Here is a 72089-nt window from a genome sequence, read left to right on the forward strand (position 1 = left end):
ATTGATCACTGAAGGCAGCAACACAGTTAAATAAGGTGGTTAGGAAGGCATATGGGATACTTGCCTTTATTAACCGACGCATAGAATATAAGAGCAGGGAGGTTAAGATGCAGCTGTAGAAAATGCTAGTTAGGCCACAGCTGGAGTACTGTGTCCAGTTCTGGTCACCGCACTATAGGAAGGATATGATTGCACTGGAGAGGGTTTAGAAGAGATTTACCGGGATGGTGTCTGGGCTGGAGCATTTCAGCTATGAAGAGAGACTGGAGAGGCCAGGGTTGTTTTCCTTAGAGCAGAGAAGGCTGAGGGGGGACCTGATTGAAGTATACAAAATTATGAGGGGCATTGATAGGATAGATAGGAAGTAACATTTTCCCTTAGCGGAGGTGTCAATAACCAGGGGGCGTAGATTTAAGGTAAGGGGCAGGAGGTTCAGAGGGGATTTGAGGAAAAAAGTTTCACCCCGAGGGTGGTTGGAATCTGGAACACACTGCTTGAAGGGGTGGTAGAGGCAGGAACCCTCACAACATTTAAGAAGTATTTAGATGTGCACTTGAAACGCCATAGCGTACAAGGCTACGGGACAAGTGTTGGAAAATGGGATTAAAATAGATAGGTGCTTGATGGCCGGCACAGACATGATGGGCCGAAGGGCCTGCTCCTGTGCTGTATAACTCTATGACTCAATAACTACCTTCATGCCTCCGCTTTCCATCCCTCTGCGATATTGGTGCCGGTAGCCAGCACCCCCGTGCCTTCGGATCCCCACCCGGGGATTTGAGGTGGAACACTGGTGGCGAGGGCGGAGCAGATAAGTTTCTCAGTGCTCCAGGGGGAAAAGTGGGGTGGTGTGGGCAGAAACGGGGTCAAACTAATATTATTGGTTTAGGGGATGGTGGGAAGGGTTAGAGTTAAACGTTTATGTACTTGGTGGGGTGAGGTCAGGTTGGCAGAGGGAGTGTTTTGGGGGGGGAGAGGGCAAGTAATGAATTTTATGGTTATTGGGGGGTTGGGAGAAGGGCGAGTTAAATGGATTTCAATTTTTTCATTAAATATATAAACTGAAAATTAGGGCTCAAAGCCCTTTAAAAATGGCGTTGGCGCCTGTGCAAAGGCAGCTGGCGCCATTGGTGGGGACGGTCCGCCCACCCCCTCCACATTATCGGGGTGGGGGGGGGGGTGGGGCAGGCGTTGGTCCACCCTGGCTATTTAAATGAGCCGCCATGCTTAATATCGCTGTGGCACCGCGAATGTTTATGTCCACCGCTGTAATCGGGGGTGGAAGTCTAAATTTCAGCTTGATGTGTTTGCCTCTAAATGGAACATATATGCACACACACAAAAAGAATTGCCCATGTTCCACAAAAAAAGGGAAGTTTTTAAAAGCGCCAGAATCAGATTTTCTTTCTTTTAAAGTGCGACCAGAAATAGTTAAAATTTGAGGTAATTTAATCATCTTAATGTCTTTAACTAACCTGCAATACAATATTGTTTGCCCCCCTAGTGATGCAAGCCATTAAAAAAAATCAACTAAATGTGAGCAGGTCTGTTGGGCAGCAGCTGAAAATCCTCAAGATGCTGTTTTAACCCACAACCCATTAGATCACTATCGAATACTGTGATCATTAATACAGTAACATTGCAAATGCTGCCCTCTGCTTAAAGCCAAAAGTGAAGTCCAAATTATCAACTGGTATGTTCAAAGTTATAAATGCATAATTTGTAAAAATTTGGCAGTGAACACACACAAACTTGCATCTCAAAGGGATTTTTGGCAAAATCCTGCATTCTGGAGACTGCGGTCCTGTACTGAACAGCCCTCAGTAGACTTGTGAAATACATCAAAGCCTGAGACAGGAGCCAATGTTCTTATTAAGTCAGTATTATATAGTATCGCCTAAAGCAATGTACCGTATAGGTTCTGTTAAGGCAGTACTTTTTGTCACTGGGTTACAAATCAGATTCGAAAGCTACCTCCTGAATATCAATGCTGTGTTCCCCAGGGTTTGGCCAATAAAAAGTACATGAGATAGACTCAAATGTAGACGAACTGTCAGTCATGTGTCAGTTATATTTAAATACAATTACAAAAGTTCCAACCCAAATATTGAATTCCGATCACGCAGCCTTCAGTATTGCATTCTGTATGCACTTAAGTGCTCAAACTTTCTGTTTCTATTTATTATTGCAGTATCGTAGCTCTGATGGCATAGTGAATAAATACATCACATCCTGTACCCTAGAAATCAGCAAGATCCCAGTGAAATAAAAAACCACACCATCTGAAATAAAAACAGAAAATGCTGGAAACACTCAGCAGGTCTGGCAGCCTCTGTGGAGACAGAAACAGAGTTAGAGTCATAGAGTTATACAGCACAGGAACAGGTCCTTCGGCCCATCGTGTCTGTGCTGGCCATCAGGTACCTAACTATCATAATCCCATTTTCCAGCACTTGGCCGGTAGCCTTGTATGCTATGATATTTCAAGTGCTCATCTAAATACTTCTTAAATGTTGTGAGGGTTCCTACCACCTCTTCAGGCAGTGTGTTCCAGATTCCAACCACCCTCTGGGTGAAATTTTTTTTCCTAAAATCCCCTCTAAACCTCCTGCCCCTTCCCTTAAATCTATGCCCCCTGGTTATTGACTCCTCCACTAAGGGAAAAAGTTTCTTCCTATCTAACCTATCAATGCCCCTCATAATTTTGTATACCTCAATCATATCTCCCCTCAGCTTTCTCTGCTCTAAGGAAAACAACCCTAGCCTTTTCAGTCTCCCTTCATAGCTGAAATGCTCCAGCCCAGACACCATCCCGGTAAATCTCTTCTAAACCCTCTCCAGTGCAATCATATCCTTCCTATAGTGCGGTGACCAGAACTGGACACAGTACTCCAGCTGTGGCCTAACTAGCATTTTCTACAGCTGCATCTTAACCTCCCTGCTCTTATATTCTATGCGTCGGTTAATAAAGGCAAGTATCCCATATGCCTTCCTAACCACCTTATTTACCTGTGTTTCTGCCTTCAGTGATCAATGGACAAGTACACCAAGGTCCCTCTGACCCTCTGTACTTCCTAGGGTCCTAGCATCCATTGTATATTTCCTTGCCTTGTTAGTCCTTCCAAAATGCATCACCTCACACTTCTCAGGATTAAATTCCATTTGCTGCAGCTCTGCCCATCTTACCAGCCCATATATATCATCCTGTAATCTAAGGCTTTCCTCCTCACTATTTACAACACCACCAATTTTCATGTCATCTGCGAACTTATTAATCATACCTCCTGTATTCACGTCTAAATCATTATTGTACGCTACAAACAGCAAAAGGACCCAGCACTGATCCCTGTGGTACACCACTGGTCACAGGCTCCACTCGCAAAAACAAGCCTCGACCATTACCCTCTGCCTCCTGCCACTAAGCCAATTTTGGATCCAATTTGCCAAATTGCCCTGGATCCCATGGGCTCTTACCTTCTTATCCAATCTCCCATGCAGGACCTTATCAAAATCCTTACTGAAGTTCATGTAGACTACATCAACTGCTTTACCCTCATCTACATACCTAGTCACTTCCTTCAAAAATTCAATCAAGTTATTGTTCTCCCCCTGACAAAGCCATGCTGACTATCCCTGATTAATCCCTGCATCTCCAAGTGGAGATTAATCCTGTCCATCAGAATTTTTTCCAATAGTTTCCCTACCATTGATGTTAGACTCACCGGCCTGTAATTACCTGGTTTATCCTTGCTACCCTTCTTGAATAATGGTACCACATTCGCTGTCCTCTAGTCCTCTGGCACCTCTCCTGTGGCCAGAGAGGATTTGAAAATTTGTGTCAGATCCCCTGCAATCTCCTCCCTTGCCTCACATTGCAGCCTGGGATACATCTCATCTGGGCCTGGGGATTTATTCACTTTTAAGCCCGCTGAAACAGCTAATACTTCCTCACTTTCAATGCTAATATGTTCAAGTATATCACAATCCCCCTCCCTGATCTCTACACCTACATCGCCCTTCTCCATAGTGAACACAGATGAAAAGTAATCATTTAAAACCTTACCTATGTCCTCCAGCTCCACACACAGATTGTCACTTTGGTTCCTAATAGGCCCTACTCTTTTACACTTTACCCCTTCCCGCCGTCCCCTACACCAATGAGATGACTGTGACCCCGCTCCCCGACCCCACACAGAGTAACTTACCTGCTCCCTGCCACCCGCCCCCTCCCACCAGTGTTCCGCCTCGGATCCCTGGGGACCTATATCGATCTGGAACGGACAGCGCGAGGGTAAGTTTAATTAATTCATTGATTTAACTTTATTTACAAATGTTAATGGCACTCCCTTTGCCAAGTGGCGATGGTGAGGGGCCGCCACGAGGCCTCGCCTCCACCGGCAATATCGGGGCTGGGCCTCCCTGGTGTCTAGGCCTGTGACGGGCCCCTGCAGAGACATTTTCCAGCCCCCACGCCACAACACCGGAGGTCGGGGTGGTCTGTAAAATTCACCCCAATGGGTGGAATTTTATGCTTTCCCCCACGGTGGGTTTGGAGGTGGGGAGAGCATAAAATCATGTGGGATGGTGGCAGGAGGGGTTCCTGCAATCATCCTGGCGGTGCCAAAATTTAGTCTGGGGTGGGAAGGCACCTGTCCCACCACCAATGGAGGCCATTAACTGGGTAATTAACCCCCATTAAGGGGCTTGTCCAACCACAACCGTAATTACCTGTGTGGCGGGAGGCCCTGTTGCCGCACGGGAAGCACAGCACAAAAAATCGTGCAGGCTGCTTCCCAGCTCCAGGTTTGGGGAAGAAAATTGGTCCCTCGTTCAAAAGCATAGTGGCTGAACGCTGGCAGAGGGAAGGGGGGGTGCCCACTAAGGCCATCCCCCACCCTTGCTGCCAATGCCCCTCACCCCCCTTTTCCAGTACCCCCACACTGCGAGACCTCTCCTGCCCTGACCTACCTGAGGCTTGGGTCCAGTGACGCTCCTCCACCTCCAGGGCCGTCATCTCCCGCCTCCATGGTGGCGTTGCAGCTGCCAGCTTCTGATTGGCCGGCAGCTCTCCAAGGGCGTGACTTCCAGCGACAAGGTCCTAAATCCAATCGAAGGCTATCCGCTGTCCACTTCTGCCTTGGCACTAAATTCAGTGGGCCTTCCTGAAAAGAGGTGACACGGGCATCTGAGCGCCAATGTCCCCCGACGTCGAGACCCCTGCCGCCACCATAACATTTCCCCCAATATTTCAGTCTACTGACCTTTCATCAGAACAGTGATGAAAATGTAAGGTCATTCACCTGAAATGTTAACTCTATTTCTGTCCACAGATACTGCCTAAGCTGCTGAGTCTTGCCTGGATTTTCTGTTTTTAATGTTAGGAAGATCCTAGTCTGATCCCCGGTCTATGCTCAGCTTGTTGACCTCTCCAGTTGTGGAACATTACAATTTTCTCATTGCCACCGAGTTAGACAGTTGGAAAAGTTGCCTTGGTCCCACTCCTGATGACTATCAGAGATTTCGTCTGCAAGCTACATGTGCACGGAAATTAGGTGAGGACAGGATCAGCCTTTCTTATGATGCCCTTCACGGCTGTCTGGCCTGCTGACACCATCTAGACTCACACTCAACTGCTAGCTTCTTGAGCGAGATATCTAAGAGCTGTTGGTACAGGTACAAATGTCTGCAAACAATATTCAGCATTTTCTGGAATGAAGTTAAGAAAATAGGAATAAAAATAGTCTATAAATAATCCATGGTAATATATGAAAAAACACATAAAAAATAATCCATGAGAACTGGGTTAATCATTACCTCAATTTTTACTTGCTACTTTTTATTAATATAAAGTGCTATTAAGCCTATACTGTTTACATTTGTATAAAACTGATTTGAAAGCATTTTCAACCCAATGTTTCAATGCTTTGCTTTTACTGTTTATCATCTTGAAGTTTACATTATATTAAAAGCCATTGAAAGCTTTGTGCAGTTTAAAAATTGTGTAAGATATAGCTCTGAAGTCTAGTATTCACAGTATCCATAGTATTACACAAGTTGAACCAATACCCATGTCATATAAAACATTTCACAAGCAATATTTCACCAGCCTGGTCTGTTTTCCTGGTCTCCCATGTACATCCTGCTGCTAAAAAGGGAAGGAGAAGGGGAAGAGGTGGGAATGAAGCAACTGACTTTCTCCCTCACTCCTGAGCCAGTTTCTACAACATTGTATCCATTTCTTTTGTCCTTGAAACAAAGAATCTATATTGGCATTGACAGCCCACCACTGCCTTGGCACTACAAACCAGACCTCCAAAATCTTGCATCAGTGAGTCACAGAGCTAAAGTTTTACTAAACTGTTAAACTTTTCTTTGTTTCTTAAATTGTGTTGACCAAAATATTTGGGTGGTTGCAAGTGGCTAAAGTTTGCTTCTTCAATGTAAGATAAATCCATCAAACTAAAGCCCATAGCTGGGCTGGATCATTCTGTTACTATGGTAACAGAGGATGTCAGATAGTTAAACAATTAGCAAAGATGGGTTCACTATTTATGTAGTCAACATCACTTCCAATTCCAACCTATAATGCAGGTGCTTCTGTGATTGACCAAAGTGGCCAAATTCAAATTGTGTATTTAATTAAAGGTCAAGACTGCCACATGCTCATTTTGAGATGTGATGTAATGTGCAAACCAATCATCGGGTTATATTTCTTACGATAGTTCTAATTTATTGTATTTCTAGAAAACATTTTGTTAGATCGTCTCGTGACTTCTCAAGGTTTTATAAAGAATACTACAGAATCCTGCAGTTTTATCAAAAATTATACCATTCACCAAAGTCACAGCATCACAGCTCTTTGCCTTTAAAATACATGTTTTTAAACTGTCATCCTCATAGCCTTGAACATGTGAAAGATTTTCCAGGAGCTCTGCAAAATTACATGTTTGACAGGTAATGTAAGAAATCTGATGATATCTGTTGGGATAATTCCTTCCTTATCCTTTCAGCAGATTCGTAAAGCTAGAGACAGGAATATGCCCGAGAATTCACATCATTAATTCTTGATGCAAAACATTTACCAGTTAACATTTCATACAGAATAGTACGCATCCAGCACCACATCTGCATCCATCTGTGTAGGGAACTTCTAGGGGTAAATAAGAGGACTGTTTTTTCCAAGCCAATTTCATGTACCTGGTCTTGAAGGCCAGCAAAGAAAAGATTCTACTGATCAAATGTTGAACCTCTTTTTATATCATTTTCTACTTCCTACTGGATCCAACACTAATTGGGTGTTTTATGATCCCGGTTCTTTGAACAGGTTGCCAGATAGGGACAAGGGGCCTCATATTTTTTCATACCATACGGTTGCTTCCTATCATTGGTTTATGCAAACGGTTAGTTGCACAGCTCTTAATTTTACAGGGTGAACTAGTCCCAAAGGACAAAAAGGGAGAGCAGCTAATATATTATTTTACCTGCTCTAGTCAGCTCATTAAACCTTTTACAACACTGGTCTGCAGTTCCAGGATGAGCGACTTGAAATTCAGTACCTTTACCATCTCCCACTGCATGGCAGGACAGACATCATTTTTACAGCTTCCTCCCATCAAACCCAGCAATCTCTTAGTACTGTTCTATCTCCTTGAGGAAGCTTTGGAGGTCAGTGTTGCTGAAACTCTGAGCACTATTTCTGTTCCTTCTTGCATTGCTGTCATCCCTTTTTCCGTTGTCAGGTGTCAGATCTTCCAGTAGAAGACATTCTTCAAAAGTGATGCAAAATCACACAGGAGCAATCCAGAGCAGCAACATGAAAGTCAACATAGTGAGCCAAACACTTCAATAATTCCTGCTGCTGTCACAGCCTACTTTTGCAACCTTTCACCAGACTTGGCTTTTTAAAGGCTGCACTCTAAATTCCAAGCTAGCCCAGTACATAACTCCTGTTTTACATTGAAATTGTGTTGGAGAGCCTCTAATGGATATGTAAATAATTTGATCCACAAAATTGTGGCAGATTCTGCTCTGCAGCTCACTGGAGCAAATCCAATGCAACTCACTATGTAAAATGTCATGGACTCTTGGAGTGTGTTACTAGTTCCACACATAGAAACATTTTAAACCTCTGCCTTGAAGGGACCTGTGAGCTGTAAGCATTTGCTTGATCTCCATAGATAGCTTCAGCAGTCTGTTCCTACCTGTAACTGGTGACAACAATTACATCCCAATCATGCTGTGCGTTTGGCAAATGGGTTCTTTAAGGAATTCTGTCTTATTATGATACCTAATATAATGATATTTATTTGTAATAGCATGCATTCTGGCATCTTTGGCATTGGAATCTTCAACTTCAAAACTTCCATGGCCTTTCAGTCCATCACCATAGCCCTGGCTGTTAGGATCTAAGAGGAACAATACACTCTTACATTAGTGAGAATTATCAAGAAGCAGACAGTCAAATAAAAATGACCATGTGGCCTCAAAGGCCATGTCAACTGTAATGTCTTTATTTTCCAATAACCTGAAGTAAACATATTCTTTGTTAAATACATTTAATTAGCAACTGAAAAATCAATCAAATGGCTAAATGCATGCAGTTAATTTTCTTGGACTTTAAGACTACTAAATCACACCTGATCTTGATCTAATTTAGACTGAGTGATCTACCCCAAACTATCCAAATGCCCATTGCATTGGAGATATTTCTTCCAAGTAGGGAATTATCACTTTTACCAGTCTATAAATCTGCATTTGGTGAATCCTTGAAATATTGTTTTATAGGAGAGCATTTTTCTGGTGTGCTTATTTCTTAATTTCATCAACAATTATTTTGCTAGTGTTTGGTGTTACTACCAAGGAGGGAGTAATGCACTGTTAATTCAGTCCCACTACTCCACAGGTCACAGCATATAAAATAAAGTTTCCCACCTACCGAAGACTAGCCAAATTAAACATTGTATTTTCCCCCAGAATAAAGCACACCAAACCAGGTTTCTTTAAAGAACAAGAACATTAATTATTTATTTGAAAAGAAATAATAGGTCTTAACTACTAAAGAGATAAATCCATATATATTAGAAAACTCCTTAATCCCTTAATCCTCATGCACATACACATACATTCAAAAAGAAATGGATAACTGGTTTCAAAAGGGCGTTTTACATTAAAACTGTTTCTTAGGAATAGAAGGAACAATGAAAATAATGGAGGTTCATGTTCTGGTAGGATGTTTTTGATACAATGAAGTGTCCCAGAGCTGAATAGTTGGATGCCGCTCGAAATTTCTCCAGGCGAGGTTGATGAACAAGCTGTGATGGGTAGATCTTCATGGCAATTTAACTGCAGCAGGCGTGACATAGGTCTTCCATCAGGGGTGCAGCAACAAGTCTGCTTGGGGTTTTTGAAGCAGCAGTCTAGCAGTAGAAGAATTCTTCAGATTTTAGGATTTCTTAGCACACAGGAGGCAGCAGGAACTCACTGGATGCAGAAATTCTTCAAAGACCGGAGGCAACAGGAATCTGCCACCTTTCAAATGCAGGATTCCTTTTCAAGAAATGTGAGTCTCCTTTACAGAGAGAGGTAACACCTTTCTGCATCTTGTCTCTCTGGCTCCAGGCAGGTCAAGCAAAGATTTCAAATGCCTGTTCTTTATCCAATTTACAGGCTTTTTAAAGGGTCCAAAGTGAAAAAAGCACCTTCCTGAACATGGTCATATGTCCAGACAGTGTCTCCCCCTTGTCACTCAAGCTGCTCTGAAAAAAGGTCAAGCCCCTGTGATTTCCTTGAAACTGCTGACCTTCCTGTCCTTTTACAAGTTTAACTTCCTTTCAAAACGCTCATAAAGTTCAACTCTTTGTTCTGAACTTCCTTTCAAAACATTGCTGGAATTCCAATTATTTTTGCAGGTGTTCTTCACTGAGCAACATCCTTCTTTCAGTTTTTTTGAAACATGTAGAAGTCCAAGATTAGGTTCTGAATTTCCCAGTTAGTTCATAAAGGCTTTTTAAAGATTGTTGCAATGTTTGTTCCTTAAAGTGGATGATCAGTATGTAAAAAGGACAACCATTATGCTTAAAACCATTAGAGAACATTGCAGCATCTTATTCTGCCAAGTAATAATCTGAGCTGTTCTGCTCTGAGAAAACGTGAAAGGAAGACCCCATAACTCAAACTAAGAAAAACAGAAATTGCAGGAACAGTTACCATCAGCACACCTTTCTGCCTTCCAATAGCTGGCTCTGCAATTGGGTGAGGTCTAGGAGGAGGATGGATGTCCATTCCTTTAGTCACTGAATGGGCAGGGCCCAAAAATCAAGAGACTGAAGAAAAAATTTAACCTGGTCATTTTCTTGAGTTTGGTACTGCAGTCCTCAAATCATTCTTCTGATCAATATCTTCTTAATTTAGTTCTCGCATTGCCTTGTATTTCTACATCTTGTATCCAGACACTTGGCCATAAAGTGATATCAAGTCTTGCTTTAATAATGTACGCAGAAAATTGCTAAGCTAAGAATTCAGGGAGTTCCATAGACTACTGTAAACTGATTCCCTCTTTTCCCTCTCCTTGTTTGACCATAAAAGGTTTAATCCTTTCTTAAAGTGGATATCCTGGTATCCTGGTCAATTCTGTAGGTGTTTGATTACTTACTTGCTATAATCAGAACAAAAACCAATCGGACAGGTTTTCTTGAGTTAGCAAAGAAAGAGATTAACGTTATTGTACTTAAACCAAACTAATAAAATAATAAACAATGTGCCAACTTTCAATATCACACACACACTAGAGGTTTACACAAACACAAATAGGTTATAGAGTGGGGCAAGGTAGATTGGTTGAGTTTGGAGTCCATTAAAGAAAGGTATACAGTCGATGGAGATTAGCGATTTGGATGGCTTTTAGCTGAATTCAGTGTCCTGAGGCTTTTAGTTAGTTTGAAGAGGTAGATGACTGGTTTGGTGTCTCTTGGAGAAAACCATGTGGATGATTTCCTCCAATGGGGTTTCTGATTGTAGCCGGAGTGTGCAAAGGTGGTCAGTCAACAAGCAGGATTTGAAAGCTTCTCAGCTGGAATGGAGAGAGATAGTGAGGGAGACCCCCACTTGGGGTCTGCTTATGTCAGAGTCCAGTTGCTTCTCTTCTGCTGCAGAGAAAAAAATCCAGCTTGAAGCCACAGATAGGGAGCGGCTTGTCACATGATAGTCACTCAGTCATTCAAACGTGGCAGTTAGCAGTATTTTTCTGCTTGCTGAGAGAACAGGCAGTTTCTTTAAACTCCCTGGGTCTTGATTCTTGCTGGGAAATCAGCAGACATTTTGTATCTCTCCTCACAAGCATTGCAGTGTAGGATACAGTCTTGCAAATTAGATGATCATCTTAAGCTGAAAGGATGACTGCTGGCTGCTTGTCTTTTAAAAATGTCTTGGAAAAATAAAATACAAATTCCGATCTCCAGTCAGTGGATTAAAGAAAATGATCATTCAACGAAACACATTGGCATAACATCTCTCCACCACGTGAAATGAAATGTGAGAACAGGAACATTTCATTATGTAGTCTCAATTTACAAAGAAACTGTACACACAAACTTATCAGTCTCACTGTCTTAGCCGTGCTCTATTTTTTTTTTTCATCCAGATTGTGCACGAGCACAAATGGGGAACTCCAACTGCTCTGATGGGGCGCAATAAGCTTCTGCTCCAGCATACACTGAATTTCCACGGGTATTTCTACAATATCTTCCTTTTCTAATTTATCTATATCAATGAACTCAACCCTAGATTCAAAGTTGTTCATAACTTTATGAAGATCATCCAGTGCTTTTTTACTGTGTTTTTTTTTCTGTGCTCATCCAGCCTGGCCCACAATTCCTCCTCAGTTAGGATACTTGACTTGCAGTCACCACCCTGGTCCCTGCAGAACCCTTTAAATGCTGTGAGCAGCCTTGTTAGGTCTCCTCTCTGTTCTGTATTTAAATAGGAGAGTGAGGTGTCTAATTTCCCTAACATTTCAGTGTTAGCTAACCGGATGGCGGGGCTTCGATTCAAGAAACCTCCAGGCCTCCCTCTAACTCATCCTCACTGTCCCTTTCACCCTCCTCATTTCTGACTGCCTGTGCAGACCTGTGCTTGTTTGTCTCCTTCCTGGCTGTGATACCATTTTAACATATTGTCACGGACCTGTAATTATTTTTTCTTCGCGGATTAAAAACAGTATATGCACCCTTAAGACTTTGTTAAAAACGGTGCACCTTTAAAGGAGTGAAAATTCTAGAATTTCTGAGACAGTGTACCAGCAGCATTTTTTGGTTACCCTGCGCAACAACAGGGAAGAGAGAGGTCACATGATGTAATGTGTCCACTTGATTATGTGTGGAACTGGCAGAAACAGGCTGAGACCTGTTAGTTCTGAGAGATTTTCCAGTGAAGTGAACTGAAGAAAAAAGGAGCTATTTTGTTCTCTCAGAAAAATTCTACAAGCTGCTAAAAGCCAAGTTAATTCCCTAAGTAAAGTAGAAAAGCTTTTCTTTTTCAAGAAATTATTTGTATTCCTGTTTGATGCCCACTGTAGACAAAGAGTTGAATGCCTGTCTTCTGAAGGACTATTTTCATCACATCTGGATGAAGACTTCGAGTGACCTTTGACCATTTCCACATTAGAAGACCTCATCCATCATGAACGTAACCTGCAAAGACTTGCTTATTTTATTTATTCTTAAGAGACAGCTAATTTAAAAACTCCACTTTTCTTTGAAAAACGTTAACTATTGTTACTTTTGAACATGTGTGTGTAAATGAGGGAGTTAGATTAAATTAAGAAGTTATAAGGTCTTTAGACATAGGTTTATCTTATTAGTGTTTAAGATGTAGTTTTCTTTGAATAAATAGTTTTTGTTGTTGTCTACAGATACCTGGCTTAGTCTCTTTCATTCTGGGGTTACTAGAATGTTTAATTTAGCTGTTTTCTGATTGGGTGTGAAAGCTTTAAATAATATGCTGTGACCTGTTGAGTGACGGGATTGAATTGACAGTGTGTTGCTCCTGCTGCGGTCGTATTGATGTGGCACAGCTATGCTTTTTCCCACAATCTAGGATGTCAATTATATAATTCACCGGGCTAACTCCCTTTATTACTCTTCACAGGCCACTGAACTGGGCTTTCAATGGTTCTCCCTGTATTGGTAATAGCACTAACACATGGGGCTGGATTTTAAGGAGCCCTCGACATTGCAATCCTTGGCAAGGGGTGGGGGGGGGGTGCGGTGGTGGCTGAAGATGGCCCCGGATGAGGCCCGCCACAGACCTCGATGCCAACAGCGCCCAGCCCGATATTACTGGCAGCTGCAAGGCCTCATGGTGGCCCCATGCCACTCGGCAACGGGATTGCAATTTAAAAATTTAAATAAATTAAAATAACTGAATTAATTAATTTCACATCGCCTCCTGATGTCCTGCCGCAATCTTCAGCCTGACGGCCGGCACTGTCGTGCCTTCGGATCCCCGTCCGGGGAAACGAAGTGGACACTATGGGCGGCACAGTGGCGCAGTGGTTAGCACTGCAGCCTCACAGCTCCAGTGACCCGGGTTCAATTCTGGGTACTGCCTGTGTGGAGTTTGCAAGTTCTCCCTGTGTCTGCGTGGGTTTCCTCCGGGTGCTCCGGTTTCCTCCCACATGCCAAAGACTTGCAGGTTGATAGGTTAATTGGCCATTATAAATTGCCCCTAGTATAGGTAGGTGGTAGGGAAATATAGGGACAGGTGGGGATGTGGTAGGGATATGGGATTAGTGTAGGATTAGTATAAGTGGGTGGTTGATGGTCGGCACAGACTCGGTGGGCCGAAGGGCCTGTTTCAGTGCTGTATCTCTAAACTAAACTAAACTTGCAAGGAGGGGGAAAGGTAAGTTTACCAGTGTGGGAGTTGGGGAACAGAGTCAAATTAGTGTCATGGGTGTAGGGGATGGTGGAAAGGGTTGTATGCAAAAGTTTGTGGGGGGGGTGGGGGGGAAGGTCAGATGGTAAAGGTAAGTGTTGTGGGGGGGGGGAAGATCAAATAATTAATTTAATTGTAATCAGGGTGGGAGAAGGGCAAAAGATATGTATCTTTCAAAAACTCCATTTAACTTTAAATATGAGTTTTCCCCATAACTTCCAGCAGTCAACTCAAAGTGGAAACATACAGGCTTCCGGGCGTAACTCATGTTCTTAGCACCTTACCTTTTGGCCTGAGGAGGGCCTCCTGGGTTTCCAACTCTCCCTGCTTGCTCATGGCTATTCATCCTCCTATCACTCTCCCATGTTCTAGCCTTTTCAGGTTTTTAGAGGTGACTCAGGAAAGGTTTCTCTTGGGCAAGGGCTTGTGAATAAGTGTATAATTATCAGAAAAGATTGCTGCCTGTCTGGCTCTTGGAACCTTTTGTCTTCCATGTGGTTTCTTATGGAAATTATGCAAATTTCTGAACTCCTCTAGGAGGATCACCTCTCTAGCCAGAGTATGCAAAGGTTATCAATCAACAAGCAGGATTTGAAAGCTTTTCAGCTGGAATGGAAAGAGAGAGAGAGGGGGACCCCCATTTAGGGTCTGCTCATGTCAGAGTCCAGTTGCTTCTCTTCAGCTGCAGTGAAAAATCCAGCTTGAAGCCACAGATAGGGAGCAGCTTGTCACATGGCAGTCACTCAGTCATTCAAACATAGCAGTTAGCAGTATTTCTCAGCTTGCTAAGAGAACAGGTAGTTTCTTTAAACTTCCTGGGTCTTGGTTCTTGCTGGGAAATTAGCAGACATTTCGTCATTCTCCTGACAAGCATTGCAGCATAGGATATAGTGTTGCAAATTAGGTGACCACCTTAAGCTGAAAGGATGACTTTGCTGGCAGCTTGTCTTTTTAAAATGTCTTTTTAAAAAACTACAAATTCAGATCTCCAGTCAATGAATTAAAGAAAATTATCATTCAACAAAACACATTGGTGTAACAACTTGCAATAAAGGCCAACATTCCATTTGTTTTCCTAATTACTTGCTGTACCGGCATGCTAATGTTCTGTGATTCATGTACAAGGACACTCAGGTCCCTTTGTACCATAGCATTCTGTAGTCTCTCTCCATTTAAGTAATATTTTGCTTTTCTATTCTTCCTACATTTTCTACCACATTATACTCCATCTGCCAAATTTTTGCCCAATCACTTAACCCGTTTATGATTTAGATTTTAGATTTAGAGATGCAGCCCTGAAACAGGCCCTTCGGCCCACCGAGTATGTGCCGACCATTTAACCACCCATTTATACTAATCCTACACTAATCCCACATCCTCACCTGTCCCTATATTCCTCTACCACCTACCTATACTAGGGGCAATTTATAATGGGCAATTTACCTATCAACCTGCAAGTCTTTTGGCTGTGGGAGGAAACCGGAGCACCCGGAGGAAACCCACGCAGACACAGGGAGAACTTGCAAACTCCACACAGGCAGTACCCAGAATTGAACCCAGGTCGCTAGAACTGTGAGGCTGCGGTGCTAACCACTGCGCCACTGTTCCGCCCTATATCTCTTTGCAGATCCTTTGTGTCCTCCCTTACAACTTGCTTTCCTACCAATCTTTGTATTATCAGCAAATTTGACTACAATATACTAGATCCCTTCATTCAAGTCATTAATATAGGTCATAAATAGTTGAGGTCCCAACACGGATCCCTATGGCACTCCACTACTTACAGTTTGCCAACCTGAAAATGCCCCATTTATACTTACTGTCTGTTTACTGTTAGTTAGCCTCTGGTTGGCAAGATGTAATGAGTGGTGTGCCTCAGGGATTAATGCTGGGGTCTCAACTTCTTACAATTTATATAAATGACTTGGATGAAGGGACCGAAGGTAAGGTTGCTAAATTTGCTGATTACACAAAGATAGGTAGGAAAGTAAGTTGTGAAGAGGACACAAGGAGGCTGCAAAGGGATATAGATAGGTTAAGTGAGTGAGCAAAGATCTGAAAAATGGAATATAATGTGGGAAAATGTGAAATTGTCCATTATGGCAGAAAGAATAAAAAAGAATCATTATATCAAAATGGTGAGAGATTGCAGAGCTCAGAGATGCAGAAGGATCTGGGTATCCTAGTGCATGAATCGCAAAAGGTTAGTCTGCAGGTACAGCAAGTAATTAGGAAAGCTAATAGAATGCTATTGTTTATTGTGAGGGGAATTGAATACAAAAGTGGGGGAGGTTATGCTACAGTTATACAGGGCATTGGTGAGACCACATTGAGAGTACTGTGTACAGTATTAGTTTCCTTATTTAAAGAAGTATGTAAATGCATTGGAAGCAGTTCAGGGAAGGTTTATCAGACTAATACTTGGAATGGGTGGGTTGTCTTCTGAGGAAAGGTTGGACAGGCTAGCCTTGTATCCACTGGAGTTTAGAAGAGTAAGAGGCGACTTGATTGAAACATATAAGATTCTGAGGGGTCTTGACGGGGTGGATGTGGAAAGGATGTTTCCTCTTGTGGGAGAATCTAGAACTAGGTGTCACTATTTAAAAATAAGGGGTCATTCATTTAAGACAGAGATGAAGAGAATTTCTTTCTTTCAGAGGGTCGTGAGTCTTTGGAACTCCCTTCCTCATAAGGCAGTGGAAGCAGAGTCTTTGAATATTATTAAGGCAGAGGTAGATAGATTTCTGATAAGCAAGGGGGTGAAAGGTTATTGGGGGTTGGTGGGAATGTGGAGTTGAGGTTACAATCAGATCCGCCATGATCTTATTGAATGGCGGAGCTGGCTCGAGGGGTCGAGTGGCCTACTCCTGCTCCTAATTCGTATGTTTGTATCCATGCTAATGTATTACCCCTCAAATCATGAGCTCTTATCTTGTTCAGTAACCTTTTATGTGACACCTTATCAAATGCCTTTTGGAAATCTAAATACACTACATCTACTGGTTCCCCTTCATCCACCTTGCTTGTTACATCCTCAAAGAACTCTAATAAATTTGTCAAACACAATTTCCCTTTCATAAAATTATGTTGACTCTGCCTGATTGTATTATGATTTTCTAAATGTCCTGCTACTACTTGCTTAATAATGGATTCTAGCATTTTCCCAGAGACAGATGTTAGGCTAACTGGCCTATAGTTTCCTGCTCTCTGACTCCCTCCTTTCTTGAATAAAGGTGTTACATTTGCGCTTTTCCAATCCGCTGGCACCTTTCCAGAATCTAGGGAATTTTGGAAGATTACAACCAATGCATCCACTGGCGGCAATAGTAGGTGTGTGAGGGTGAGGTGGAGTATCTGGATGTTAGGCATGGGTCCTGAGTACCAGGGACTGGTGCTGGGTGAATAATGGGGGCATGGTGCATTGAGCAGTGAGAGAGGCTGGTGTTGTGGTAGGTAGGAGATGCACGTGAAGATGCATTTACTGATGTTGACTACCCATATGAGGTCATTAGCCTCTTGTGGTACTGGTGCCATGTCCTCAGGATTAGACTTTGGGAGTTGACCTTCCAGGTCACCTGCTCCCACTCCCTTCTAAAGGTGGTCCTTGAGGGTCTGCTGGCCCCCTGTGGGGCCATGGCATCTCTCCTCCTGCCCACCTGCACCACTGATTCCCTCCAGCTGCTCATCCACCAGTGTGGACCCCTCTTTGTGCCCTGGAATTCAGTTTGCAAGAATTTCCATTGGAGCAATCTTTTTTCCACCTTTCCTTTAAGAGGCAGCCTGCCTTTAAGAAAAATAGGCTGTCTGTACCACACGTCTCCTGCTGTGTGTAGACGACACCGGCAGCAGTGAGAAGAGGAGACCAGCCCTGGAGGGATAGGTAATGGTGCTGAAATCATACAGATGAGGTGGGTCGACCAATTTTGTGCATATCACGAACTTCGTGCCCATAAATTGGGGCAAATTAATTTTGCATCCTATGTGTCTCTATGAGGATTCTTCAAACTGATTGGTTGAAGAGACACACTGTTGCTTGCTCTGTTCACACAGGTCCCAGATCCCCTGGAGAGGCATCATGCTATTTCAGATGCCCTATGATGCCTTAGGTTGCTGGTCAAAAGCCCATTTAAGGTCTCTGGGCAGCTGTAAGCTTAATGAACAACAAGCACTGCTCATTTGCTACTGACTGCAAAATCTGGGCCATTATATTTGTCCTTAGCAATTAAAAGACCTGGAGCAAGCCCCTCTCAACACTTCCTTCAGTGAAAAATATGTCAAAATTTATAATTTAAAGTTATACTTCCTACAAGTATCCTTATCATTTATCTCTGGATCTTCTGGAATGTGGTAACTTTTTTTGAAAGCTAGCTACCCCAGAATGCACAAAATCTTTTAATATTTTGTATCTTCACCAATTAGTTATATTCAATACCAATGAAGGCCTCACACAAGATGTAAAAGTTGAGCTGCCGTACCCTCGGGGAGATAGCATGGACATAACCTCTCTTGTTTTCAACACTCCACACTCATTGCACAAAAAATTAATAAATCTGCATTTATGTAGCACGTTTCACATCTTCAAGGCATTCAAAGTGCTTCACAGGCTATCAGTTACTTTCGAAGTGTATTTATTGTTTTTACATAGGTTTAATGCAGCAGCTAATTTTCACATATGGTCCCACAATCAGCAATGTATGAAAGAGCCATTTAATGCATTGGAGGTGTTGGTTGAGTTATGAATGTTGGCCAGGCCACCAGAAGAACTCCTTGCTCAGTGCCATGTGATCCACAAGAATGAGCAGATAAGGCCTTGGTTTAAGGTCTTAGCCAAAAGATAGCACAACCCTTAGTAAAACTCCCTTAATTCTACACTAAAGTGCCAACATTGATTATATGCTGAGGTCTGAAGCAGAGCTTAAATCCACAATCTTTTGACAAAGAGCAAGAATGCTTCCACCGACACATTGTAGGATGTAATTCTAATTTGACAGATTAATAGCTTGCACATAACTGTTCAAAGTTCTACTTGGAAAAAAATAGCATGCAATCCATTTTGCAATGCTTTTGCAGAGGAGCGAGATGGAGCTGCCACAGGGATGATGTTTGGGGCACTTTCGCATTTTCACATATGTTGTGTGCCATCAGGCCATAGAGAGAGAGCCAAGACAGGCTGAAACAGCTATTGCAATTGTCAGGAATCTGTGGAAGATCTAGACAAGGGCAAGTTCAGACATATGGTGCCACCTTCCAGCAAAAGTCCTACATTTATCATTGTTCCTACACTGATTTTCTTTCTGAATAATCACAATAGGCATGCTTAGCAGGAGCATGACACATCAAATGTATTGCGGTCTTGATCATTTCAAGGTATCGTTTTGGAGAACCACTGTCATTCTGCTTTCATTTCTCTCTCTGCGGCACAGTGGCGCAGTGGTTAGCACCGCAGCCTCACAGCTCCAGCGACCCAGGTTCAATTCTGGGTACTGCCTGTGTGGAGTTTGCAAGTTCTCCCTGTGTCTGCGTGGGTTTCCTCCGGGTGCTCCGGTTTCCTCCCACATGCCAAAGACTTGCTGGTTGATAGGTAAATTGGCCATTATAAATTGCCCCTAGTATAGGTAGGTGGTAGGGAAATATAGGGACAGGTGGGGATGTGGTAGGAATATGGAATTAGTTCAGGATTAGTATAAATGGGTGGTTGATGGTCGGCACAGACTCGGTGGGCCGAAGGGCCTGTTTCAACGCTGTATCTCTAAACTATAGGCCTTCCCAAGATGATCAGAGCACATCAATTGGCACCATGAACCTGGCACATCAGAGCAACTTGTGTCAAACACTCACTTGTCCTAAGCACCAGATGCAAGTGGAATTGGCAGGAGAGGAATAGCAAAGAGCAGGCCAAGACTAAGAACTCAAGATTTTTCTCTACTCTATGGGAAAAGGATTGGTAGACTATTGGCCCCACCATCAAAACAGAAGTTAATGCAGAATCAATAGACATGCATGACATCTAGTAATTGTGCTATGACCACCTCCTGGAGAATGTAGAGCTGTCTACTTGTGACATTACTGCAATCATACATAAGGGATTTAGTCAAATGCAGAGCAAATGGTTTGTGTTAATGCTGGTTTTGACAGCCTTAGGGATTGTCTGAAAGGAACAATGACAATGAACTTCACTCACATCAGAGACATCATACGAACAGCTCTCAAGCAGATTACCGATGGGGTGCTCAGCACCTAAGACATGGCTACCTTATAGGGCATCCTCACATCTACCCACTCAACCTAGGCAGGCACTGGTAACGATTGCATTATCTATTCTGGCTTCAACTGTTGCAGGGCCTTCTCACTGCTTTTCCCCCAGAGGTTCAAAAAGCATCAACAGCTTTAAAGGGCCACCGCATCCAACAGCAGCCTACTACACAATTGCTTCTCCCTGGGGCACACAGGGATTCTTAGTCACAACTTTGGATAACATTTTAGGACAAATACACTTTATAGGGTCACCAATGGGAAGGACAGATATAATTTCTGTAAATGTCACAAAATAAATGTTGATCTTCTAATCTTACTTAGTGTATATAGATATTGTTTGTTGGAAAGAACCATTGAAAGGTAGCAAGTGATGGGAGGATGGTGAATGATAACTGCTTCGCTTTAGTTGAGGTTATGTGCAGCAGGTTCCATGGGGATACAAGGTGAGGGTTTTCATAAAATTATAAAGGTATCCAATAGCAGGATGTGTCAGTTGCTGGAAGTAGTTCTGATCATTCATTCACTTTCCGTGAGCTTACAGCCCCATTGCAATGCTAACTCCTTTTAAGTGGCTAAATTTCACCGCATGTACCCAAATAGTGATGTTTCCAAAAATATTGGTTGTATTATAAAGCTATGAGTCGTCCAAAGAATACTCAGATAACTACAAATGCAAAGGCTAACATTGATTTCCAAGTAGCCAGTCATCCCTTCATTCTCTCAGCATCTTCAAATAATTTAACAACTGTGGACTTCTGTAAAGTAGAAGCATCACAAGGGCTCCCTGGATCATGGGTATTCACACGCAGTATCACCTGAACATCTGCTCCTCCATGTCTTTGTATATATCACAGTTAAAGTGTGGAACAATAACTGTCACGTGGGTTCCATGGATAATGCGCTGGATTCTTGGAAAACCTTTCAGCCAGTAAAGAATCAATGTCCTCTTTGGCTGGCACCTGCTTTCCACTGGAAAGATATAAAAATGATTTCTCTGGCAAAATGGTAATGCTTTCCGACTTTGTACCTATGTAAACTTTAGACTGGCTTATATGCCAGATGTCTCTGTGGTGGCCTAGAAAGAGCCAGAGCACAGAAGCTGAATGCTGTTGTGACCTTCACAACTACAGAAATAAATGTCCATGTCCTGAAATTATATATGTCATCCTACAACAGATGATATAGCTTCTTTATCTCTGCGAATTGTAGGAAAGCCGTGATCTATAAATGCTGCTTCTTATGTATTGAAGGAAACACAGATATGGCCAAAGATGTCATTGCAGCTGACAATTTTGCCCTTGAATGCAATTGTCCTCATCTAATTCATACAAAACAATGAGAACATTCAAAAAAGATTCTCATACTCATACCTTTGTTAGCTGCAACTTGTAATGCAATAACAATTGGAAAGACTGGCAGAAAGCTTGCCTTTGTTATGACCAGGTGTGAAAGGTGACTAGGGGCCGTTACTGTCTTCACCTGGTCTTATTGTAACAGGGTTTAATTTTAAACACATTGTGTTTTGAGCTCTCCCTTTGTGAATTCTTGTTCACCACTTTCCAATTATAAGGCAAAGAAATGAGCACAACCAGGTTTTCTCAGGTTTAAAGAAGAAAAGTGAAAGTTATTGAACCTTAAACCTAAACTCTAATTCGGTTAACATCTATGGATACACGCCGTGCCCCACGCTAGCATGCAAATGCAACACACACATGCAAATAGGGACAGAAAAGAGAAAAAAAATTTTAAATGAAGAGGTTTGAGGCAATATCAGAAGAGTTTCTTGTTACTGTGCTTTGAGCTCACTGTAGTCCTTTTGTAGGTAATTCTTGCTTTTCGTTGGGGCCCAGTATTCTTCTTGAACCTTGTACACTGTAGGAGACTTTTCTCTCTTGAGGTTCATATGTCTTCAATGGCTTCCGAAGCTGGTGACAGTGAGATGAGAGCAGACAGGAGAGAGATGTTCTCAGACCAAAAGCAAACAGCTTTCTGAGTTTTAAAACTCTGTGGCAAGTTCAAATTCAAAAAAGTCCAACTGCCAGTTAGTCATGTGACTAACCTGGTCTGACCAGGTCTCCTGTGTATTGGGGAAGCTAGGACTGGTTCCTTTGTTCCAACATTGTCTGCTAGTATGCAAAAAAGATCTTTCCGGCAAGGGGCCTGGCAATTCCTTATGATAGGCCCTCTTTTCTTCTCAGCAGCAATTTTAAGTTTTAATGTTCATGTGGCAAAATAGCTTGTGCCTCATTCTTGACAGGTGGGGGCCTGCATGACATCTCCACACCCAGGGGAATGAAATTCGATTTGAAGAAAAACAGCACATTTCATTACAAGGTTTGAGACAAATACAAGATACAGAAAGAAAAACCATGCATTTCTCTCATTCATTTCCATTTATTCAATAATTTTAAATCCTATTAAAATTGTCTTTTCTGTGTGCCAGTGTTGCTTTAATTTCCCCTTTTTGGCATCCCAGTAACCATGTGGTCCTTTGGGGAAGTTTTTCTTTAGTTTGCCCATTGCCTTGACTGCCTCGGGTTTTGTTCCTGTTGAGGTCATTTTTTCCCCAGGAGAGTTAGTAGTGGGCGGGTCTATCCTGCATTCTCTCTCAGTGCTTCCTGAGTCATGCAAAGGCTTTTGCCTTCAGGGGATGGATGGTTCCCTTTTCCTCTGACGATGGGGGAGGATTCTTTGTTAATCTCCCCTTTGTTCTCTGGAACACTCCTACCTGCAGGTATGAGTGCAGAGTTGACTGCCCTCTCCTGTGGCACTTTGACCAGGAAAGGCATCACTCTCATGGTTTCTGTGCCCGCTAGAGGTCTTTCTTTGTCTCTGCAGGTTCCTGTAAATGTTGTTAGCAACTCTGGTGGGGTGCTTCTAGTGTCTGCATTTACATAGGCAGATGTGGGGTCTAACATTTCACATTTTTCGGGCTTGGCTGACCAGACAGTAGGGGTTTTCATCTGAGATTCCTCCCGGACTTCCTTTAACCTGCCCTCTTGGTCATTTTATCCCCTTCTCTTTCTAAACTTTTGCCAGCCATATGCCTGCCTGTCCCCTTTTGTTCTCAGCGGGGCCCCCTTACAGTTCACCAGCCCCCTGCTGGAGGGTCCTCCAAACACCGGTACAAGACTTGGGGTTTCCCCTCAAACTAGCACATGTGGCAGCTCCTGCAGTACTCCACCACATCTTTGTGGAGTTTTGGCCAGTCAAACTGTTGTCTTATGGGGGCTTTGGTCCTTCGTATACCGGCATGTACAGCCACTGTTGTCTTGTGGGCCCTTCTTAATATTTCTCCCCGGTACCTCTATGGCACCACTAATTGGTGAACTACTGTCCACTCCTTGCCCTCAGATCTGTGAGGAGAACTCTATTTCCTCATCAGTACCTCATTCTTTATATAGTAGCAATCAGGGACTCCCTCTGCTTCACTTTCAGACTGGGCAGCCTGTGCTAACTCCCGCAATACTGGGTCGGCTCACTGAGCCTCACCTAGGGAAAATCCATTTAATTCATTCCCTGGGTATCCTAACTTTCCAAAGAAAATCTCGGACAGGCAGACCTCATGCTCATTTGCCTGCAGTGTCAATGTAGTCTCCTCTGGGGAGCTGGTTTGATCATGGCCTGATCCACTACACATTCAGGGAAACTGCAGGAGACCATCTCCTGTCACCACCCCTGTCTCTCTGACCTCCTGTGGTCTTTCTTTCACTACTGGGGGCGCTACCACCTTCACTCCTGCCAGATCATTACCTAGGAGCAGATCAACCTTGTCCACACGCTAACTAGGGACAATCCCTGCAGTCACTGGTTCTGAAGCTAGGTCGCATTCCAGGTGCACCCGGTGTAGAGGTACAGACATACACTGCCATCCAATACCATTCACCACCATTCTGGTGTTCACTGCATTCTCTGGGGGAAAGGTCAGGCTGTTTCCCAGTAAAAGGAATCTAGTGGCCCCTGTGTCCCTGAGAATCACTATGGGCTTGCTTGGCCCCCTTGAGGGATATGGGGTTACTTTCCTTTCAGACACAAAACCCTGATAACCTTCAGGAATCCTATTAACTTTTCCTGCACTGGCCATAGTAAGCTTCCTGGGTTGCACTCTTACTGCAGTTAAAGCCACAGATTGTTCTGCTGTGCTTTGCATCAGGTCCCCATCTTCACTGAGCGGGAGTGCCCTGATTAACCCTACCAGTTTCCCCTGTAGTTTCCAGCAGCCAGCTTTCAAATGCCCTGCTTTATAACAGCACACAGGTCTCTGGGTCTTACTCTTGCTCACAGCAGCTTCCTTTTTGACTGGAGGAGGACCCCTGTGTCTCCTGCTTTCCTTTTTCTCCCAGGACTGCCTGGGTGGAGATCATCTTCCCACCCTTTGTCCTTTTTGGATTTGTGGGAGTGATTAGGAAAGGTTCTCCCCTGGGAAACTAACTTATAAATTAAAGCAAACACATCGGTCAGGACGGCCGCTTGCCTGTCTCCCTGAACTCACTGCTCCTCTACATGGGTCTTTATTTAGAGTGGGAGAGAGTTTTTAAATTCCTCTAACAGAAGTACTTCTCTGAGAGCCTCATAGCTGAGTTGTATTTTTAGCTCCCTCAGCCACTGGTCAAGATCCAGTTGCTTGCTTCTTTCAAACTCCAGATAAGTTTGATTAGCTTGCTTTTTGAGGGTTCTAAACTTTTGGTGATAGTCTTCGGGTACTAATTCATATGCCCCAAGGATAGCATTTTTGGTCAGCTCATAATTTGATAAATGCTCATCTGGCAACAAGGAATAAACATCATGGGTTTTTCCAATTAGTTTGCTTTGTATTAAAAGAAAGTAGGTCACAGCTGGCCATTTTAGCTGCCTTGCCAGTTTCTCAAAAGACAGGAAAAACACCTCCACATCTTCTTCATTGAATTTTGGAATTAATTGAGCAAGTTTTAGCAATCTTGTACCCAGCCCTGAATTATGCTCCTCCATATTGGCCATGCTTTCACTGGGGTTACTCTGTTGCCTGCCCCCCACCCCCCCCCAACTCCAGTTAACTCAAGCTGGTTCAACTCTCTTCGCATTCTTTCTGGAATATTCTTTCTCTTTCTCACTCCTCTCTCTATCATTCCTTCTCCTGTCTTTCTTTCTCTCTGTCCTGTCTTTCATTTTCTTCACATTCCTTTTGGAAGGCTCTTTCTTCCTCCCTCTGCTGTCTGTCTCTCTCTCTCTCTTTTTCCTCTAACTCAAGTTTCCTTTGTTCCAATTGTAACTTTGCTCACAGTACCCTGTCTGGGTCTTTTCCTAATACTGCTTCTGCTTCTTCAGATTCAAGGGAAAAATGGTTGGCCACTAGTCTTAGGAGTTCAGACTTCCTAGCCTTGCCAAGTACAGTGATCCCGCACTGCTCAGCCATTTTTCTCAGCTCCTTCATAGACTGTGCTTTTAACTTATCCCAAGTTAATTCACCTTGGCTTGGAGGGCTTCTCACTTCAGCTGCAGACATGTTAGTATGAAATCACACACAACCACAAGAAAACCCGTATTGATCTTGCTTTTTTTTTGATTGGGAACAATTTGGCTTCCCTCTTCCAATTTCTCGTTCGTCTATGGATAAAGTTTCGGATGCTAGCACCCAAATTTCTGTTAAGATCTGTTTCAGTTATGAAAGGCGTCTAGGGGTCTTTTACTGTCTTCACCTGGTCTTATTGTAATAGGGTTTAATTTTAAACACACTGTGTTTTTGAGCTCCCCCTTGGTGAATCCTTGTTCACCACTTTCCAATTATAAGGCAAAGAAATGAGTACAACCAGGTTTTCTCAGGTTTAAAGAAGAAAAGTGAAATTTATTAAACCTTAAACTCTAATTCAGTTAACGCCTACGGAAACATGCCGCTGCCCACACCAGCATGCATACACGACACGCACATGCAAATAGGGACAGTAAAGAGCAGAAGAAAAATAAAAAATGGAGAGGTTTGAGGCAATATCAGAAGAGTTTCTTGTTACTGTGCTTCGAGCTCACTGTAGTCCTTTTATAGATAATTCTAGCTTTTCATTGGGGCCCAGTATTCTTCTTGAACCTCGTTCACTATAGGAGACGTTTCTCTCTTGGGGTTCATATGCCTTCAATGGATTCTGAAGCTGGTGAGAAAGTGATGGGAGCAGACAGGAGAGAGATGTTCTTAGTCCAGGAGCAAAACAGCTTTCTGAGTTTTAAACTCTGGCAAGTTCGAATTCAAAAAAACTCCATGTGACTAAACTGGTCTGACCAGGTCTTCTTTGTATTGGGGAAACAGGGACTGATTCCTTTGTTCCAACACTGTCTGCCAGTATGCAAAAAAGGTCTTTCCGGCGAGGGGCCTGGCAGTTCCTTGTGATAGGCCCTCTTTTATTCCCAGCAGCAATTTTAAGTTTTAATGTTCATGTGGCAAAATAATGCGTACCTCATTCTTGGCAGGTGGGGGCCTGCATGACATCTTGCAAAGTGAAGGTCTAATGAAAATGGCAGAAATGTACAGCCTAAGAATAGCAATACAACAGTCAAACACAAATGTCGATAAATGCTCACTACCAAAAAAAAACTTCAACACTAATTCCAGTAACAGCAACCTTGTTTTAAGGATTGTGTGAAGTGCAGCCCATTTGGCCCAAAACTCACCTCACAAAAGTTCCTGCATCACCATCAAGATTCTACACTGAGGCATGCCTTGTAAGACTGGTGTTAATATTTCTTCCTGAATTCACATCAATTATGCCATTATAAATGAAGTGTAATGGTGTTGATTTCTTAGATAGAGTATGATTTTTTGTATTTCCTTGTGGAAGAGTAGTAGGACTGAGACCTTTGTATTGGTGCAGTCTTATGAGCACCCATTATCTATCACTGGCAACATATGCAGAGATAAATAGGAAACAGAGGCTGGGCCTGATTACCTAACACAATATTGTACATTGTGCAACTCAGCCCTAAATATATTTAGTGAAATTATTCTTGACCTTCTAATGAGTAAAGAAATCGTGCATCGAAAAGGTGAGGGAAAAGGGACCCTAACAGACAAGCAAAGCTTCAGTAAATAACATAGCTAAAGACCTTACTTCAAACCTGAAATCAACATTTGTGCATCAGCTTTATGCCTGAAAGCTGTCATTTATATCCCTAGTAACTGTATTTACTGCAAAATAAAGGTACTGTATTTCAGCGTTTAAGCGTGAAGAGGCTCTTATTACACAAGCCAGTTGAAGAGACTGCAATCTTACTCAGTCTCAAAACATTTTACTGAGAATGTAGATACATTGTAGAAATTGTAGCTTGAAAAAAAAAGAAAAGTTAAAGGAGAGGAGTTTAGATATTACAAGTAAACACTTTATTTGAGAACTTGCATTGAGCAATAAATTTACTCTATTCCATTCTCTTAACTCTCGAGCTCACATGCATAGGGGGGAATTTTGTGCTCTCCCTCGTGGTGGTTTTGGAGATGGGTAGCGCATAAAATTGGGTGGGATAGTGGCTGGGGAGGTTCCCGCCACCATCCTGCCTCTGCCAAAATTTAGTCCAGGGCATTAAGGCCTGTGAATGGCCTTCCTGCCCCACCGCCAATTGAGGCCATTAACTGGGTAATTAACCCCCAATTAAGGCCTCTTCCCACCGCAGCCACAATTACCCCCATGGCGGGTGGCCCTGTCATCGCACAGGAAGCACGGCACAAATAACCATGTGGGCTGCCTCCTGGCTCCGGGGATGGGGTGGGTGTCCCTCGTTCAAAGGCACTTAGTGCCTGTCTAAGGGCCCGGCATCGGGAGGTGGGGCCCGTTGAGGGTCATGCCCCGGCCTTGCTGCCACGCCCCTCACCCCATGCCCCGCAACTCCCACCCGCAAGACCCCTCTTGCCCTGACCTACGTGAGGCCTGGGTCCAGCAACGATCCTCTACCTCCAGGATGGTCCACAGTGGCGCTGCATCTGCCATCCTCTGATTGGCTGGCAGCTCTCCAAGGGCAGGACCTCTGGCAATAGGGTGCTAAATCCTGTGGAAGGCCCGCCTCTGTCCACTTAAGTGCCTAATTGGCACTATATATGGCAGGACTCCCAGAAGAGAGGCACGTTGGGATCTTGGCGTCGATTTCCCCAGATGTTGAGAGCCCTGCCGACAGCATGAAACTCCTCTCTGCCTAGCATTACAACCTGGGGCTGTATTGTGCTGCCACTCATCTGCTACAGCTTAACCTTGCCAAGAAATGTAAATCCTCTGCTCTCTTTCTGGGACCTTCAGATGATTGGGGCCCTGCGCAGACAAAGTGTAAGAGACTATCTGAAGATCCACTGTCCCTCACATAACATTCAAAGTACTAGCTCTGAAAACAGCAGGTAATTGTTGTTGCAGCCATAGTCCCAAAGGACCATAGGCATCTCTCTCCATTAGAGAGAGGCAGGTGGTAATGTATAGCTTGAGATGCACCACTCCTCAAGGTGAGGAGATAGGCCTCCATGAACTACCACGGCCAGTATCGGGATTGAGGCCAAGCTGTTGACATCATTCTGCAGCACACTTCAGCTGTCTAGCCAACTAAGTTAACTGACCTTAATTCAGAAAACAACAATCCAGGTGGTGTAAATAGTGAGTTAGAGGTGTTTGAACAGGGTGTGAAATGGGAGAATTGAAACTGAACCTCAGGCCTACCTGTTCCAATATAGGGATCATTCACTGAGCCCAGTTCATGCCAGCAGCCCAAACATTTTTTGAAATTCTTTCATGGGCTGTGAGCATCCCTGGCAAGGCCAGCATTTGTTGCCCATCTCTAATTGCCGTTGAGAAGGTGGTAGTGAGCTGCCTTCTTGAACCACTGCATTTCATCTGGAGTAGGTACACCAACAATGCTGTTAGCAAGGCTTACCATTTTAGTGGCAGCCTCTAAATACCGTTGGTTAGGCCACATGTAGACCTGGTTATCCTGCATGTGGCAGGCTCGGCACCAACTGTGTTCAAAGCCGCCTAATTTCAGGAATGAGTCCTAAAACAGGCTTTGGGCCTTCAATTTGCATATGAAAAGGTACTACCTCCAGTTTCAGGCACAAGCCCTGGATGCATATTCTGAAGTCTTTTCCAATTTGTCAGGCAGTTCACACTGCCTTCCATATTGAGAACATAGGCACCTATTTTAAACGACAACAAATTGTATTTATATTGTGCCTTTAACATAGTAAAACACCCCTAGATGCTTCATTGGACTGTAATCAGACAAAAACTGACATTGAACCAAATAAGGAGACTGTAGGACAGATGACTAAAAGTTTTGTCAAAGAGGTAGGTTTTATAAGGGTCATAAAGGAGGAGAGGCAGAGAAGTTTAGGGAGTGAATTCCAGAGAGTAGGGTCCAGGCGTGATCCAGCCATCACTGGTGGGTGAAGGAATTTGGGGATGCACAAGAGGCCAGGATTGGAGGAACATGAAGTTCTCAGAAGGTTGTAAGGCCAGAGGAGGTGACAGAGATAGGGATCAGCAAGGCTATAGAGGGAGTTGAGCAGAAGGTTGAGAATTTTAAAATTGAGGCATTGCTGAAGTGCGAGCTAATATAGATCATCGAACACATGGGTACAGGGTGAATGGGACTTGAGTGAAATTAGGATATGGGCAGCAGAGCTTTTAAGTAATATAAGGTAGTAAATGTTAAAGATAAATGAAATCCAGAATATTATTTTAAATTAAATCATTACAGTAGGACAGTTTCAAACTTGTACAAGGTAAATTTAGGACTATCAGTAAGTTCTTCTACGCAGAGAGTGAGTAACATACAGTTAACTTCTAGCGAGGGTAATGAAAGCAAAAACCCTGGAATCATAAAAGAAATAGAAAAATGGTTTGATGGGAAGATTATAAATTCTTCCTGGCTCAATGAGTCAGGATGGGTTAAATGGCCTTTATTGTTCATTTCTATCTTGTTATAATATGAGCAAATTCTGTACTTCATAATATATTTAAGTAATGAAAAGTCCATTTGTCAAAATTGCATGTGTCAGTAAAAGCCTCCCCATTTGCTTAACTACAGAAGATGTTGGCTGACGCATTTAATCAAAGTACAAGAGCTACTTCTTCTCTGAAGATTCACTTGGTGAGTGAAGGTTAGTTAGTACACTATAAAGAAATTAAAGTTTCAACTTTTTATTGTTTGAAGTACTAAGTAGTTTAAAATTGACATATTTTGCATGCTTATGCTAATGGCATATATTGTGATTAGATAATGACCAACTGGAATATTCATCACCATTACCCGAAAGCATATCAAATGATCCAGTTCTTCCATTTCCATTTGCACCAGGAAAATGATTTATTATTGCCACATTTCATGAGCCCTTTGTTGTTTGATGGTAATAACTCAAAGGTCTGCAGAAGAGCTAGCGCCAGAGACTTTGGACTGCTACTGGGAATAAGTCTCATTCATAATCATGATTCCAAGTCCTGATGCAATGTGCCAGTCCAGCTAGTCAAGCTTTTTATAGTTTGCTGCTTGCTCTTACCCTTGTCAGCACCCACCTCTTCCTATCCCAAACTGAAAAGAAGCAAAGCCATCATTCACAAGTGCTACCAGCAAACATGTGAATTAACAACTGTACTGTGTTGTGTTTCCCAACTAAGTTAATGATTTATTAACCTCTGTCACGCAATTAGTGAGGTACATGAAATGTTAACAGCTTCCACATTAAATCACTAGCAATGTATACTTCTTGTGCCAGCTCCTGAATTAGCGCCAACTGTACCATCCAGCACTCATACTAAGGTATCACTAAAGTTTTGCTTTTGTAAACAGCACTCTCTGTGACCTTCTTATTCAGAATTGTTAAAGGTTGCTGAATACACATGTACTATTTTATTTTATTTTGTGGTACTCATGGTGTGTTCCCGGGTTCAGCAAAGGCCATTGAGGGACAGCAGAAAAAGAATAAAATAGTAAAGTCAACCCATTGTGTGTACTTTCTATATTATATGGAAGGAAGATTTTGCTGGTTACTCTTTCTGGAAACACAGTATTAATTTTGCAAGAAATAGTAATAAAACACATGTTTATAATGTCACTGACATAATGATCAAGGGAAATTTTTCAGCATTGTTTGTTTAAGGGTAACACTAGCAGGTGCATTGGTATAGGTCACATATCCCATCCTGTAGGTCAGGGAGTAGTATGGGAGTGAAAGAGTTAAAATTTATTTTGTAAAACTGGAACTGAAGTTCTAACACTTCAAGCACAATGGAATGTACGAGTACTTCAGAAAGGAAGATTATCCTGGGCAAACTTGATAGAGTCCTTTGAGGGAATAAAAGACAGTATGACAGTAGCGGAGGTGCGGGAGCGAACTTACAGCTGGGAAGTCAATTTCAGTGTAAGTTTAAAAGTTTTGTTTTCGGAGGACCAGGAGACTGCTGGGTAAGTAAAAACTATATATTTGGGTGGTGGCTGTTCCCGAGACACAACACGTGTAGTGTCTCCCACCCACCCTCCTCCTCTAACCAAAAAAAAAGGACTCTGTTGTGTTGATAAGGTAAGCTTTTTATTTAAGAAGTTCTGTCCGTTGGATTGCTAACCTAACAAGTTTTGACTTTTTTTTTTGGTTTTTCAGTAAATTTGTTGGGAATTTAGAATAGAGGGAATGGAAGTTAAGGCAGTTGTATGTTCCTCCTGCAGAATGTGGGAGGTAAGGGTCGCCAAGAGTGTCCCTGCTGACTGCATCTGCGGGAAGTGCACCCAACTCCAGCTCCTCGAGAACCGCGTTAGGGAACTGGAGCTGGAGCTGGATGAACTTCGGATCATTCGGGAGGCGGAGGGGGTTATTGAGAGGAGTTATGGGGAGGTAGTCACACCTCAGGTAAAAGAAGTAGGTGGATGGGTTACCGTCAGGGGAAGGAGAGGGAACCAGCAGGCAGTGCAGGGATCCCCTGTGGCCATTTCCCTCAACAACAGGTATACTGTTTTGGATACTGTTGCGGGGGACGACTTACCAGGGGTAAGCAATGGGGTACAGGTCTCTGGCACAGAGTCTGTCCCTGTTGCTCAGAAGGGAAGGGGGAAGAGGAGCAGAGCATTAGTCATTGGGGACTCCATAGTTAGGGGAACAGATAGGAGGTTCTGTGGGAACGAGAGAGACTCACGGTTGGTATGTTGCCTCCCAGGTGCCAGGGTTCGTGATGTCTCGGATCGTGTTTTTGGGATCCTTAAGGGGGAGGGGGAGCAGCCCCAAGTCGTGGTCCACATAGGCACCAACGACATAGGTAGGAAGAGAGATGGGGATTTAAGACAGAAATTCAGGGATCTAGGGTGGAAGCTTCGAGCGAGAACAAACAGAGTTGTTATCTCTGGGTTGTTGCCCATGCCACGTGATAGCGAAGCGAGGAATAGGGAGAGAGAGGAGTTGAACACGTGGCTGCAGGGATGGTGCAGGAGGGAGGGTTTTGGTTTCCTGGATAATTGGGGCTCTTTCTGGGGCAGGTGGGACCTCGACAAACAGGATGGTCTTCACCTGAACCAGAGGGGTACCAATATCCTGGGGGGGAGATTTGCTAGTGCTCTTAGGGGGGGTTCAAACTAATTCAGCAGGGGAATGGGAACCTAAAATGTAGTGCCAGTGTACAGGATGTTGAGAGTAGTGAGGTCAGGGATAAGGTTACAAGGACGCAAGAGGGCACTGGCAAGCAAGAACCTGGTTTAAAGTGTGTCTACTTCAACGCCAGGAGCATCCGGAATAAGGTGGGTGAGCTTGCAGCATGGGTTGGTACCTGGGATCTCGATGTAGTGGCCATTTCGGAGACATGGGAAGAGCAGGGGCAGGAATGGATGTTGCAGGTTCCGGGATTTAGATGTTTCAGTAAGAACAGAGAAGATGGTAAAAGAGGGGGGAGTGTGGCATTGTTAATCAAGGAGAGTATTACAGCGACAGAAAGGACGTTTGAGGACTCGTCTACTGAGGTAGTATGGGCCGAGGTTAGAAACAGGAGAGGTGAGGCCACCCTGTTGGGAGTCTTTTATAGACCTCCAAATAGTTCCAGAGATGTAGAGGAAAGGATAGCGAAGATGATTCTCGACAGGGGCGAGAGTAACAGGGTAGTTGTTATGGGGGACTTTAACTTTCCAAATATCGACTGGAAATACTATAGTTCGAGTACTTTAGATGGGTCAGTTTTTGTCCAGTGTGTGCAGGAGGGTTTTCTGACACAGTATGTAGACAGGCCAACCAGGGGCGATGCCACATTGGATTTGGTACTGGGTAATGAACCCGGCCAGGTGTTCGATTTAGATGTAGGTGAGCACTTTGGTGATAGTGATCACAATTCGGTTAGGTTTACCTTAGTGATGGGCAGGGACAGGTATATACCGCAGGGCAAAAATTATAGCTGGGGGAAAGGAAATTACGATGCGATTAGGCAAGATTTAGGATGCGTAGGATGGGGAAGGAAACTGCAGGGGATGGGAACAATCGAAATGTGGAGATTATTCAAGGAGCAGCTACTGCGTGTCCTTGATAAGTATGTACCTGTGAGGCAGGGAGGAAGTTGTCGAGCGAGGGAGCCGTGGTTTACTAAAGAAGTTGAAGCGCTTGTCAAGAGGAAGAAGAAGGCTTATGTTCGGATGAGACATGAAGGCTCAGTTAGGGCGCTTGAGAGTTACAAGCTAGCCAGGAAGGATCTAAAGGGAGAGCTAAGAAGAGCAAGGAGAGGACACGAGAAGTCATTGGCGGATAGGATCAGGGAAAACCCTAAGGCTTTCTATAGGTATATCAGGAATAAAAGAATGACTCGAGTTAGATTAGGGCCAATCAAGGATGGTAGTGGGAAGTTGTGTGTGGAATCAGAGGAGATAGGGGAAGTGTTAAATGAATATTTTGCGTCAGTATTTACAGTAGAGAAAGAAAATGTTGTCGAGGAGAATACTGAGATTCAGGCTACTAGGCTAGATGGGATTGAGGTTCGCAAGGAGGAGGTGTTATCAATTTTGGAAAGTGTGAAAATAGATAAGTCCCCTGGGCCAGATGGGATTTATCCTAGGATTCTCTGGGAAGCTAGGGAGGAGATTGCAGAGCCTTTGTCCTTGATCTTTATGTCGTCATTGTCGACAGGAATAGTGCCGGAAGACTGAAGGATAGCAAATGTTGTCCCCTTGTTCAAGAAGGGGAGTAGAGACAGCCCTGGTAATTATAGACCTGTGAGCCTTACTTCAGTTGTGGGTAAAATGTTGGAAAAGGTTATAAGAGACAGGATTTATAATCATCTTGAAAAGAATAAGTTCATTAGCGATAGTCAGCACGGTTTTGTGAAGGGTAGGTCGTGCCTCACAAACCTTATTGAGTTCTTCGAGAAGGTGACCAAACAGGTGGATGAGGGTAAAGCAGTGGATGTGGTGTATATGGATTTCAGTAAGGCGTTTGATAAGGTTCCCCACGGTAGGCTATTGCAGAAAATACGGAAGTATGGGGTTGAACGTGATTTAGAGCTTTGGATCAGAAATTGGCTAGCTGAAAGAAGACAGAGGGTGGTGGTTGATGGCAAATGTTCATCCTGGAGTTTAGTTACTAGTGGTGTACCGCAAGGATCTGTTTTGGGGCCACTGCTGTTTGTCATTTTTATAAATAACCTGGAAGAGGGTGTAGAAGGGTGGGTTAGTAAATTTGCGGATGACACGAAGGTCGGTGGAGTTGTGGATAGTGCTGAAGGATGTTGTAGGGTACAGAGGGACATAGATAGGCTGCAGAGCTGGGCTGAGAGATGGCAAATGGAGTTTAATGTGGAAAAGTGCGAGGTGATTCACTTTGGAAGGAGTAACAGGAATGCAGAGTACTGGGCTAATGGGAAGATTCTTGGTAGTGTAGATGAACAGAGAGATCTTGGTGTCCAGGTGCATAAATCCCTGAAGGTTGCTACCCAGGTTAATAGGGCTGTTAAGAAGGCATATGGTGTGTTAGCTTTTATTAGTAGGGGGATCGAGTTTCGGAGCCACGAGGTCATGCTGCAGCTGTACAAAACTCTGGTGAGACCGCACCTGGAGTATTGCGTGCAGTTCTGGTCACCGCATTATAGGAAGGATGTGGAAGCTATGGAAAGGGTGCAGAGGAGATTTACTAGGATGTTGCCTGGTATGGAGGGGAAGTCTTATGAGGAAAGGCTGAGGGACTTGAGGTTGTTTTCGTTGGAGAGAAGGAGGAGGAGAGGTGACTTAATAGAGACATATAAGATAATCAGAGGGTTAGATAGGGTGGATAGTGAGAGTCTTTTTCCTCGGATGGTGATGGCAAACATGAGGGGACATAGCTTTAAGTTGAGGGGTGATAGATATAGGACAGATGTCAGAGGTAGTTTCTTTACTCAGAGAGTAGTAGGGGCGTGGAACGCCCTGCCTGCAGCAGTAGTAGACTCGCCAACTTTCAGGGCATTTAAGTGGTCATTGGATAGACATATGGATGAAAATGGAATAGTGTAGGTCAGATGGTTTCACAGGTCGGCGCAACATCAAGGGCCGAAGGGCCTGTACTGCGCTGTAATGTTCTAAAAAAAAAATATGGTGGATGTGAGAATTGCAGTGGATTTGGTGTACATGGACTTTCTGAAAGTCTTTGACATGGTATCACAGAGGCTACCATTGGAACAGATGAAGGATTTTGGAATTAAGGCAAAGGTGGCAAATTGGACTAAAACTGGTTGGACTGTGGGAGAAACCAGACAATAGTTCAGGGCAGCTTCTCAGAGTGGTTGGAAGTGGACAGTGACATCTCACAGGGTTCTGGGACCACCTCTGCTCACTTTATTTGAATGATTTGACTATAGGTCTGTAATAGTGTCCAAATTTGAGGATGATACTAAATGAAGAAAGATAGTAAACAGTTCTGAAGACCAGAGGACTAAAAAGTGGCAGATGAAAGTCAATGTTAGTAAGTGGGAGGTGATTTTTTTATTTAAAAAAATATTCATTACATCTTCAATATGGGAAGATTGGTTGAAGTTGAAGAGCAAAGGGACTTGCAGATTCAGGTTCACCAGACATTAAAAGCAACACCTCAAGTGGATAAGGCCATAAAAAATTAATGCAATATTGGGTTTATGACAAGAGGTATAGAATATAAAATTTGAGATACAATGGTGAATCTAAAAATTAATGAGATCATAAGTAGAGTGCGCACAATGGAGGAAGGATGTTGAGCAACAGAAAGGTACAGAAAAGATTCAAAAGGACACTGTATAAGTAAATACAAATACAAAGAAAGATTTGAAAAATCAAGGTTGTTTTCATTAGAACACCAGAGATTACAAAGTTATCTGATAGAGATGTTTAAAATTATGAAGACATGTAGCAGAGTAGAAGGGGAAACATTGGATAAGGCACAATAGCAGGGATTTTCATAGAGTCATACAGTCATACAGCACAGAAACAGGCCCTTGGGCTCAATGCGCCTGTGCTGACCATCAAGCACCCGTCGAATTTAATCCCATTTTCCTGCACTTGGCCCGTAGCCTTGTACGCTATGGCATTTCAAGTGCTCATCTAAATACTTCTTCAATGTTGTGAGGGTTCCTGCCTCTACCACCCCTTCAGGCAGTGTGTTCCAGATTCCAACCACCCTCTGAGTGAAAATATTTTTCCTCAACTCCCTCTAAATCTCCTGCCCCTTACCTTAAATTGTGATGTGTGATTAACCCACATCCATTCATTTCAAGGCAGGAGGCACACAAACTTGGTGCTTTGTATCTGAATACACGAAGCATTCAGAATAAAATAAATGAGTTGACAGCGCAAATAGAGACGAATGGATATGATTTAGTGGTGTTTACAGAGACGTGATTGCAGGGAAACCAGGTTTGGGAATTGAATATTCAAGGCTACTCAGTATTTCAGAAGGATAGACAGGAAGGACAAGGAGGTGGTGTAGCTTTGTCAGTAAAGGAAGAGATCAGTGCTGTAGTGAGAAACAATATAGGCACTGGAGATCAAGACGTAGAATCATTCTGGATAGAAATAAGAAATAGCAAGGGTAAGAAGTCCCTGGTGGGAGTAATCTATAGGTCCCCAAACAGTAGTTCCACAGTGGGGCACAGTATAAAGCAGGAAATACTGGGGACTTGTAAGAAAGGTACGGCAATAATCATGGGTGATTTTAATATGCATAAAGACTGGATTAATCAAATCGGCAAGGGTAGCCTCGAGGGAGAGTTTATTGAATGTATTAAAGATTATTTTTTGGAGCAATATATTGTGGAACCAACCAGGGAGCAGGCTATTCTAGATTTGGTATTGTGTAATGAGGTGGGATTAATTAATGATCTCATAGTTAAGGATCCTCTAGGGAAGAGTGATCATAGCATACTAGAATTTCAAATTCAGTTTGAGGGCAAGGAACTCCCACACCAGTGTTCTGGAGTTAAACAAAGGTAATTACATAGGCATGAGGACAGATTTGGCCCTAGTGGACTGGGCAGGAAGACTAAAAGGTAGGACAGTTGATGAGAGTGGCAGATGTTTAAGGAGATTTTCAATTCCTCCCAACTAAAATATATTCCAGAGAGGAAAAAAGATTGTAAGAGGGGGAAAAAACATCCATGGCTCAGCAAGGAAGTTAAGGATAACATAAAGACAAAAAATTAAGGCATCCCATATTGCAAAGGCCAGTGGCAGACTGGAAGATTGGGGAACATTTAAAGATAAAAAAAGAGTTACTAAAAAAGTAACAAAAAGTGCAAAGATAAATTATGAAAGAAAACTAGTGCAAAATATAAAAATAGATAGCAAAAGCTTCTATAAGTATATAAAAGGGAAGAGAGTAGCTAAAGTGAATGGTGGTCCCTTGGAGGATGAGACCGTGGAGTTAATAGAGGGGAACACAGAAATGGCAGAGACACTAAGTATTTTGCCTCAGTTTTCACGATGGAGGACACTAGTACCATCCAAATAGTAACAGGTAATGCAGAGGTAATAGAAAGGGAGGAACTTAGAACAATCATTATCACTCGGGAAAAAGTACTGAGCAAACTATTGGGATTGAAGGCAGACAAGTCCCCAGGGCCTGATGGCCTACATCCTAGGGTCTTGAAGGAAGTGGCAATGGAGATAGTGGATCCATTGGTTATAATATTCCAAAAAATTTCCTAGATGCGGGTAAGGTTCCAGTGGATTGGAAAAAAGCTAATATAACACCCTTGTTCAAAAAGGAATGGAGGCAGAAAGTAAGAAACTATAGACCAGTTAGTTTAACATCTGTCGTTGGGAAATTGTTAGAATCCATTATTAAGGAAGTAATAACGGGACATTTAGAAAGTCAAAATGCAATCCATCAGAGTCAGCATGGTTTTATGAAGGGTAAATCGTGTTTGACTAATTTGCTAGAGTTCTTCGAAGATGTAACAAGCAAAGTGGATAATGGGGATCCTGTAGATGTAGTTTATCTGGACTTCCAGAAGGCATCTGATAAGGTGTCGCACAAAAGGTTAATACACAAGGTAAGATCACATGGGGTTCGGCGCAATTTATTAGCTTGGCTAGAGGATTGGCTAACCAACAGAAAACAGAGAGTTGGGATAAATGGGTCTTTTTCTGGTTGGCAAGATATAACTAGTGGGGTGCCACAGGGTTCGGTCCTCGGGCCCCAACTATTTACAATCTATATTAATGACTTGGATGCAGGGATAAAAGGTACTATAGCCAAATTTGCAGATGACACTAAAATAGGTGGGATAGTAAGTTGCAATAAAGAAATAAGAAATTTACAAATTGATATGGATAGGTTAGGTGAATGGGCCAAAATTTGGCAGATGGAGTTTAACGTGGATAAGTGTGAGGTTATCCATTTTGGTCGGAAGAATAGAAAGGCAAATTATTATCTAAATGGAGAGAAACGTCACAGTGCTTCAGTGCAGAAGGATCTGGGTGTCCTCGTGCATGAATTGCAGAAAACTAGGATGCAGGTACAGCAGGTAATAAGGAAGGCAAATGGAATTTTGGCATTTACTGCGAAAGGAATAAGTATAAAAGTAGGTAAGTGTTGCTGCAACTGTACAAGGCATTAGTGAGACCGCACCTGGAGTATTAGGTACAGTTTTGGTCCCCTTACTTGAGGAGGGATGTAGCTGTATTGGAGGCAGTTCAGAGGAGGTTCACTAGATGAATTCCAGAGATGAGGGGTTTGTCTTATGAAGAGAGATTGAGCAGTTTAGGCCTTTACTGTCTAGAGTTTAGAAGAATGAGAGGAGATCTAACTGAGGTATATAATATGATTAAGGGGATTGACAAAGTAGACGTAGAGAGGATGTTTCCTCTGGTAGGGCAATCCAGAATGAGAGGTCATAGTTTTAGGATAAGGGGTCGCAGATTTAAAACAGAGATAAGGAGAATTTACTTCTCTCAAAGGGTCATAGAATTCACTACCCCAGAGTGCGGTGGATGCTGGGACAATGAGTAAATTTAAGGAGGAGACAGACAGATTTTTAATTAGTAATGGGTTGAAGAATTATGGAGAATGAGCAGGAAAGTGGAGTTGAGGCCAAGATGAGATCAGCCATGATCGTACTGAATAGCGGAGCAGGCTTGAGGTGCTGAATTGCCTACTCCTGCTCCTAGTTCTTATGTTCTTATGTTCTACTCATTAGAATGATAGTAGCACGCAGCCCAGTGTTAAACACGCTGCTGAATGGCTGCAGGGGGACCAAGTTCATATGAAGCTAGCTCCAGTTAAAGCTAGACTGCACTACTTAAAGCCAGTATGCATCTCTTAAAGTGGAGGTGCATTCTGGCTGAAGCAGGTGCTGGAAGGGTTGGGGAAGAGACACTGAGCAAGAACAGTGTAAATGGTGCAACAGAGCAGAGAGTGCACTCCAAGGTTCAGCATTGGAGGCCTTGGTGCAGGAGGTGGACAGAAGGAGAGAGGTCGTCCACCCACCAGACAGACACTGAGAAGTCAGTGGGAGCAGATAATTATCACTGTCAATGCCAGCACTCTACACTGAGGGCCTGGATACAGTACAAGAAGAAGTTTAACAACCTCATACAAGTAGTCAAGGTCAGTGAATGCATTTCAAATGCCATATTCCCAGAAATTAACCGTTACATGAGAACATAAGAACATAAGAAATAGGAACTGGAGTAGACAATTTGGCCCATTGAGTCTGCTCATCTCTTATTTTTCTAAACTCTAAGGAATATAGGCTTAGTCTACTCAATCTCTCCTCATAGGAAAATTCCCTCATCCCAGGAACCAATGTAGTGAAAATTCAATGCACTCCCTTTACGGCAACTACATCCTTTCTTAGGTAAGGAGACCACAATGGGCGGCACAGTGGCGCAGTGGTTAGCACCGCAGCCTCACAGCTCCAGCGACCCAGGTTCAATTCTGGGTACTGACTGTGTGGAGTTTGCAAGTTCTCCCTGTGTCTGTGTGGGTTTCCTCCAGGTGTTCCGGTTTCCTCCCACATGCCAAAGACTTGCAGGTTGATAGGTAAATTGGCCATTATAAAATTGCCCCTAGTATAAGTCGGTGGTAGGGAAATATAGGGACAGGTGGGGATGTGGTAGGAATATGGAATTCGTGTAGGATTAGTATAAATGGATGGTTGATGGTTGGCACAGACTCGGTGGGCCGAAGGGCCTGTTTCAGTGCTGTATCTCTAAATAAATAAACTGCACACAGCACTACAGATGTGACCTCACCAATGCCCTGTATAATTGTACCTAGTCTTCTTTACTCTTATACTCCAATACCTTTGCAACAAAAGCTAACATTCCATTTGTCTTCTGAATTGCTTCTTGTACCTGCATGTTAACTTCCTTTGATTTGTGTATGAGGACACCTAGGTCCCTCTGAATGCAAACATTTCCCAGTCTCTTACCAATCAAAAAATATTCTTTTTTTATTTTTCCTACCAAAAGTAAATAACTTCACACTTCACTACATTAGGCTGAATTTTACCAACGCCAACCCCCCCAACCCAATGTCGGAGGTCATGGCAGGGCAGCCCGGAAAATACTTCCGGGAGAGGCGCGCCATGGGCATCGACACCAGGAAGGCCCCGCCGCATTTTACCGGCAGCGGCGAGGCCTCGGGACGGTCCTGCATGTTGCTGGCTGACTTAATGTAAATATTTAAATAAATTATAATGAATCCTGTCCCGACGGCTGTCCCACACCGATATTACGGCTGGTGGCTGGAACTCCCATGCCTTCGGTCGGAGATCCGAGGCATAACACTGGTGGGGAGGGGGGAGGAGTGATGTTTTCAGGGCTGGGGGGGTGGTGGGGGTGAGCAAGGAAAAATGTACCTTTTGGTTGCGGGAATGGTGGGAAGGGCTTGAAGTGTAAAGTGGAGAAAATTTGGGGGAAAGGTCAGAATCGAATATTTGATTTTTTTGGCTGGAAAGGGCTTTTTAGATATTGATTACTCACTGTGGGGGGATGTGGTGGTGAGAGGGGATTTAAATTGATAATAAAGTTTTAATTTTAATTTATACTGTTACGATCAGGTGAGAAAGGTGACTAGGAGTCTTTTTCTGTCTTCACCTGGTCTTGTTGTAATAAGGTTTTAATTTTAAATGCACTGTGTTTTGAGCTCCTCCTTTGTGAAAATCCTTGATCACAGCTTTCCAATTATAAGGGAAAGAAATGAGCACACCAGGTTTTCTTAGGTTTAAAGAAGAAAAAATGAAATTTATTAAACCTTAAACTTATACTCCAATTTGGTTAACACCTACGGATACACACCGCGCCCCACGCTAACATGCATACGTGATACGCACATGCAAATAGAGAAAGAAATAATAAATAAATAAAATGGAGAGGTTTGAGGCAATATCAGAAGAGTTTCTTGTTTACTATGCTTCAAGCACACTGTAGTCCTCTGGTAAGTAGTCATGCTTTTCATCGTACTCCTCTTAAACCTTGTTCACTGTGGGAGACTTTTCTCTCTTGGGGTTCGTGTGTCGCCAATGGTTCCCAAAGCTGGTGAGAGCGAGATGAACAAACAAAGAACAAAGAAGAAAGAACAGTACAGCACAGGAACAGGCCATTCGGCCCTCCAAGCCTGCGCCGATCTTGATGCCTGCCTAAACTAACAACTTCTGCACTTCCGGGGCCCATATCCCTCTATTCCCTTCCTATTCATGTATTTGTCAAAATGTCTCATAAACGTCGCTATCGTATCTGCTTCCACCACCTCCCCTGGCAGCAAATTCCAGGCACTCACCACCCTCTGTGTAAAAAACTTGCCTCGCACATCGCCTCTAAACTTTGCCCCTCACACTTTAAACCTATGTCGCCTAGTAACTGACTCTTCCACCCTGGGAAAAAGCTTCTGACTATCCACTCTGTCCATGCCGCTCATAACTTTGTAAACCTCTATCATGTCGCCACTCCACCTCCGTCGTTCCAGTGAAAACAATCCGAGTTTTTCCAACCTCTCCTCATAGCTAATGCCCTCCAGACCAGGCAACATCCTGGTAAACCTCCTCTGTACCCTCTCCAAAGCCTCCACGTCCTTCTGGTAGTGTGGCGACCAGAATTGAACGCAATATTCTAAGTGTGGCCTAACTAAGGTTCTGTACAGCTGCAACATGACTTGCCAATTTTTATACTCTATGCCCCGACCAATGAAGGCAAGCATGCCGTATGCCTTCTTAACTACCTTATCCACCTGCGTTGCCACTTTCAGTGACCTGTGGACCTGTACGCCCAGATCTCTCTGCCTGTCAATACTCCTAAGGGTTCTGCCATTTACTGTATACCTCCCACCTGCATTAGACCTTCCAAAATGCATTACCTCACATTTGTCCAGATTAAACTCCATCTGCCATTTCTCCGCCCAGGTCTCCAACTGATTTATATCCTGCTGTATCCTCTGACAATCCTCATCATTATCCGCAACTCCACCAACCTTTGTGTCGTCTGCAAACTTACTGATCAGATCAGCTACATTTTCCTCCAAATCATTTATATATACTACAAACAGCAAAGGTCCCAGCACTGATCCCTGCGGAACACCACTAGTCACATCCCTCCATTCAGAAAAACACCCGTCCACTGATACCCTCTGTCTTCTATGACCGAGCCAGTTCTGTATCCATCTTGCCAGTTCCCCTCTGATCCCGTGTGACTTCACCTTTTGTACCAGTCTGCCATGAGGGACCTTGTCAAAGGCTTTACTAAAGTCCATATAGATAACATCCATTGCCCTTCCTTCATCAATCATTTTCGTCACTTCCTCAAAAAACTCAATCAAATTAGTAAGGCACGACCTCCCCTTCACAAAACCATGCTGTCTCTCGCTAATAAGTTTGTTTGTTTCCAAATGGGAGTAAATCCTGTCCCGAAGAATCCTCTCTAATAATTTCCCTACCACTGACGTAAGGCTCACCGGCCTATAATTTCCTGGATTATCCTTGCCACCCTCCTTAAACAAAGGAACAACATTGGCTATTCTCCAGTCCTCTGGGACCTCACCTGTAGCCAATGAGGATGCAAAGATTTCTGTCAAGGCCCCAGCAATTTCCTCCCTTGCCTCCCTCAGTATTCTAGGGTAGATCCCATCAGGCCCTGGGGACTTATCTACCTTAATGCTTTGCAAGACACCCAACACCTCCTCCTTTTTGATAATGAGATGACTGAGACTATCTGCACTCCCTTCCCTAGGCTCATCATCCACCAAGTCCTTCTCTTTGGTGAATACTGATGCAAAGTACTCATTTAGCACCTCGCCCATTTCCTCTGGCTCTGTCCTTGAGCGGGCCAACCCTTTCCCTGGTTACCCTCTTGCTCTTCATATACGTATAAAAGAGATGAGAGCAGATAGGAGAGAGGTGTTCTCAGTCCAGGAGAAAACAGCTTTCTGATTTCAAATTCCTTGTTGGAAGTTCAAATTCAAAAAACTCCAACAGTCAGCCAGCCATGTGACCAAACCGGTCCGACCACATCTGTTTGTGTATTCGGTCATTTTACCAGTTAACCTGGAATACTAGCCTTTCCACCTTCAATGTCTGGTAATCAAAAGTCCATTGTGGATTAAATTGGAGCAGGGAATAGTCCCTTTGTCCTTTGAAATAATGTCTTTGGTTGTGCTAATGCTTCTCTCCAGCTAAAGTCTCCAATTGTTTTTTTAAAGCAAGTTCTTTCTTCACCAACAACTGTTTAAAATCAATGTTCATGTGGCAAAATTAATTTTTCTCATTTTTTGCAGGTGAGGGGGCTTGCCTGACACCACCCATTTGTAACTTTAAAAATTGAAATTAATCAGAAGAGCTTGAAGGCCTTTAAAAATGGCGCCGGTGCCTGTGCGGTGGCACCAGATACTGTTGCCGGGGACAGTGTGCCCGCTCCCTCTATGACATAGCGAGTGGGCATTCCGCCCCCTCCATGTAAATGAGACGTCGCGCTAAATATCGTGGCAGCTCAGCAGCACATGTCTCGCGCGTCTGCTGCGCCGTTTTTGAAGCTCACTGCCAGGATCGGAGGCAAGCTTTAAAAATTCAGCCCATTGTATTCCATCTGCCATGTTGTTGCCCACTCACCCAACCAGTCTGGCCTCACACACTGCATAATTCACTATCCCATTTCATTTACCTGCCAACATCAAGTACAACTCATACCTAATATTCATAGCCTCATCTCACCCCCACACACTTAGCACTGCTACAGGCTTGGGCTGGTAAGTGGCAAGTAACATTCATGTCACACAATTGCCTGGAAATGACCATCTCCAACAAGAGAGATTCCAACCATCTCCCCATGACATTCGCTGAATCCCCCACCATCAACATTCTGAGGGCCACCATTGACCGGAAACATAACTGGACCAGCCATATAAATACTATGGCTACAAGAGCAGGTCAGAGGCTGGAAATTCTGCAGCGAGTAGCTCACCTCTTGGCCCCCATAGGTCTATCCACCATCTATAAGGCACAAGTCAGGAGTGTGATGGAATACTCTCCACTTGCCTCGATGGGTGCAGCTCCAACAATACACAAAAAGCTTGACACCATCTAAGACAAAGCAGCCCACTTGATCAACACACCATCCATCACCTTAAGCATTCACTCCCTTCACCACTGACGCACAGTTGCAGCAGTATGTACCATCTACAAGATGCACTGCAGCAACTCGCCAAGGCTCCTTCAATAGCACCTTCTAAACCCATGACCTCTACCACCTAGAACGACAAGGACAACAGACACATGGAAAATCCACCACCTGCTTGTTCCCCTCCAAGTCACTGATCATTTTGACTTGGAACTATATAACTGTTCCTTCATTATCGCGACATCAAAATCCTGGAACTTCCTCCCTTAACAGCACTGTGGGTGTACCTACAGCACATGGACTTCAGAGGTTCAAGAAGACGGCTCCTCACCTCCTGCTCTAGGTAAATTGGGCAATAAATGCTGGCCTTACCAGTGACTATCAAAAATGAATAAAACTAAAGCCTCACACCCACATCTTACAGTTTGCACACATTGTCAGCTATTGAACTATGATAGGCACATCACCCAAACACTTTGCACCACTCTAACTGACACACTTCCTTCTCTTGCAGGGCAAAGTGGCACATAACTGCAGGCAGCAGCACCTAACCAGTGGGGGACAAACTCAGCTGCATGTCCTCAGCCCCATGGAGGAGGCAGTACTGACAAATCATTGGTGAAGCCATGATTGAGGCGATAGCCAATGACAGGGTTGAAACCATAGTTGACGGAATGTTCCTACCTGTTCCACCTTCTCACATCCCATTTACCCCTCATCCCATAATGTCTTCTTGTGTACAAGTTGCAGATGGTGTAAGCATGCACCTCTTGCATTCCACCCGTAACCCCCACCCACCCTGCCCCCCCACCATATCCCCAGGAACCCTTCCCTCACCACAACACTACCCTTTGCCTTTCTCCTTTCAGAAACTCAAGATATGCCATCTGGTCAAAGACTGGTGCGGGAGCATGAAGCGCAAAAGGAGCAGGACACTGATGATGAAGAAACACCATCACTCGATTTCACACTTGCAAACACGAGCTTAGATATTGACACTGCGTGAACTTTAGAGGCCATCTTAGAGGCAGGACCTGCATGTGGTGAGTCACCAGGCATGACTGGCCTGCAGCAAGGGTAGGGGAAAAGTGTAGCACAGGTGCCAGCTCCCCAGAGGTCGAGGTTTGGTCTCCCCCCAGTGTAGGGGAGACCACATTGTGAGCAGCGAATACAGTATATTAAATTGAAAGAAGTACAAGTGAATCGCTGCTTCACTTGAAAGGAGTGGTTGGGGCCTGGGATAGTGAGGAGAGAGGAGGTAAAGGGGCAGGTATTACACCTCCAGCGATTGCATAGGAAGGTGCCGAGGGAAGGGGACAAGGTGGTGGGGGTAATGGAGGAGTGGACAAGGGTGTCGCGGAGGGAACGATGCCTTCAGAAGGCTGACAGGGGAAGGGAGGGGAAGATGCATTTGGTAGTGGCGTCACGCTGGATGTGGCGGAAGTGGCGGAGGATGTTCCTTTGGATCTGGAGGCTGGTGGGGTGGAAAGTGAGGACAAGGGGAAACCTGTCGCGGTTCAGGAAGGGAGGGGAAGGGGTGAGGGTAGAGATGTGGGAAATGGGCTGGATACGGTTGAGGGCCCTGTCAACCACAGTGGGAGGGAATCCTCGGTTGAGGAAAAAGGAAGACATATCAAAGTATTGTCGTGGAAGGTAGCATCATCAGAGCAGATGCATCAGAATCGGAGAAACTGGGAAAATGGAACGAAGTCCTTACAGGAGGCAGGGTGTGAAGAAGTGTAGTCGAGGTAGCTGTGGGAGTTGGTGGGCTTATAATGAACATTAGTAGACAGGTTTAAAACCACGAAGGTTTAAAACTTACCTCTTTGACAAAGCTACAATCTATGTGGCCTAATACCTCCTTATTTGGCTCAATATCAATGTTTGTCTTATTACTCTCCTGTGAAGTACCTTGGAACGCTTTCCTACATTAAAAATGCTATACAAATGCAATGCTGTTGTTGTTTGCCAGGTGGTCTGCGGCATGTAACCAGCTGCTGAAAATTGTATTATCACAAAGACTTCTTTACTTGTAACCAGTACTTGAAGAGCAGAACTCCTTAAATGTTCAACAAGAACTTGTGACAATTATCCACAAATCATAAGTGCCAATCAATTTGGATGCATATTAGAGCTGGACAACAGTGGAAGGGAAGTAAAGGATATCTGGTTGGCTGTCAGAATAATTTGTAGATTCCAATCGGAATGTACTTGAGGAAAGAATGACAAATCGTGAGCAGTACAATAGAAATCTGAACTCCCACTCGCAGTGATAGCCTGAAATTTCAGTAATAAATGAAGGGTAACTCCTCCATGAAAATGATGGATGACTGGAAAAATCTGGAACCTTTATTCACAAAAGTATTACACACATTCATTCCGTGTAACTGCTTAAAATAGAACATGAGTCTCAATGCTGCATATTTTTATTTAGGATGGATAATGGCTCTTAGAATGTGTGGGCTGTAACCTTTTCTTGCAAAACATAGTAACTATAAGATTTTATGTCTGTTTTGATAGATCCTATTAAGCCCTGTGAGACATGGTCAATATCTTACTAGGTTGACAGTTTTCCCACAAAGGTTTGATAGATATTGTTCGCTTCTCCCACCACCCCACCTTCCAGTTAAAAAAAAAGGATTTTCTAGCGTCCCATTGAATTTTAACTGGGTTAATGTCTTCACTTCCAATCATAAGACAGGCTTTATTTTAGAATTCCACATCAGTTTTCTTGAAGCAACTATTTTGAATGTAACAGCATTGGTACATCACGTTGTACTTATGTTAGTGAAGTCCAATTGTAATAGCTAAACAGCAAAGATTGTGGTTTGTTTTAACTTTTTACTATTGAACTATTTAACTAAGGAGCACAACTTCTTTCTAAATCATAGAATTTGAGAAATCTCAAGTTTTTCATTTGTTTTTCATCTTAGATTACAAAATCATGGTATTCAATACTTGAACCAAACAAAAACTAATTGCACCTTTAATGTAGCAAAACATTGACAACATGGCCATAAAAGGTGGGCGAAGGGAAGATGGATATACAGGAGTCCAGAGTCAGGGGAACCGAGAGTTTAGAGTTTTTGGGTTGGAGGAGGTTACAGAGATAGGGAGGGGGAAAGCCATGATTGTATCTGAACACAAGATTGAGAATTTTACCTTTGAGGCTTTGGGAGACCAGCAGCCAATGTAGGTCAGCAAGGATAAGGCCACTGGGTGATTGGCAGATGGTGTGGGAGAGCTTACAAACATCAGTTTAGGATAAGCTAAAGTTTACAGAGGGCAGAAGATCATAAGCTGGCCAGGTGAACATTGGAATAGTTGAGTCTAAAGAAGACAAATATGAGGGTTTTAGAAGTAGCATGGCAGTGCCTTGGGAGGGTGATGGAATCAATGCTAGGAGTAACTGCCAATGATAATGACTTCAGCTGTAGCTTATCTAGGCCAGACGGTTGGACAAACAGTCTGACAACACATAGGGAGTGCATAATGTGAGAGAGGTGATTGTGAGGTAGAGTTGAGTGCAATTAGCATATTGCAGAAGCTCATACCGTGCCTGCAGATAATGTCACCTGGAAGCAGCATAGAGATGAGAAAGAGGAGGATGTCAAGGATAGATCCTTCAGGAATTCTGGAGGTAACAGTGCAGACTGCAAAAAGAAACCATTGCTGGAGAAGCTACAATCGGATAGGTAAGAGTGGAGCCAAATGAGGGCAGTTACACCAAACTGGAGAGCAAAGGAGAGGAGTTGAAAGACAATTGTGTCATTGACTGTGTCAAAAGCTGCAAAGAGGCCAAGAGGAATGAGGGCGGATAATGCAATACAGTCACAATTATATTCACATTGGAAAGGGAGCAATAACAATATTCAAGTTCTAAGGATACAATAGTGTGTTAGCTATTTCCACATCCTTTGTTTCTTTAATGTTTTAATGTTTCTGTCTGTTATTTTACTGAGATGACTGTGGCAATTCACTACTCCTGATTTTTCTCTCCATTTGAAATGTTACATTGTCTGTTCTGGAATGTCCTTTGTTTATTCTCCTAAAATCTTCTTTGACAGCTGTCCTGCACTATAAAACTTGATCATTTGTAAGCTTGTGTCTCCACTATGCTTTTAAAATATTATATATATGCAACTCACAAATTGTCAGCATTTTTATGATAAGAAAATTGCTAGTCAATCAAGTTAGCATCTGTGTTATAACATCCTTATTCCTGACTAACCTGCTGTGTGTTTCCAGCATTTATTCTTGGTATGGAACTTGGCAAGGAAGCACCAAGGAAAAGAAAAATACCTTTCAAATAACATTAAAGAAGAATATTTCACCAAATATTTCAAGCTGATCCAAGAATTCTAACATTCACACTTGGCACAATCGTTAGAAATGAAATATTCAGAATGGTACCGGCTGTGTCCCAGACAGCTTATTTCCCAACATCTCCCAATCAGCACTATTAATGCCCAAGAAATGTTGCCATTATATATAAACTTGTTTTGATATAACTGGAAAACGAATGATTCATTTGTACTAATTACAGGAACCTTGGATCTCAGGTACATTTTTTCTGAATGTTTTTAAAGTGATGCCAATCAGTTTAATACATATGAAATACCAGGGTGACAGTCTGTTCCAGGCTGCAAATTACCAGGAATTAGCTTTATATTACAGGGGAGGACCATCTCTTCAAGAGGTTTTTGAAATATTAACAGATGACCAGTAAACAGATAGCCACATATCCTTTACTTATTCTAAAATCTTATTTGACACTTGCTCTTTCTCATAAAACTTGGTAATTTATAAATGTTGTGCCTCCACTGTATTTCTTTAAAAATAATCTGAAAAACAACTCACAAAATGCCAGCAGTTTTATGAATAGACAACTGATACTGTCAATCACATTGGCATCAGTATTATTACAGCATCCTTATTCCTGATTCCATGGTGGACATTGACTCCCACTGGCTTTTGGCTGGGAGTTAAATGCGTGTGTCCACATGTGTGTGCAAGTCAGATGATTTAGGGATAGTGCAGCATCACTTGCAGCCAAATTATTCATAAGTTATTCCATGTGGTCTAATTACTAATGTGTATTTTGACAGCATAACATTTTTCATTGTGTTGATACCACACTTTGGGCAATGTCCCTCAGGCCAAGGTGGAGCTTCTCCACATTGTGAGCTCAGTGACTTAATGCTGCCCTAATGATGCCATCAGCATTAACTACTTAAATGAAAATACCTTTTCAAAAAGAGGATCGAAAAACAAACAAGAATATGCCAAAGTTGATCCTGATTCTTGCCAACAATTAATTTTGAAAAAGGATAATTAATGATGAGACCTCCTTTAAGCAGAAGATATCTAGATTGCAAAGGGACTTCCATTTCAGCAATGATTTATATTGAAACATTTCAAAATGTTATGTGGGACAAACACAGCAGCAACAGTGTTCCACAGACAGTGATTGATTGGCCAATCTGTTGCTTTGCAGTGGTATTGTTGAGGGAAAAATGTTGATCAGGAGATGGGAAAAACCTCTTGCTCTTTTTGAACAGCATCATGAGACATTCAATGTGCACCTGATATAGGATCTCAGTTTAATACCATCCTCATTTAGGAGGATACCTCAATGAATGAGTTGGTGTTCTTTAGTACAGTTCATATGGAGTTCACTAAATTGTCAAGCGGATGTTTCAGGACAATTTTAAATCAGGGTCAATAATGTGGCACTGGGCATAAACCCATGCCACCAGGACAAATACCGTTACTTATGCTCACCTCAAGAGGAAGGCATCACTAATACAAGTTGCTCAGTCAACTTTAAACTTTGAATGTTAGAGAAGGAACTGGTTGTCATCGTCAACGAGGCAGACACAGTCCAGAGGCCCCTTGGTCATCAAAGCCTTCAAGAAAAATCAGTTGGGTCATGTGATCTCACTCCTTAATGTCTTGGGCAAGGTCCTCATTCAGAAAACTGTTCATGATTCCACATGAATGTGACTTCATGAACATTTTTCCCAGACACAGAAGAAATTGTGCAGAATACGGTACAATTATGTTTTTGGACTAGTAATTCAGAGGCCTGCAATAATGATCCAAAGACATGAGTTCAAATCTTACTACAGCAGTTGAGAAATTTAAATTCAGTCAATTAAATAAATTTGGAAAAATGTTAGTATCAATAATGGTGACCGTGAAACTACGGGATTGTCGTAAAAGCCCATCTGATTCATTAATATCCTTTAGTGAAAGAAATCTGCTGTCCTTACTCAGTTTGACCCGTATATGATTCCAGGCCCACAATAATGTGGCTAACTCTTAAATGGCCTCTGAAATAGCCTAGCAGCTCTCCATAGTTGCCTCACAGCGACTGAAACAACACGGAAGGCACCACTGACCACCTCCAGGCGCATATCCATTGTCTCTCGAGATAAGGAGGCCCAAAAGAAAGAAGAAAGAAGAACTAAAAAAACTATAATGAGAATAAAACGGACAGACCACCTGGCGTTGACCGAGGCACCGGACACGACAAAGACGCATCGAGCACAGTCAACTCTGCAAAGTCCTCCTTACTAATATTTGGGGACTTTTGCCAAAATGGGAGCGCTGCCCCACAGACTAGTCAAGCAACTACCTGACATATTCATACTCACAGAATCATATCTTTCAGCCAATGTCGCAGAATCCCCCATTACCATCCCAGGGTATGTCCTGTCCCAGACTTAACAGAGGTTGTAGCACAGTGGTACAGTCAGGAGGGAGTAGCCCTGGAAGTCCTCAACAGTGACACCAAAACCCATTAAGTTTCATGATATCAGGGTCAATCATGGCAAGGTAACCTCCTGTCGGGTCATAATAAACAGAATAGACCAGAAATACATCAGAGATGCCATCTATGACTCAGCAATGACCACCTATGGCAAAGGTGTGAAGCAGAATGCAGACTGGTTTCAATCTCACTTTGAAGAGCTGGAACCTGTCATAGCCGCTAAGCGCATTGCACTGTTGAACTACAAGAAAGCCCCCAGCCAGTTAACATCCATAGCACTTAAAGCAGCCAGAAGCGCTGCACAAAGAACAGCCAGGTGCTGCGCAAATGACTATTGGCAACACCTATACAGTCATATTCAGCTGGCGTCCGACACCGGAAACATCAGAGGAATGTATTATGGCATTAAGAGAGTTTTTGGGCCAACCATCAAGAAGATCGCCCCCCCTCAAGTCTACATCAGGGGACACAATCACTGACCAAAGCAAGCAAATGGACCGCTGGGTGGAGCACTACCTAGAACTGTACTCCAGGGAAAATGTTGTCACTGAGACCGCCCTCAATGCAGCCCGGTCTCTGCCAGTCATGGATGAGCTGTATGTACAGCCAACAAAACTCAGTGATGCCATTGATTCTCTAGCCAGCGGAAAAGTCCCTGGGAAGGACGGCATTACCCCTGAAATAATCAAGAGTGCCAAGCCTGCTATACTTTCAGCACTCTACAAACTGCTTTGCCTGTGCTGGGATGAGGGAGCAGTACCACAGGACATGCGCGATGCCAATATCATCACCCTCTATAAGAACAAGGGTGACCGCAGTGACTGCAATAACTACCGTGAAATCTCCCTGCTCAGCATAGTGGGGAAAGTCTTCACTTGAGTCACTTTAAACAGGCTCCAGAAGCTGGCTGAGCGTGTCTACCCTGAGGCACAGTGTGGCTTTCGAGCAGAGAGATCCACTATTGACATGCTGTTCTCTCTTCGCCAGCTACAGGAGAAATGCCACGAACAACAGATGCCCCTTTACGTTGCTTTCATCGATCTCACCAAAGCCTTTGACCTCATCAGCAGACGTGGTCTCTTCAGACTACTAGAAAAGATTGGATGTCCACCAAAGCTACTAAGTATCATCACCTCATTCCATGACAATATGAAAGGCACAATTCAGCATAGCGGCACATCATCAGACCCCTTTCCCATCCTGAGTGGCGTGAAACAGGGCTGTGTTCTCACACCTACACTGTTTGGGATCTTCTTCTCCCTGCTGCTCTCACATGCATTCAAATCTTCAGAAGAAGGAATTTTCCTCCACACAAGATCAGGTGGCAGGTTGTTCAACCTTGCCCGTCGAAGAGCGAAGACCAAAGTACGGAAAGTCCTCATCAGGGAACTCCTCTTTGCTGACGATGCTGCTTTAACATCTCACACTGAAGAGTGTCTGCAGAGACTCATTGACAGGATTGCGGCTGCCTGCAATGGATTTGTCCTAACCATCAGCCTCAAGAAAACGAACATCATGGGACAGGACGTCAGAAATGCTCCATCCATCAATATCAGTGACCACGCTCTGGAAGTGGTTCAAGAGTTCACCTATCTAGGCTCAACTATCACCAGTAACCTGTCTCTCGATGCAGAAATCATCAAGCGCATGGGAAAGGCTTCCTCTGCTATGTCCAGACTGGCCAAGAGAGTGTGGGAAAATGGCGCACTGACACGGCACACAAAAGTCTGAGTGTATCAAGCCTGTGTCCTCAGTACCTTGCTCTACGGCAGCGAGGCCTGGACAACGTATGTCAGCCAAGAGCGACGTCTCAATTCATTCCATCTTCGCTGCCTCCGGAGAATCCTTGGCATCAGGTGGCAGGACCGTATCTCCAACACAGAAGTCCTCGAGGCGGCCAACATCCCCAGCATATACACCTTACTGAGCCAGCAGCGCTTAGATGGCTTGGCCATGTGAACCGCATGGAAGATGGCAGGATCCCCAAGGACACATTGTACAGCGAGCTCGTCACTGGTATCAGACCCACCGGCCATCCATGTCTCCGCTTTAAAGACATCTGCAAACGCGACATGAAATCCTGTGATATTCATCACAAGTCATGGGAGTTAGTTGCCAGCGTTCGCCAGAGCTGGCAGGCAGCCATAAAGGCGGGGCTAAAGTGTGGCAAGTCGAAGAGACTTAGCAGTTGGCAGGAAAAAAGACAGAAGCGCAAGGGGAGAGCCAACTGTGTAAAAGCCCCGACAACCAATTTTATCTGCAGCACCTGTGGAAGAGTCTGTCACTCTAGAATTGGCTTTTATAGCCACTCCAGGCGCTGCTTCACAAACTACTGACCATCTCCAGGCGCTTACCCATTGTCTCTCGCGATAAGGAGGCCAAAGAAGAAGATCAGAAAGGGACAGAGAGACTAACAAAAATATCAGGGCATTCAGGCGACATCAGGAAAACATAGGAAAGAGTTAAAACTAAAGGTATTAGAATTAGAACATTACAGCGCAGTACAGGCCCTTCAGCCCTCGATGTTGCGCCGACCATCTGACCTACACTATTCCATTTTCATCCATATGTCTATCCAATGACCACTTAAATGCCCTTAAAGTTGGCGAGTCTACTACTGTTGCAGGCAGGGCGTTCCACGCCCCTACTACTCTCTGCGTAAAGAAACTACCTCTGACATCTGTCCTATATCTTTCACCCCTCAACTTAAAGCTATGTCCCCTCGTGTTTGCCATCATCATCCGAGGAAAAAGACTCTCACTATCCACCCTATCTAACCCTCTGATTATCTTGTATGTCTCTATTAAGTCACCTCTCCTCCTCCTTCTCTCTAACGAAAACAACCCCAAGTCCCTCAGCCTTTCCTCGTAAGACCTTCCTTCCATACCAGGCAACATCCTAGTAAATCTCCTCTGCACCCTTTCCAAAGCTTCCACATCCTTCCTATAATGCGGTGACTAGAACTGCACGCAATACTCAAGGTGCGGCCTCACCAGAGTTTTGTACAGCTGCATCATGACCTCGTGGCTCCGAAACTCGATCCCCCTACTAATAAAAGCTAACACACCATATGCCTTCTTAACAGCCCTATTAACCTGGGTAGCAACTTTCAGGGATTTATGTACCTGGACACCAAGATCTCTCTGCTCATCTACACTACCAAGAATCTTCTCATTAGCCCAGTACTCTGCATTACTGTTACTCCTTCCAAAGTGAATCACCTCACACTTCTCCGCATTAAACTCCATTTGCCATCTCTCAGCCCAGCTCTGCAGCCTATCTATGTCCCTCTGTACCCTACAACACCCTTCGACACTATCCACAACTCCACCGACCTTCGTGTCATCCGCAAATTTACTAACCCACCCTTCTACACCCTCATCCAGGTCATTTATAAAAATGACAAACAGCAGTGGCCCCAAAACAGAACCTTGCGGTACACCACTAGTAACTAAACTCCAGGATGAACATTTGCCATCAACCACCACCCTCTGTCTTCTTTCAGCTAGCCAATTTCTGATCCAAAGCTCTAAATCACCTTCAACCCCATACTTCCGTATTTTCTGCAATAGCCTACCGTGGGGAACCTTATCAAACGCCTTACTGAAATCCATATACACCACATCCACGGCTTTACCCTCATCCACCTGTTTGGTCACCTTCTCGAAAAACTCAATAAGGTTTGTGAGGCACGACCTACCTTTCACAAAACCGTGCTGACTATCGCAAATGAACTTATTCTTTTCAAGATGATTATAAATCCTATCTCTTATAACCTTTTCCAACATTTTACCCACAACCGAAGTAAGGCTCACAGGTCTATAATTACCAGGGCTGTCTCTACTCCCCTTCTTGAACAAGGGGACAACATTTGCTATCCTCCAGTCTTCCGGCACTATTCCTGTCGACAATGACGACATAAAGATCAACAACAACGGCTCTGCAATCTCCTCCCTGGCTTCCCAGAGAATCCTAGGATAAATCCCATCTGGCCCAGGGGACTTATCTATTTTCACTCTTTCCAAAATTGCTAACACCTCCTCCTTGTGAATCTCAATCCCATCTAGCCTAGTAGGCTGTATCTCAGTAATCTCCTCGGCAACATTTTCTTTCTCTACTGTAAATACTGACGAAAAATATTCATTTAACGCTTCCCCTATCTCCTCTGATTCCGCACACAACTTCCCACTACTATCCTTGATTGGCCCTGTTCTAACTCTTATCATTCTTTTATTCCTGATATACCTATAGAAAGCCTTAGGGTTTTCTTTGATCCTATCCGCCAATGACTTCTCGTGTCCTCTCCTTGCTCTTCTTAGCCCTCCCTTTAGATCCTTCCTGGCTAGCTTGTAACTCTCAAGCGCCCTAACTGAGCCTTCACGTCTCATCCTAACATAAGCCGCCGTCTTCCTCTTGACAAGCGCTTCAACTTCTTGAGTAAGCCACGGCTCCCTCGCTCGACAACTTCCTCCCTGCCTGACAGGTACACACTTATCAAGGACACGCATTAGCTGCTCCTTGAATAAGCTCCACATTTCGTTTGTGCCCATCCCCTGCAGTTTCCTTCCCCATCCTACACATCCTAAATCTTGCCTAATCGCGTCATAATTTCCTTTCCCCCAGCTATAATTCTTGCCCTGCAGTATATACCTGTCCCTGCCCATCGCTAAGGTAAACCTAACCGAATTGTGATCACTATCGCCAAAGTGCTCACCTACATCTAAATCGAACACCTGGCCGGGTTCATTACCCAGTACCAAATCCAATGTGGCATCGCCCCTGGTTGGCCTGTCCACATATTGTGTCAGAAAACCCTCCTGCACACACTGGACAAAAACAGACCCATCTAAAGTACTCGAACTATAGTATTTCCAGTCAATATTTGGAAAGTTAAAGTCCCCCACAACCACTACCCTGTTACTCTCGCTCCTGTCGAGAATCATCTTCGCTATCCTTTCCTCTGCATCTCTGGAACTATTCGGAGGTCTATAGAAAACTCCCAACAGGGTGACCTCTCCTCTCCTGTTTCTAACCTCGGCCCATACTACCTCAGTAGACGAGTCCTCAAACGTCCTTTCTGCCGCTGTAATACTTTCCTTGATTAACAATGCCACACCCCCCCCCCTTCTTTTACCCTCTTCTCTGTTCTTACTGAAACATCTAAATCCCGGAACCTGCAACATCCATTCCTGCCCCTGCTCTACCCATGTCTCTGAAATGGCCACAACATCAGGATCCCAGGTACCAACCCATGCTGCAAGCTCACCCACCTTATTCCGGATGCTCCTGGCGTTGAAGTAGACACACTTTAAACCAAGTTCTTGCTTGTCAGTGCCCTCTTGCGTCCCTGTAACCTTATCCCCTACCTCATTACTCTCAACAGCCTGTCCACTGGAACTACAATTTAGGTTCCCATTCCCCTGCTGATTTCGTTTAAACCCCCCCGAAGAGCACTAACAAATCTCCCCCCTCAGATTATGTCTGAAAGCACAAAACATTCAGAACAAAACAGATGGATTCATAGCACAGATAGAAATTAATGAGTTTTATCTAATAGCCATTACAGAGAGATGGTTGCAGAGTGACCAAGGTTGGGAACGAAATATTCCAGGATACTTGGGTTTTAGAAGAGATAGACAAAATGGAAAAGGAGTTCTGAGATAACCCTAATAATAAAAGATAGTATAAAAATAGTATAGAAAGGATCTTGGCTCAGAAAACCAAGGTGCAGTATTAGTTTGAGTCGAGCTAAGAAACAATAAGGGCAGAAAACACTGGTGGGAGTAGCTGTAGTGTCGGGCAGAATATAAATCAGGAAATTAGAGGTGCATGCAACAAGGGCAATACAGTAATCAGGGGGGATTTTAATCTTCATATAGACTGGGCAAAGCAAATTTGCAGTAAAAATGTGGAGGAATTGTATGGAATGCATACATGATAGATTTTTAGATCAGTATGTTGAGGAACCAACTAGGGAACATGCTATTTTAGATCTAGACTTAGAAAAAGGGTTCATTAATAACCTAGGATGAGTGATCATAATATGATAGAATTTTAGATTAAGTTTTCAAGTCATTTAGTTAAATCAGAAACTAAGGTCTTAAATTTGAACAAAGCAAACTACGTAGGTATGAGGAGCAAGTTGGCTAAGGTAAATTGGGAAACTCCATTAAAAGATATGATGGTAGCTAAGAAATGGTAAACATTTCAAGAATTACTTCATAATTTGTAGCAAATATACATTTCTTTACTGGTCTAACCATGGTTAATGAGAGAAGTTAAGTATTAGATTAAAGGGAGACTTATAATGTTGTCAAAAAGAGTAGTGCCCCTGAGAATTGGGAAGATTTTAGATTTCAGCAAAGGATGACCAAGAAATTAATAAAGTAAGAGAAAAAAGAATATAATAGTAAACTGGCAACAGATTGTTAAAGCTTATATAGGTATGTAACAAGAAAGAGATTAGCGAAAGTAAATGTGGCCCCTTAGAGGCAGAGAGAGGAGAAATTATAATGGAGAACAAGGAAATGGCAGAGACTTTAAAGAAATACTTTTCATCTGTATTCTTAGTAGAAAGCACAAAACAATCTAGAAATAGTAGAGAACCAAGGGTCTAGTGAGAATGAAGAACGTGAAGAAATTTGTATTCGTAAAGAAATAGTACTGGAGAAATTAATGGGACTTAAAGTCGATAAATCCCTGGACCTGATGACCTGCAACCTGAGGATTTAAAAGAGGTAGCTACAGAGATAGTGGATGTATTGGATTGGATCTTCTGGAATTCCCTAGATTCTACAATGGCCCCATGAATTGGAAGCTAGTAAACGTAACCCTGCATTTCAAGAAAGGAGGGAGAGAGAAAACAGGGAACTATAGGCAAGTTAGCCTGACATCAATAGTAGGGAAAATGCCAGAATCTATTATTAGTGACATGATAACACGACTCTTAAAAAATCATAATATGATTAGGCAAAGACAACAAGGATTTATCAAAGGGAAATTGTGTTTGACAAATCTATTAGAGTTTTTTGAGGTTGTAACTTGTTAAGATTATGAATATCTCTCCCATAAAATTCTTAAGGGGCTTGGCAAGGTAGATTCTGGAAGGGTGTTTCCTCTGGCTGGGATGTCAACAACTAGAGATCTTAGTTTCAGAATAAGGGGTCGGCCATTTAAGACTGAGCTGAGGAGAAATTTCTTCACTCAAAAAATTGGGAATCTTTGAAATTTTCTACACCACAGAGCTGTGGATATTCTGTTGTTGAGTGTACTCAAGACAGAGATTGATAGATTTTTGGATACTAAGGGAATTAAGGGATATGGGATATTGCAGGAAGGTGAAGTTGAGGTAGAAGATTAACCATGATTTTATTGAATGGTGGAATGGGCTCAAAGGGCCGAATAGCCTACTCCTGTTCCTATTTTTTATGTTCTTAGGTCCTCAGCTAATGAATTAGTACTCCTCCATGTTGAAGACTACTTGTAAGACACACTGAGGGTAGTAGAGGCACATGGGGGACTTCAGCATCCATCATCAAGAGTAGCTCGGTAGCATCAATAAGCCCCATCTTCACACTGAGTTCATTCTGCATCAGGTTGTGTGGCACCACCACTGTGATAAACAGAATAGCTTCAGAACAGATGGAGCAGCTCAAAATTGGGTGTCTATGAGGTGCTGTGAGCCATCATCAGCAGTGTAATTGTATTTCATCTCAATCTGTATTTTTGTGGCCTGGCACATCCCTCACTCTATCAATACCATCAAGCCAGGGGAACAATCCTGGTTCAATGAAGAGTGTAGAAGAACATGCCAGGAGCCGCACCAGGCGTATCTAAAAATAAGGTGACAACCTAATGAAGCTACAACATAGGACTACATACATGCAAAGCAGTGGAAGAAGCATGGTATAGACAGAGCTAAGCAATCCCACAACCAACAGATCAGGTCAAAGCTCTGCAGCCCTGCCACATTGTGAATGGCGGTAGACAATTAAACAACTAATGGGAGGAGGAACTGCATGAACATCCCATCCTTAATTATGGTGGAGCCTAACACGTGCATGCAAAAGACAACATTGAGGCATTAACAACCGTCTTCAGTTAGAAGTGCCAATTGGAAGTTTCAACTTTGCCTTCTCCTGAGGTCCCCAGTGTCAAAGAAGCCTGTCTTTAGCCAATTCAATTCACTCCACATGATATCAAGCAACTGCTGAGCGCACTGGATACACCACAGGCTATGAGCCCTAATTACATCCTGGCTGTAGTGCTGAAGACTTATGCTCCAGAACTAGCCCAGCTCTAGCCAAGTTATTCCAGTACACCTGCAACACTGGCATTTACTTGACAAAGTGGACAATTGCCCAGGGTATGTCCTGTCCACAAAAAGCAGGACAAATTCAATCCTGACAATTGCCACCCCATCAGCCTACTCTCAATCATCAGCCAAGTAATGGAAGGTGTCATCGGCAATGTTATTTTGCAGCACTTAGCCACTAATTTCACTGATGCTCAGTTTGGGTGCCACAAGGACTGCTCAGCTCCAGACCTCATACAGAGGTGAGGTGAAAGTGACTGCTTTCGACATCAAAGCAGCATTTGACCGAGTGTGGCATCAAGGAGCCTTTGTAAAATTGAAGTCAATGGGAATCAGGGGGTCAATTCTTGACTGGCTGGAGTCATACCTTGCACAAAGGAAGATGGTTGTGGTCATTGGAAGCCAATCATCTCAGCCTCAGGAATAGCTGTAGGTGTTTCTCAGATCAGTGTCCTAGGCCCAACCAACTTCAGCTGCTTCATCAATGACCTTCCCTCCATCATAAGGTCATAGTAAGGATGTTCGTTGATGTTTGCACAGTGTTCAGTATCATTCACATGTCCTCAGATATTGAAGCAGTCTGTGTCTGCATGCAGCAAGACCTGGACAAAAATCAGATTTTGGTTGATAAGTGCAAGTAACGTTTGCATCACAAAAATGCCAGGCAATGACCAACTCCAACAAGAAAGAGTCTCACCATCTCTCCTTGGCATTCAATGGCATTACCAAAGTTGAACCCCCAACATGAACAATAACCAGAAACTTAACTGGATGAGTCACATAAATACTGTTGTTACAAGAGCAAGTCAGAGGCTGGGAATTTTTTGGCGAATGTTACGACCTCAGTGAGACCGTTAACATTAAAAGTACGAGATATCAACCACCCAGACTACTTTAAAGAACTACACAAGATCTATCATTTTAAGACTTTTATTATAACAACTAAACTAAAAGCAATCCCCAATTAACTGAATAGTACTTTATAAGTAGCTGATACCCCAAATTACAAAGAAATGTATTTTCTCTACTTAATAAAATACTTGAAATCCTCACACCACACTTATACATTACAGTCTTTTTTGATGGTGAAATCCTTTACAGTTAAAAGTCCCAAAGTCCTCCCAGTTGCAATGGGTTGGCTCTCCCAGGCCTTTTCAAAATTCAATGTCCTCTTTGCTCATTTCTCTGAACACTTCCGACCTCGACACCCATGAATAAGGCAATTCCTGGTGTTTTGACCAGGTGCGAAAGATGTCTCGGGGTCTGTTATTATCTTCACCTTGTCTTATTGTAACAGGGTTTAATTTTAAACAGACTGTGTTTTGAGCTCCTATTTTGTGAATCCTTGTTCACAACTTTCCAATTCAAAGAAATGAGCTTTCTGTGGTTTAAAGAAGAAAGCTGAAATTTATTAAACCTTAAACTTAAACTCTAATACAGTTAATACCTACGGATATACGACGCACCCACGCTGGCATGCACACGCGATACACACATGCAAATAGGGACAGAAAAGAGCAGAAGAAAAGATAAGTAGAACAGTTTGAGGCAATATTTTGTTACTGTTTTTCGAACTCGCTGTAGTCCTTGATTGAAGATATGGTCTTGCGTTTCACTGAGGCCCAGTATTCGACGTAAACCTTGTTCACGTAGGAGACTGTTCTCTCTTTGAGTTTACGTGTCTTCACAAGATTCAGTTCATTGGGAAAGAGATGGAGGCAGGCAGACAGGAGAGGAGATGCTCTCAGTCCATGAGCACACGGCGTTCTGAGTTCAAAATCTATTTTTCCAGTTTAAAACTCCCCCAGTTGACCAGCAGGTGGTCACATGACTGATTGCTTTGACCAGGTCTCTTTCTGTGCATTGGGGGGCAGGGACTGGCTCCCTTTGGTTCTACATTGTCTGGTACTATGCAAATGTCTTTCCAGTCAGGAACTTGCAATTTTTAAGTTTTAATGTTCATGTGGCGAAATAATGTGTGCCTCCGTCTTGGCAGGTGGGGGGTTTGCCTGACACTGGTGATCCTGCTGGTCTTCTATTTCTCCGCAAGGTTCAACTTTCAAAACAGGTTCAAGTCTTTGCAGCCTTTACTGTATTTGGCTTTTGAGAGCAGGTGACCCCTCTCTCTTGAGGTTTCCACCCGCTGGTTGTCTTCCTTACAGCCTGCCTGCCTTCAGAATTTATCTGGACTCAAAAGTCAACAGTTTATTGACCTGTCCCAATATGCAGTGCCCACAAGTCTAATTTCACAGAGCCACATGGACCTTCCATTGTTTCCAGGTGTTAGCTTCTGGTTACATTTGCATCTGCAGAATCACTGACCCCTTTGTTTATGACTCGAAAGTCTGGGAGTGTGAAATCAATTGTTCTTTAGGTGTTAACCCTGCAGTCCCTTTCTTTTCAAAAAAAGGTTTTTGATCTGTCTTGTCCTTCAGCAGATTGGATGCGAGGTCACTTGACCTTCCAGACTTCATCTTAAATGTTAAATATCACAATTTTAAAAACTTTATCATGTTGCAAAATCCAGCGTTCATAACAGGAGTGACTCAGTCTTGACTCACCAAAGCCTTTCCGCCATCTATAAGGCACAAGTAAGGAGTGTGATAGAATACTCCCCACTTGCCTGGATGAGTGCAGCTCCAACAATACCATGCAGGTTAAAGCATCGATATCCCATCCACTGGTTTAAAATATTCACTCCCTCCACTACCAGTGCACTACAGCTGTAGTGTGCACCATCTACAAGATGAAAGATCTCACCAAGGCTTCTTCGACACCACCTTCCAAACCTCTACCACCTAGAAAGACAAGGGCAGCAGTGCATGGGAAAACCAACACCTGCAAGTTCCCCTTCAAGTCACACACCATCCTGACTTGGAAATAAATCACTCTCCCTTCATTGTCGCTGGGTCAAAATCCTGGAACTCCCTACCTAACAGCACGGACAGCAACGGTTCAAGAAGGAGGCCACCTTTTCAAGGGCAATTAGGAATGGGCAATAAATGCTGGCCTTGCCAGCAATATCCACATACCATAAATGAATAAAAAATTAAAAATTAATTCTGTCAGAAAATTATAATTCTGCAAATCAGCAGAGAGCTGTTGGACTACATGCATTTCAGGAAATCCATGATACATTTAGGAATATTACACAGAGTTTAACAATTCCATGCTATGTCACAAATCCAGCATCACCAGTTGTGCAATCAGCCCAGAACTCTGTTAATGTAAAATTATAATTTCCATTAATTTCTGGCTGCACTCCACCCAAAGCTATGTGAATTCTTAGCACATTCAGTATCAGGTTTTAGCAGAATATAATTTTAGGAATAAAATGTATGGATAATAAATATATTCTTTCCATGAAACCCCAGACCATGCAGAGTTAATGTATAGCATTCGTGCTTTACTGCAATAGTGGTATAATATTCATGTTATCAAGTGGCTGATGGATCTACTCATCGGTTTAGTACCAAACTGAAATCCATGTGCTTACCAGTGATAATGGGTGTCTGAAAATGCTTCAGGACCGACAATGTGATTGCAACAAGCAATTAGCACAGGATATGTTTCGCTTCAAAACAGCACATGTATTTTCAACTTGCTGTTGATTGCATCATCTTCCTCAGTCATATATCCTTAGCTCACACCTTTTTAACCACTTCCTGTGTCAATCCCCAGGATGATTCCATCTGTCATAAAACTTGGAATGGATGTATCATGGAAATTGATCAGCTGTGATTAACCACAAGATGGAGATTAAATGATTCATTTTTGTATGGCTATGTATAATAATTAAAGTAGACTTACCGAGCTGAACTATGGCTGAAGATCATTTATGCCAGAACTTTGTCAACAGTATACACAAAATGTATTTCCAGTGGGATGTACTCATGGTGCAGGAAGGTCCAGCTATAAATTTCAATATGTCAATGTAACATTCTTCGGATGCTATAAGTTACCAGGCTGTGATCTGGAATACAAATTTATTTAAGGGGACTGTCTGCAACCATATTGTCAGCTTTTCAATTCATATTTTCAACTTTTTTCCCACTTTTTCTTCCTTTGGGACCATATTTGTGACCAATGATAGTTTGTAATACAGGTTGTGGAACACCAATGTTTTTCTACCAAGCTACTTGTTGGGACAATGGACATTCCTACAAGAATGCTGCCTTACTTAGAGGAGGAATGGAGGGATGCAGATAGGTCAGATTTCATCAGATTACACCATCCCCTACCATTATACCCCAACCCAAAGACAGACCTAAAATAAAAGCAAAATACTGTGGATGCTGGAAATCTAAAATAAAAATGGAAAGTGCTCGAAATACTCAGCAGGTCTGGCAGCATCTGACTCTTCTTCAGAACCAAAGGAAGGTTAACTCTGTTTCTCTCCCAACAAATGCCACCAGACCTGTTGAGTATTTCCAGCACTTCCTGTTTTTATACCTATTAAGACCTGTCTGAGCAATAGTGTATGTGCAGGATAAGATTCATCAGGAATCGGTAACAGAATTGAAGCTTAAGCAAGCCTTCAGCCAAAATCCAAGGAGTGATACAGTCACTTCGGTCCTAAACGTTTATGACTCAGGCTCATCCAAGGATACTAGAAGGGACATCAGTCATTCTATAATGCATATATTTATGCATTAGATGCGTGATGCATCAGTTTGACCCATGACAGCTCTGTGACAGCTATAGCCACATACAGCTGCCAATCATAGATCTAATGAAATGCATGATCTATGATCTTTATAATTTAAGAACACAAGTTGGCATTCAGCTAGCTATGTAGATCAGTGGCCTACTGCCATATAGCCCAGTCAAAGTTTCCTGTATAACTATTGTACACTGCATTCTACACAACCTGGCAAAACAAAATGAGAAATCATCATGAAGCAGTTGTAGGTGGAAAACAATGGACAAGATTTTGGAGATGATATAAATCAGAGAGGAGACTGAAGCTGCACCTTTGACCAATTTGGTAAGGCACCAGAGCTGTTCTCAAGATTCTCATTAGCAACACATTCTCCTATACCCACTGCATTAACAGTTCTCCATAAATCTTCAAAATGCCCTCGACAAAAATTGCTTTAATCTACATTGCTTTCACCTCCTATTGAATAGCCAGATACCATTCAATTTGCATTTATATAGCACCATTAATATAGAAAAATATTTAAAAGTTATCAACCACTTCACAGAGGTGTGAAGAAAAAGTGATTTCAAGGCAAAGGAGATATTAGGACGAGTGGTCAAAAGCTTGGTCAAAAAGAAGGGTTTTAAGGAATGTCTTAAAGAAGGAGATAAAGGTGGGGGAGAGGGGGAGCCTGAAGGGTTTTGGAGGAAAAAGCAGACTATGGGACCTAGGCGGCTGAAGATGCAGCCATCAGTGGTGACGCGAATTAAGGGAGGATGCACAAGAGGCCAAGGTCAGAGAATGGAGTGCTTGGGGGGAGAGGTTGCAAGGCTGGAAGGGGTTACAGAGATAGTGATGCAAGGCAGTGAAAGGATTTAAACACAAGGATGAAATTTTTAAATTTGAACTGTTGGGAGACTTGGAGCCAATGCAGGTTCACCGGGACAGGGGTGAAGCATGAGTGCGACTTGGTGTGGGATAGGATATGAGAAGCAAAGTGCAGAAGATAAAAATTTTAAATTGCTCGTAACGGATAGAGTGATAACTGTTGGTTAACATAAAACTCAGAATGGGAGTGTGAGTACAGAATCAGGCACAATGGAAGCAGTAGCAGCTCAGCATGTTGGAGGGTTTCAATTGGGACAGAGATTAGTGGAGGGAGTTTGGCAGTTTGGATAATAAATTCGCAGGTGACAGCAAAATTACAAGTTTTTAAAACATAGTTGATCATGAACACAACAAAGCTAACAGCACAATTGCTGATCCCATCACTAAAGTTTTATGCAGCTGTTTCACCATTGCTGAACTGCTTCTGTTACAGCAAGCTGGATGGGCAAGCTTCCATCCCTATGGAAATTTCCATCATGCAAAAATTGAGGGCACACAGAAGAAAGGAAACATACCTAAAGGCAGATGAGTCTATTCAATTCTTTGGGATGTGGTTTAGTCAGATTTTGATGCTGAGGGCTATTTTATGTCAGGCAGAGAATGAAATCATACCACTCCTGTAAAATTGTTAATCAGGATCCCGGAGGTAATTCAATCCTTATGCCATAAGTGCTGTCAATGACTTTAGTAGTGGGTTAGAATATCTATGCTACACGTTTTCCTTAAACATTTGCTTCCTAAACATTTCTTAGGAAAATTAATATAACTGTGTGCATATTTAATTCATTTGATCATGTCCTTTTCTGTTATTTTCTTTTATTATGTAATTAGAAGCTTTTAATCGCTATAGTTTATCAACACATTTTTACAATTTGTTGAGAAATTCCTTTATTGTGCCACTAAAGCAAATATACTGTTCTCAGACAGCCCATCAGTTAGTTCAGTGAACTAATCACTGCGAGGCTAAATCTACTTTAGTTACTCATCAATAGTATAATTGGGGTAAATGGCACCGAATACAGACTGATGCAGAAGAGAAAGGATAATATTGGATGCAATGAAACAAGTGGCTATTTTTAAAAGATTATGTTGAGACCCCATGGACTTGAGCTGATAGATGTGTTACGACCAGGTGAGAAAGGTGTCTAAGGGTTTTTTTCTGTCTTCACCTGTTCTTATTGTAACAGGGTTTAATTTTAAACGCACTGTGTTTTGAGTTCCCCCTTTGTGAATCCTTGTTCACAGCTTTCCAATTATAAGGCAAAGAAATGAGCACACCAGGTTTTCTTTAGGTTTAAAGAAGAAAAGTGACATTTATTAAACCATAAACTTAAACTCTAATAAGGTTAACACCTATGGATTTATGACGTAACCACGCTAGCATGGACACGTGATACACAGATGCAAATAGGGACAGAAAAGAGCTGAAGAAAAATAAAATGGAAAGGTTTAAGGCAGTCTCTATAAGCAGGTTTCTCGTTACTGTTTCTGTGTTTCCAGTTCACCATAGAGTCCTTGATTGTTGACAGCTTTTACTTTTCATCAGGGCCCAGTATTCTTCTTAAACCTTGTTCACCGTAGGAGACCTTTCTCTCTTGGGGTTCATATGTCTTCAATGGTTTCCAAAGCTGGTGAGAGCGAGATGAGGAGAGAGGTGTTCTCAGTCCAGGAGAAAACAGCCTTCTGAGTTCACATTTCTGTTGGAAGCTCAAATTCAAAAAACTGCAACAGTCAGTCAGTCACGTGACCAAACTGGCCCGACTACGTATGATTGTGTATTTGGCCATCTTAATAGCTAACCTGGAATGCTTCAACATCTGGTAATCAAAAGTCCAATGTGGATTAAATTGGAGCACTTTGAAGTACTTGTCTGTTGATATGCTAATGTCGCTCTCCAGCCAAAGTCTCCATTTGTTTTTAAAGCAAGTTCTTTCTTCACCATCAACAGTTTAAAATCAATGTTCATGTGGTGAAATTAATGTTCCTCAGTCTTGACAGTTTGGGGCTTGCCTGACACATGGTACAGACTCACATGGGCCAGGGGTGGGCTGTGACAAATTTTCCAATGGGAGTCCCTCACATTCAATTGAATAAGCTACTGACACATAGAAAGCTTGCCCAAAGAACTTGGTCTTTAGCACGCCAGGCTGGCGAGTGGAAAATCTGGCAAAGTAGCAGCTGCCACAGGCCTGCTAATCACCATAAAAGGATAAGTTGTGTGGTATCAGAAAAGTTGACTAATTGTTTGCAGTGGTGAAGTGGAAACATGTGGTCAGCACTGCTACTTTTAATGCTGAAGGGTTGGAGATCCTGCTGCAGTGGTGTACTCTTCACAGTGTTATGAACGCTTCTATATGTTTAAGGTTTTTTTTAAGGACTCATGTATTTTAGAGCTGGTTTATTTTGGGAAAACTGAAAAAGACTCCATGGATAGGTTTTTACCAGGGTCACTGAGAGATCTGAATTGAAAACAAACAATTACTGGAAGGATCAAGGAGTGCTGTAAATTGTTACAGGAAGGCACCTGTCTTCAAATAATTACCCAGCAGGGGTTGTTTTTGACTGGGGGAGATGCTTACAAAGAAGTGACAGTTCAAGATTTATAGAGGTCAGGAGGCTTGACTTCTGGAATGTTTTTGGTTTCACTTTGAATTGTTGCAAAAGGCAGTTGGGATGTGGAAAATGGTTTGAAAATACAGTTGGATAAAACTTGCCAAGAAGGACAAACCACCCCAACTTAGTCTGTTCCAGCTCTTTCAAAAAAAACCTTCCAGTTTTCCATTTCTTGAGAAGATGAAAAGTGAGTACTGCATTTCTCCTGTAAAGGCTATGTCTGAAACCTCTGTTGCTGCATTTCCTGGAAGCCTACCCAAACTGATCTTCAACATCGCCTAAAAAGAACTGTTCTAGGAAGATCCCAATGACAGGCATCTATACGCATTTGGGACGCCAAACCAAAACAAAGGACGTCTTTCCATATCTTTTCTTTCTTCTTCAAGAATGATCAAGTATTTAACTCAAGTGTTTATTTTGTCTGTTTTATTTTTTGTAATAAGCTCTAAAATGCAAATCCCTTTATTTTTTCCAGATAACCGGTGTATGTGTGTGTGAATGACTAAGGTAAAAAGAGAACTTTAATATTTCAATCTGTGTGTTTATGCTTTGATCCATTACTGCTTAAAACTTGTTTTATAATAAACTGATAATTTTGTTCTTTATTAAAGAAACCTGGTTGGTGTGTTACATTCTTGGATAAAAATAGAGTCTATGATTGACCGAATTGGTAAGTGGGTAAAATTTAAATATCTGTTGTGTCCCGTGGAGAAGTGGAATTAGAATAAACAGTGCACTCCTCCTGCCATGGCCATACCAACAGATGGAGGTCACTGATTGCTTCAACACTTGGAACCCTTGTACTTGGCTCAAAATGAAACACTGTATACATCCATTATCTTTTACACAGTCTCTTCCATTGCGCAAAAGCACTACAGCACACTTTTCTTGAAGTCTGGAGTGGCTGTAAATAAGTTCTGAAGCATCCTGGCTGAGATGCTTCTCTGCTATTAGAAGGTGGTCTAACTAGATGCAAAAGGTAGACTCAAGCAGGGATTTAACCCTTGGCAGATGGGAGCTGGCCACCAACTGAAAAGTCAGTGGCGAACCCGCTTCCACCTGGCTTGGGTTATCCGACCCGTATTTTGCGGGTCTCTGGCCTTTAATTGTTCTGAGGCGGGACTTCCACCCACGTGAGGCAGGAAGTCCCACCTAATAGAGCTGCTGGCCAATCAGCGGGCCAGCAGCTCTTTGTCCCAGCAGCGCCACCGGCAGCAGTGGCCACTGCTGGGACTTCAGCACAGCCTGCAGAAGAAGATGTCGGGGAGCCCCGGACCTAAGGTAGGTTTTTGTTGCCTTGTTGGGGTGATTGGTCAGGCCCCAGCGAGGCAGGATGGTCAATTAGGGGGCGGGGCCGTGTTGGGTGTTGGGGGTGTTTGGTACTGTGGGGGCGGCCCTCCATCGGGCACAGGATGCCTGATCAGGAGGGCCCCCCCAGGTCGTCAGAAAGCTGCCTGCTTTTGTCAGGCGGCTTTTCACGGGTCTAGGACGCGCCCTTGCCATGCATAAAATCCCTGTGGAGGCAGGCAAAGGCCCTTAAGTGGCCGTTAAGTGGCCACTTAAAGGCCTTGATTGGCCTGGGGCAGGCGGACCGTTTTTCGCTGCCACCGCCCTGCATAAAGTAGCGGCGGGAGCAGGTCGGGAAGGGCCACCTGAGCCTCCCGCTCCATTTTACGCCACCCACCCAGCACCATCCCGCTCTTTGGGGGGATGTAAAATTCATCCCTCACTCTTCTAAGAGCCATGCACCCAATCTTTCTTCTGCTTCAAATAACATGTGCCCTGTGTACTGCTTTACAATGAAGGTATCATGGCAGCATTCGGGTAAGAGTCATTCGCCCTGCACAATGATCTTTCTATGGTCAGGTATTGCCTGAACAGTAATTGAGTGCAAACCTTTTTGGTTCATGAGCTAATGGAACAGATATGGAGTGCTCGAATTGCCTGCAGTGGTACACAACCTCAAAAGTCAACAAAATGACAGTCAGGAAGCACGCGTACACTTCCAACCATAATTGTGCTGCCTAACATTTTACCCACACCAAAAGAAAGCATTAGACCCTTTGCACGTGCAAATAAGGGGTCTAACGCCTTTTTGAGATCCCTGCTGCAAGATTGGTTTGCCCTGAGGCATCCAGTGCCAAGGAAATGTAAAATAGTTTTCATTTAAAAAAATATCAGTTTGCTTTAATAGACCCATGGTTGCATCTCTACATTCTAAGGTTCTATATAAATTTAACATTACCTCCCTACTTTTGTAATCTAGATCCGCTAGATATAAACCTCAGTATGTTGCTGGCACTGTTTATAGGCTTATTAACTTGTGTAGCTATTTTTTGTGATATATGTATCTATATTCCCAGATCACTTTGCTCCTCTACCCCTTTTGGTTTCTTACCTTCCAAGGAGTATGTAGCCTCCTTATTCACCCTACCAAAATTCACACTTTGCTACATTAAATTTAATTTGCCCTGGATCCACCCACTCTGCAAGCTGGTTTATGGTTCTTACATTCCAGCAATGACTACACTTCAAACAAAGTACTTCATTGGCTGTACAGCACTTTGCCTCTCAGAGCCTTAGTAACCTGTGACACAACTTAAGAACCATACTATTTGTCCCCCATTTCCTGAATTCAAACCAAACGTTCCATTTTCATTCCAGTGTCATTCTGGTTATTTATTCAAAATCTAATACTCCTTCTAAGTGTTAACTGTGGACCTAAGATTCTGCTCCACACTAGAATGGGTTATTTGGAAATGAAGTGGCTCTCCTCACAGGGCCAGTCAGTCCTGGAATGTTCCCAGAAAAGGTTGCTTCTCTGCTTTTGGCTTCATGGCTGCCAGCTTCTTGTAACACTACATATCTTACATGATAGAAGATGGATAGAGGCAAACAAGGGGAATATTCTTATTACAAGAACGAGGAAGCGCTTTTGGCATCATCAAGAGAGCTCTCTCTTGTGGATGCAAGCCAGTTACAGCAAGATCAAAAATAATATGCACACCTGTGGTATAGACTAATTTGCCAATAGTAGACAAATCCTTATTGTGAAATTTTCAGTCAGAACTCACACAACTGAGACACTGGCTGAAATTTTTACACCACCTGAAGGAGCCGGATGGTGGCGGGGGGGGATGGTGTAAAATGAAGTGGGAGGCTCCGGGAGGCTTTCCCGACCCGCTCCCACCTCTGCCCTCCCCTTTACGTAGGGCAGGGGGCGTGAAAAATGGCCCGCCCGCCCTAGGCCAATCAAGACCCTTAAGTGGCCACTTAATGGCCACTTAAGGGATTTCGCCCACCTCCATGCAGATTTTACATGTGGCAATCAGGTGTCCTGGAGCCAGGAAAGCCGCCAGGGAAAAGCAGGCGGCTTCCGATCGTCTCCGGGGGTGGGCCCTGCTTATCGGGCACAGGGTGCCCGTTGGAGGGCTGCCCCCACTACCCCAACCACACCCAACACCCAACATGCACCCTCCCCTTCCTGCCAAACGACCACCCTTGCCTCACCGAGGCCCGACCAATTATCCCCGACGAGGGACTCCCAGCTCCACGTCTTCCTCTGCGGTCGACTGGGCTGCAGTCCCAGCAGTGGCCACTGCTCCCGGCCGTCAGCTCAATGAGGCAAGACTTCCTCCCTCAAGCCGGCTCCCATCCACCCAACGTGAAAT

This window comes from Heterodontus francisci, chromosome 15 (assembly GCF_036365525.1).
Source record: "Heterodontus francisci isolate sHetFra1 chromosome 15, sHetFra1.hap1, whole genome shotgun sequence".
NCBI lineage: Eukaryota > Metazoa > Chordata > Chondrichthyes > Heterodontiformes > Heterodontidae > Heterodontus > Heterodontus francisci.